The sequence below is a fragment of the Lolium perenne genome, chromosome 6 (genome assembly GCF_019359855.2).
Source record: "Lolium perenne isolate Kyuss_39 chromosome 6, Kyuss_2.0, whole genome shotgun sequence".
Lineage (NCBI taxonomy): Eukaryota > Viridiplantae > Streptophyta > Magnoliopsida > Poales > Poaceae > Lolium > Lolium perenne.
Window position 1 is genome coordinate 257,621,258 of NC_067249.2, and position 70,451 is coordinate 257,691,708.

General features: G+C 46.7%; 5 protein-coding genes across 5 annotated transcripts; 3 read left to right on the forward strand and 2 right to left on the reverse strand.

The window, feature by feature from the left end:
• Positions 1 to 2,183: 2,183 nt before the first annotated feature.
• On the reverse strand, positions 2,184 to 3,766 carry LOC127305302 (AT-hook motif nuclear-localized protein 20). Its single transcript, XM_051335709.2, has 2 exons — positions 3,611 to 3,766; positions 2,184 to 3,363 (listed from the first exon to the last, which is right to left on the reverse strand). The coding sequence occupies exon 2, from the start codon at positions 3,346 to 3,348 to the stop codon at positions 2,479 to 2,481; it is 870 nt and encodes a 289-aa protein (XP_051191669.1). The 5' UTR covers positions 3,349 to 3,363; positions 3,611 to 3,766; the 3' UTR covers positions 2,184 to 2,478.
• A 2,979-nt stretch (positions 3,767 to 6,745) lies between these two features.
• Positions 6,746 to 10,924, reverse strand: LOC127305304 (bet1-like SNARE 1-1). Its single transcript, XM_051335711.2, has 6 exons — positions 10,791 to 10,924; positions 10,628 to 10,685; positions 8,373 to 8,517; positions 7,346 to 7,402; positions 7,205 to 7,264; positions 6,746 to 7,125 (listed from the first exon to the last, which is right to left on the reverse strand). Exons 2-6 carry the CDS (start codon positions 10,639 to 10,641, stop codon positions 7,036 to 7,038), a joined length of 366 nt encoding a protein of 121 aa, XP_051191671.1. The 5' UTR covers positions 10,642 to 10,685; positions 10,791 to 10,924; the 3' UTR covers positions 6,746 to 7,035.
• A 154-nt stretch (positions 10,925 to 11,078) lies between these two features.
• LOC127305303 (deoxyhypusine hydroxylase-B) lies at positions 11,079 to 14,806 on the forward strand. The gene is made up of 7 exons (XM_051335710.2): positions 11,079 to 11,335; positions 13,005 to 13,138; positions 13,225 to 13,451; positions 13,538 to 13,676; positions 13,947 to 14,073; positions 14,167 to 14,285; positions 14,379 to 14,806. Exons 1-7 carry the CDS (start codon positions 11,164 to 11,166, stop codon positions 14,418 to 14,420), a joined length of 960 nt encoding a protein of 319 aa, XP_051191670.1. The 5' UTR covers positions 11,079 to 11,163; the 3' UTR covers positions 14,421 to 14,806.
• A 7,069-nt stretch (positions 14,807 to 21,875) lies between these two features.
• LOC127305305 (uncharacterized) lies at positions 21,876 to 25,573 on the forward strand. Its single transcript, XM_051335712.1, has 5 exons — positions 21,876 to 22,125; positions 23,844 to 24,127; positions 24,246 to 24,335; positions 24,533 to 24,939; positions 25,024 to 25,573. The coding sequence occupies exons 1-5, from the start codon at positions 21,894 to 21,896 to the stop codon at positions 25,286 to 25,288; spliced, it is 1,278 nt and encodes a 425-aa protein (XP_051191672.1). The 5' UTR covers positions 21,876 to 21,893; the 3' UTR covers positions 25,289 to 25,573.
• Positions 25,574 to 26,799: 1,226 nt separating this feature from the next.
• On the forward strand, positions 26,800 to 27,871 carry LOC127309165 (LOB domain-containing protein 16). The gene is made up of 2 exons (XM_051340125.2): positions 26,800 to 27,218; positions 27,309 to 27,871. The coding sequence occupies exons 1-2, from the start codon at positions 26,892 to 26,894 to the stop codon at positions 27,609 to 27,611; spliced, it is 630 nt and encodes a 209-aa protein (XP_051196085.1). The 5' UTR covers positions 26,800 to 26,891; the 3' UTR covers positions 27,612 to 27,871.
• Positions 27,872 to 70,451: the final 42,580 nt, after the last annotated feature.

Sequence of the window (70,451 nt, forward strand, 5' to 3'; positions counted from 1 at the left end):
TAAGAGTTGCATCCGTTAAAAAGGATTTTTGGACCAAGGCGCCACCATCTTTTAATGCACGATCGATCATTATCAATTTTATCGGAGATGGTAACTTTTGAATTTTTTCATAGGCAACTACGAACAATACGCCTTTCACCGATTAGATGATTAATTTCAAACAACTAAGATAAAAAATAATAGACTAATGTAACATCTCTGAAGATGATTAATTTCAAACAACTAAGAATTTAACTATCAATTATATTAATGGTTTTGCTATTTGTAATGCAACTTAGAAATACATATTTGCAAGTCCATGCTAAAAACCATACGATATGCTCACTAAGACTCGTGTAAGTACAAAGGTAGTATTTGAGAAATAACTACCTCTTGGTGGATTGGGAAATAGTTACTCCTTTATATTTCTGGCTTAACACTATCTTTTGTGAGCACAATATGTTTATATTGCCAATATTGGTGTCCACTTAAGTGTTGACATATTAGCTAAATTAGTTTGATTGAGCATAAAACATAAATGCATGATTACACATGCATGTTGCATTACAAAAAAATGTTATTTAACCATCTGAATGCCAAAAGATTATGTGTTAGTCTGTAGCAGCAAGTGTTAAAAATAATGCTTAGTAAAATAGATACTCCATCCTATCCATAATAAGTGTCAAAATTTTATTTCGAATTTAGATTGGAGGAAGTACATACCATTATCTTTTGGAGAAAAAAATAACTTTAAAATACATGTTTTTTTTGAACATTTCAAATATATGTGTTAATATATCTTTTTATATTAACAAATGACAAATTAGTATCTCTACAAAAAAAACTCAGGATCCAATGTAACCCATCTACTCAATGGCATTGCCTTGAAGATCAGATTCTAAGCAAAAATGCCATCATTTTTAGGAGTCCTGACCATTAAGTTGGACTTTCTTCTTCACTAACTAATAGTTTTAACTAGTACAGCTAGTGAGATGTATTGTTTTGTTTACATTAGTAATGATTACATCCCCAACAAATGAAATCCCTATGTTTTTGCTCTATTGTCGAATGATAGTTGAACCCCTCCTAGATATGAACATATAGGTAAAAATATGAATACATATTACACATATTCGTAGTAACATACATACATGATGAAAAATTATCCATTGTTACTTCCAATTTCAGTTGTTCTCATGGTGTATTTGATCCACACATGCATCAACTATGCCAAAGTGAACATTAATCCCCTTCCAATAAACATTGTAACGTATGTGGGTACATATACTAGCTTCCAATTATTCGATCCTTAGTAGTGCGAAATCCCAAAAGATATCATATATATTGGCATTGAGTATATATTTGGTTTGAAAAGAAGGTCCAAGGTGTTGACTATGCATCATGGAAAAGTTTAACTTGGTAGCTAGACTTTGAACTGATGAACATCAATTTATAGAATAATACAAAATAATGAAAAAGATATCTACAAACAAATACCATGTTAAATTCGCCCCAGCAACTGAAAATGGAAGGAGCTGGATTGTACATACTAATAAGGTTCGATATCGAAGTCGCTGGAGTTACACTACGTGCATGTAGACTACTAGAGGAGAAACAAAACCATCTAGTGTCCAGCTAGAATATCGTGGAACGATCTGCGCATGCATATTGCATGCAAGTTGGTAACCACTGTTCAAAATTAATTAATGGTTAATGATATAATCACATGGCACTAGAACAAGATAGCTAGAGTGCATAGTTCGGTTAACTGAAACCTCTCCGGGCTCTCCCAACTTAAATTCAATGATCTAAAACATTGTGTAGATGGATAGTCCTAAATTCACCACTTGATCTGAGATTCCTAAACAAAGTTCAAGTTCAGAAACGTTGGGGGACCAAACAGTGTCAGATATGGGACCAACTGAAACCATGCTCTACTTTTGACTATTCAAGCTAGGATCGGGAAATGATCATGAAACTTAAATAAATATATGGATTTGTTTTGTTAATTATCATCATGAATGTATGAACATGAGTTTCTTTGGAGTAATATGATCACGTACAGCTACACAAGTTATAGAAAAAAAAATTCAAAGAAGGGAACGAGGCCGGGAAGAGAGAACCACACAATTAAGTTTGCACCGTACATGGTAGGGAAAATTTGATCATCCAGCTAGAAACCAAATAACATGAAGCATATGATCGATCAAGAAGCAAACATTGTTGCATGAATTGATCCGAGCTAGCTAGCAATATGGTCCATGTCTAGCTCAATTAATTAAGTACATAATAGACACACCGAAATTATTTCACCTTAACAATGTAGTAGTAGGAGTACGCAGAAACCTAATTAATCACCATTTGATCATCATATGTACCACAATACTAACCTAGCTAATGGCGCCAATCCATGCATGGATCCATCTCGACCTCCAATGGAACAGTAACCATGCACGCATATGCCGCCATTGCCACTTCAGTAACCGGTCGCCATTGCCATCAGTAGGGAGCGCGAGAGTGCGGCGCCCACGGGAACCCGTCGCCGCCGCCGCCGAGGTGCCCGTTGTTCGGCGGCAAGTTGAACATCGACGGGTCGTGCATCCCGTGCCCGCCGCCGCTGGCCATGAGAGACGGCGGCGGCTCGACCCCGCCGTGCATCGGCGCGCCCGAGCCCTCCTCCTCCTCCTCGAGCGGCAGGCGCTCGTAGGTGGCGTTGGCGAACGTGGACGCGATCACCATGACCGGGCCCGCGGCGACCAGCGGGCCCACGACGCTGCCGCCGACCACCTGTCCCTGCCCGCCAGCCAGGTACACGGTGAGCCCTGTGGATCCCGGCGGCGCGGGCCCCGGGAGGAAGGTGCCCGTGAGCGAGAGGATCTCGAAGCGGCCGTGGAGGGCCACGACGGCGCCACCGGGTGCCGACGGCTGGCGGAGGGCCACGTTGGCGACGGTCCCGGCGCCGCTGAGCACACAGACGCCGCGCTGGCGGCGGCGCGAGAACTGGGCGATGGAGTCGCAAACGTCGGCGCCGCCGGCCACCTCCATCACGTGGCTGCGCAGCGCGTTTGGGCTATCCCGCGTCACGAAGATGGGTGGCTTCGGCTTGTTCTTGGACCCCGGCGGGCGGCCCCGTGGCCGCCTGTTGGGGGCCGCCACCACCGTGCCCGGATCGCGCGGCTCGCCCCCACCAGACTCGTTGGTCTCGTCCCCGTGCTCCACCGCCACACCGCCACCAGACGTCGGGCTGGGCTCAGGGTCCTTGACGACGGCGAGGGCGAGCGCATCGGACTTGGGGCCCGACGAGCCAGATGGTTGCTCCGGCGCCACGCCCGGCAGTCCCAAATGGCCGTCCCACCACCGGTTCGCCATGCAGCTGCTTGTCGGCTGTTTGGTTACCATATGCAAGCACAAACGCAGAGATCATCTAAGCTGCTTCCATAGTTCTATGGATATAGTGCAACAAATTAATACCACTGAAAGATAAGAAAAAGATCTCTAGGGAAAACAAAGAAGATTTCATCTATGTTTCTCAATAAGAAAAGGGCAAAGGGAGAAGAAGAGAATTTTGTATGTGCAGAAAATTTGGAGGAGATCTAATGCACAAACATGAGCACATATTCCATTTGCATACCTTGAGATGAATCTGGGAGAGTTAAACGTCTAGCTAGTTTAGCTAGAGAAGCATTGGGGAGCTGGAGGAGGAGGTGTGGCTTTCTCTCTGAAGTGTGTAGAAGAGAAGAGGCATGCAAGTGGGTATAAGAAAGGAGGAGGAGAAAGAGGGTTGATAGAGGCTGGGGAGAGACTTTGGGTGCCACCATAAACTAACCAATCTAATTAGGAGAGCCTTTAATCCTACGTGCACTCTTCTATCTTACCCGGGAAACCTCCCTTCATGCTCCTCCCATGGGTTATTTGGATTTTGCTTTGATTTGGAAGGCTATTGGTCCCCTATTGCCATGTGAATTCAAATTGCGAGGTACCTATTTAATTGTCTGGTACATGTTAACATTTTACTTTGGAATAGTTTTTTTAATCATACTCTTGAAATGGTCCCCGTACATTTTTACCTCACATAGGCTTATTTTTTTATTGTACACTTGGAGTTGGACTGGTCCCCTATTGAGCTGGCATCTGGTGGGCGTAAAAAATAATCGGTAAAGTTTCGCTCTCTCTAGTCATGACTGGGAATTGGGTACTCGCGAATTGTTAATATCTAGATGTGACGAGTAAGAATCTAACAGGTCGATATGTTAGCTAGCAGTCTCTCTCAAAATGACCGTTTTACCCATAGTCTGTCGTACCTATTTTTAAAAAAAATTGGGAGCGGCAGTTTCAGGTCCTACTATTACCCCACTTGTAGGTGTGAAATCGTTGGTCCTGAAATAATATGGTGCATGATGAGGCTGGGTGGCCATAGTATTTTTCCTAGTGTTGTGGGTGATAATTAGAATTGAGTTGGATGGAAATGTGTATTAGTGGAAGCTTAGGGTTTCTGTGCGTGGGAAGAAGGCTGGTGGGGTACGGTGCATGTCCTTTTCTGAAAACTCCCGACATCCCAACTAAACTAAACCAGCCTTAGCTTTCATTCCTTCTTTGCTCTCTTTCTCACCACTTGCAGCCAAGAAAAATAATACTTCTTGGACCATATTTTACGTTGTTTTTTACATGAATAAATTAAAATTTCCATTGCCTTTTGTAGTGTTAATTTCTTAAGATAAACTAAATCAGTGATAAGTTGGGTTGAATATACTTATGAACCTATGCCAACTACGAATATTATTTTGTACTGTTTTAGTTTGGAGTTGATTGCCTTATATTTGTATCCAGTTTCCAATTGTACAAATGTATATACAACCAATATGTCAATTATTGAATGGGATGGTTAGTAGTAACATTTGTTTGCATTTTAATGGAACCAGGCACTGCGGCGCCTCTATTTTTAAAAAGTATGCTTCAGAGTGACTAATAGTGTGATATTAATTTAGTTTCTTGCTCTATATAAAAATATTGACAAAGATATCATTATGTCACTATGCATGAACCATCAAAAGAAATAATTCTACCACATATGAACAAGTTCCTAGTCTGTTGGATGTTTCCAGGCCGTAGACGAAGTAATCAATCAGCTGACATGTTCATAGAAAACATTTTTTTACTAGCGCTTGAAAACCTTAAACATTGTCCATATAAATGATTAGTCAACTCCTTGAACTGCAAGTCATTTCTTCCCAGATTGTTGTTCATAGCCTCAAATAGAAAAAAAAAAAGTCTGGTAGTTAGTTTTATACATGTTTAGGGTTGGAGCTAATTGAATTTTCAGTCATTTTAATAATCAGTTCGAAATACTAGTTTACTTCAAAGTTCAGGTAGAGATGTTGTTTAATATAAAAAAAAATATGTCATTTCGAAGCTACAAGTAGGCAAGCTTTAACTATTGAAGGTTCTCGTATAAAAAAAACATGTATGCTTTTTTATGCTAGATCTCTGTGTACATCACAACAAACTGATGAGCATGATGCTGATGATGTCTTGAGACTTTCCTCACAGATAATTCTCGTTAGTAGCATCTCCCACCAGACTTATTAATCCTTACAGAGTACTGACCCACTAAACCCTATATTTGGTAACCTTAACTAGATGACTAGATGAGCATGTACTAACATCCATTTCCATAGCTAATTCTCAATGTAAACATGTCATTCTGGCTATATATAATTCCACAATAAACAAATCTCTATAATCTCTTTTATTACATGATTGCTTCAAAAATCACCTATAAAATTTCAGCTGGGCCAATCCCTCTTAATTAATTACATCTTGTGTGCAAGAATCTACAGGACCATGTCCAAGCAACCCTGCTATTAACCATACATATGCCCAACTCTTGTGGTCCATGGCATGCATCACAATTCACACTACACATTCATAGAGATTTGCAAACTACTACTAGATCAAATCATCAAAGGCACCCAAGTAAAGATGCTGCCATGCATGCTCATGGATCCACTCCAGTCTGAAAAAGAAAAGCACAAAGGAAAAGCTAACTGCAACCAATTTGATTAATGAATGAACCCCTAAGCTTTTTATAAAAAAAAAAACAGGTCACTAATTAAACTGATGGGCACATCTCCCAGAGATGGATAACCTAAGCTTTGTCAAACACTGATGGGGTGGTGTGCATGACATATCTAACACAGCCCAAACAAAACAATTAGGCACTAATTAGCTACAGAAGGGGAGTGCAGTAGAGTAGATCAAGGGTTGTTCACAAGATCAGAGCCATTTGTCGTTTTAGGGATATCTCAAGGTGAGACTTCACAACGAGAGATGGTTGCATGTATTTTTTTTAATATATTTGAAATTAGGGATATAACAAGGTGCATGTATCTGGTACAGGTTTACAATTGTTTAGAGCTGCTACAAGTGATTAGGATTGGCTGGTGCAATTATCTATGCTAATGGCAGGTGTCCGGTGCTTGTCCCGACACGATTAGGGCATCTTCCACCTCAATAATTGCACTAGCTGTTAATCGTGTGACTAAACCAGTCGCTGACCCGTAAGTCTTGGCTTAAAAATACTATTACTCCCTGAAGAGCTTGCGCTACTCTTTCAGTTTTGGATTTGTCCCCGAAGCCGCACAACACGTGTCGACCTCACAACTACCAAAACAAGCTTTAACTGAACTCCACTCCATAAGCAACCAAAACCCTGAAAAACACTAAACTGGAGATCCCAAAAAGATGAACTGGAGACACCTTATAGTAGTAAGCATTCCAAGTACTAGTAGTTATCATACATATAGCATGACAGTTGAAATAGACACCAGAGTTGAATCCATATTCTGTAATTGCACAGAAAGACCAAAAAATAAAGAAAGGGTTGCAATTCGTACACGGTGCAGAATTAGCGAACACTCAAGATCAACATACTTTGCTTTACGACGACTGGGAGAACTAAGTATGTACGACACTGTAGATAGACTGGCGCAACCATTTTCAGCATGTTCTTGAGCACCTCCAGTCCAAGCATAGCTAGGATCCAACCCAAGGATCCGTCTACCTGGTCAGGTAGTATACAAGCATAAAAAGCGCGACGAATGATGCTATGAGGGTTCCCATTCTTCTGCTTGATTTGGTCTCGAAAACCTATGTTCATGAAGAGATGAATTGTGTCAGGAGACTACAAGGAGAAGATACGTGGTAGGCTAATGATCTGGCCACTCACCGTCTTGAATTTGTCCACTGTTCCAGAGAGAAAACCCCTTGAAGCATCCATGTCATTTCCCTGGATGAAGCACGATGGTAAGACAGGAGAATGGTAGATTTAGATCTTTGAAGGAACAAAGAGTAAACAATGTAAATATACCATTCTGTCCAGCATACGGTTGTGAGTCTCGACCTCTTCATTGATATCACCCGACAACTACAAGCCAGAAAATGGCTTCAGTAATGTGATATATCATTGATAAAAGGGGGGAAATATTTCACAGCTAAAACAGCAAGAACATGGAGAGCAAAATAGCTTTAGTCTAGAGGGGCTGCCAGCAACCAGCAGGTAAGTTTTTTGAACAAGACAACCTGAACTACGGAAGAGAGTGCTACGGTAAGTTTTTTGAACAAGACAACCTGAACTACGGAAGAGAGTGCTACTCATCTAATTATTCATTTGAGGATCAAACCTCAAGCAACTCCAGTTTAAAAGTTGTACATGCCTGATTGCCTACAGCGAATCTCACTAGCAGAATTCAGATTAAGAAGCCTAGAATTTGGACACAAATCGTCCCATGTTGTGGGTCCAAACGTATGTCTTTTATTCTACAGGAATCTCCTAGTGGCTTTCAAGCTCATCGAACTACAAAAGGGGCCTTCAACAGCTCACTTATTCACTAATTTGTACTAAATAATTTTTAGCCAAATGTATCCCCACACTCAAAAGGTGTTGATCCAGACATATCAAAGGAGAAGGTCGGTCAAAGGGGGCACCAGTTGAACCAAATACTATACCAAATTTCACAAGGCCCATTACATTAGTCAGATTCCTTCTCATCTAGATAATTAAAGCGGAAAACTCATGCAAAAAATCTACTCTTAAATCATCGCTGGCTTTTCAAGTTAGATGGTCCAAGAGAGCACATGGTTAACATATATTGCATGCCTAGATTTTACCAATAAAGTTGCAGTCCCTAAAGTTGTTCTCCTCGTTTCGCGAGGGAAAGGTGTTCACAAAAACATGCAACTACAAACACCTACTTATGGTCTATCTATGTGATGCAGCTTATAGAAAAACAAGCACATACAATATTTGAAACAATAGTGAGATAGCAATCCATCAATGCCATCGAACAGGGCAGTTCAGGGAACATTCAGGTATTCAATCATTATGTGACACTTACCCGCTTCAGAATGCTAACTCGATCTTGCAATCCATCAATAGCTCGCTCATTCTCATGCTCATCTATCTCATGTGAAGAGTAAGCTGATGCGCGGACTCCGCCTTCTTCAATGCCATCGAACAGGGCAGTTCTGGTGTTTCGGTAGCTGCTTGAAGTTCAGAATACAGTTACATAAAAGTCCATAGAGTTTGAGAAGTGCATAGAGAAACATAATATGCTAAAGAAACAAACAAACAAAATTATTTTGCATACGAGAAGAACTAATGTTTATATATTCCAGGTCAATAACCACGACTACGTCATCACCTAAACACATGTATTGGCGACACCTGGGGTGGAGAGGGGAAGAGCGCATTATACATCAGATAAAGAAACTAACATTTTGTTACTATGTGTGTTTAATCGAGACACTGTCCTAGTAGTAGGGACAGACCACCCATTAGACAGTTATGCAAAACTTTGATAACAGTCAGGTCTACAAATATATGCATCACAATGCACTACTCAATATCTACTCTGAAGCTGGCGCAAGATAGAGATATTGCAGTACAAATACAACTACTAAAAGCAGTGATGAAATCATGGAATGCAAGACATGAGATGCCATCAGAGAAAAAGTTCTATAAACATTTGGCATTGACATAAGTTGTTAGTGTAAGCAGAGTTCTTGCTTGAATCTGCAATATATACCGCCACTTCATGCAGGGTGCTGAGTTTACTTCGCCCACAATATTGGACACCTAGTTAACTCTTCACAGCTAAATAAAATGTCGGCCCACCCTACATTCTATGTTCATTCAGTATTCAATCTTTTGTGTCATTCAAGATGTAGGCCTCCTTGGTACCCACATTCGACCAACATTGGGATGTCCCCTTAACCCATGTAAAAATATGCAACAATTTTTGGCCAGAGATCATTCCCAGAAGTCACCGGACAACTTTGACCAAGTAAATGAATCTCTTCACAATAGGAACATAAGAATCTTGCTGGCTGTTGTACATTAAATATACATAACCTAATGTCAATAGTAAATGGAAGTGACCCTTTACATTCAGTAGGTCTTTTTTGCTCCTTTCTGTTTGACACAACTAAGATGGGAGTACTTGAGAGAGGTGAGCACAAAACATTCTTGTGACTGCGATCGTGTCATCAGACAGAGATTCTACCATGCTTTTTGCTCTCCTTATTATCATTTCTACAAGGAGATATCATTTGATTTTCCTTCTTTTTTTAAAAAAGAAGACTAAGTGGCTAACAGCATGTTATTTCCACAAACTATCATAACAGTTTGAAATAAGTATGCAATGCAAGAATGTACACAATACATCAATTCCACCACTTCAGGCCATACATTTCATTTTGCTATAGTCTACAAGTATCATTTACTCCATAGGCATAACGGATAAATGCAGTATTGTTAGAATAGTGGCTAGTAGCTACCAAGCGTACAGGTTCTTAGATCATTGATGTGAAGGGAGGGTAAGACCAATGCCATGTCAGTATGCCACCATGCATGCTAATTCAAGATGCATCTTTCCTCAACTAGAGTAGACACAAAAAAAAACAGTGAGATGATGGCAATGGAAGCTGTGGGTATTACAGCAAATTTGGTGGAGTTGACAAATCGGAACACTCCTCTGTGCAAGATTCAATAACCCACTCATAACAACGGTTTCAAATCTTTAACAGAGACCTGGGCTGCAAAGCTACTCTCAGCATATTCATCTCCAAAATCAAACAGATATATGATGACAAGAACCTAAGCTGGCCAGCAAGAACACGTTGATCTCGTTCCAATTATTCAACATAAGTTGTTAGCTGTGGGCACCTTTTAGAGTGAAGTAAATTCAGACATGACTAGAACACTGAGCTGCCAGGTGGTAAACTAGACAGCAAGTTGGCAAGAGTATCACCAGGACCCCCATCAGGTTCACTACAGCCCAAAAATCTACCAACATCCAAACCCTCAAACATAACACAGGACTGCAGTAAACGAATTGCGTTAATCCCAAGTTCCCAACCAGAAGTATGCAGCCACTGCATCGATTTCGTCAACTGCGCGCGAGTTCCACATCGCAGCACCGCATCACAACGATGCTACACTGAACAGAAGCGATCGCCCGTGCTAGTCAGTCGGAAACGGCCCCCCAATTACAAGCCTCGCCCCGCCCCCGTGAACCCTAACCCCCTCCCCCTAATCAGCGCAGCAAAATTCGAAAACCTCGATACACGGGAGCAATCAGGCAGTGCTTACCCCCTCGCGTTCATGGCGCCCGCCGTCGCGTCTCGGTTCCAAGGCCGGCCGCCCTCCCCTGCACGAACCCAGCGCCACCCCGATCAGAGCCAATCGACGAAAACGGAACCGAGAGAGAGGCATATCGATTCGCAGATCCGAGACAGGTTCCGGCAGACCCTACCTCTCGGTCTCGCGCCGGATCCGAGCGTGGTTTCGTCGCCGGCGCCGGTGGTGGTGGGATTCGCTCGCCGCGAGGAAGGAGGAGGAGAATGGTGGGGAGTACCGGAGTAGCTTCGCCGACGGGAGATTTAGCCTGTAACTGCCACGTGGGGCCCAGCTGAAGTCGGGCCCACTGACAGCGAGAGTCGCTCGCTTTCCGCTGGTCCGTGCGGCTGGCAGCTTCTGGAGGGGGCGGGTGACGTGTCCCGCCTCGATCGGACGGCTGGGATCGCTCGGATGTGGCGTCGAGCTCACGCGCAGTTTTGTTTTCTGGTTTTCTCCTTCTCTTTCCGCCGCCGCCGCCGGGAAGCTAGCTAGCGAAGCTGAGCGCCAGCATGAGCGATTGCGCGGAGTCGCCGGCGACGGGGTTCGAGTCGTCCCCGGAGATGGAGCGGTTCCTGTGCGGGCGGCTGCTGGACGCGGCGCAGCCCATCGCGGAGCGGTTCCGCGCGCTCTTCTCGCTCCGCAACCTCCGCGGCGACGGCCCGCGCCGAGCCCTCCTCCAAGGTCTCCTTCTCCCATCGGTTCTATGCTAGTCTCGTAATACTAGGATTGGTGGCTGCACCGCGTTCAGCCGCAGCAAACTACTGGAAGAAGTGTGGTTGGTAGCTTCGGTGCTTGGTTTCAGCACCCAATGCGAGAATTCTGGTGTGTTTAAGTGTTTCCCGGGACTAATTGAGTATTTCCTGGTACTAGTGTTGATACTACTCAGTACTCAGCATAGTTTTTTGCTCATCTGAATTACCATCACCTGTTGGTGAACTTCAGTCTGTTTGTATCTTAGCGATGAACTCCAATTTGTTACTACTTCGCCCTGGCTCAATATCGATGTCATGAGCCTATTTTAGTGTATTTATGTGCTAATATAGGTTGCCTTGTGTTATCTATTCTCCAGGGATTCTGGTAGCACTTAATTTGGTTAGTTGCGTAGCTTTGGCAGCTTTCACCTGTCCATTTAGTTTATGATGCCATTCTTCTGACAGTGTTGAATGGTGCTATTTCTGTGTGGCCCTAATTAATAGGTTCCTACTTGGGAGTAGGGAGTTTCCGTGTGTTAGTTTTCTGCTGGTATCAGTGATTCTAAGAATGCTTGAATCAGTTTGCCCCTGCTTTATCTGATGTTGCTATGCTAGTCTCCTCCTGCTGCGGTTGGCGACTGCCTTGTGTGGGTATAACTGCACTAAACAACAAGTGTTTGGTAGCCTCCGGTGCCTGGTTTCAGCAACCAATACGAGAAATTTGGTGTGATGAAGTAATGCCCCGGGAATAATCGAGTACAGATAGCTTCTATAGGTCAGTGATTTAGTGACTTTGTGCTAGCAGTACTGACACTTACTCAGCTGATTGACCCTCAGCTGTTTGTTAATTTGTTGTGGTGAACTTCAGTCTGTTAGTAGCTTAGTGATGAACTCAAATCTGTTAGGAGACTATTCACAGCTTCTTCTCCCTGGCTGAATATAGATGTCATGAGCCCACATTAGTTGATGTATGTGCTAATGTAGTTGCTTCTGGGTACTCCATTTGACTAGTGAAGTAGTTTTGGCAGCTTTCACAACCCAAGGCAGTCGCTAACCGCAAGGAGGAAACTAGCATAGCATCATCAGAGACAGAGGGGGTGAATCGACGTGAGGCCGTAATCAGGGGCGGACCTATGTTGAAGCAAAACCGGGCCATGGCCCGCCCTTCCCAGCCCAAAACAATGAAGAATGAGTGCTAAAATAGGCCGTTAAAAAATAAATATGTAGGATTTTCTTTGGGCTGGCCCGCCCAACATTTTCTGGCAAGATCCGCTAGTGGCCGTAATCAGTAGGTTTGGACTTTATGAGTCCCAGTAACACCTCGTATGAATTAGTGATCCTAAGACCATTATCTATCCCAAGTTGTGTATGGTTTTCCATCTCTAGGTACTGATTTATGATGATTTGCTCAAAGTTCTAGTGTCTTACCACCTTTTTTTTTTCTTGGCTTCTCCCTAGATGACATTCCAATTGGATTTGCTTGTTCATTTTGCTTGATTCTGAAATTATGTGTTCTTTTAATTGGTCTGCTGTTAATAGTAGCTCCTACTGATAAATCTCCTATCTCTGAAGTGCTACCGATATTTTGTTAATCTATTATGAAAATGTACTACAAATAAATGGTTAAGAAAATCTGATTTATTTTCTTCAATACACAGCTGCAAGGGATTCTTCTAACTTGCTTGCCCATGAGGCTGCATTTGCACTTGGACAAATGCAGGATGCTGAGGCTATCCCTGCATTAGAGGCAGTTCTCAAAGACCTTTCATTGCATCCAATTGTCCGTCATGAGGTAGTTACTAGCGTTGAAATAAATCTTATTTGCTCTTTCTAGTGCTTTGCTATCCATTTGAGAAGTTCTCTATGTTTATCGATCAGGCTGCTGAAGCCCTTGGAGCTATTGGCCTAGAAAAGAGTATTTCCCTGTTGAAGGAGAGTTTAACAGCTGATCCTGCCATTGAAGTGCAAGAAACATGTGAGTTGGCTCTTAGACGCATAGAAGAGCACAAGAATGCTAGCGGCGTTGAGAGCACAACGATTTCACCCTATCTATCAGTTGACCCAGCAATGCCTGCCAAGCAAGGACTTACGGTAGTACAACTTAGGTATGTCTGTGAAGGCGGTTCTATATGTGTTCACTCTCTTTAATATGCATCGTCTTGACATCACTGGCATGGTCAATATTTTTCAGGGAGCTTCTCCTCAGCGAGAAAGAAAAAATGTATGAACGTTATGCAGCTCTTTTTGCGCTTAGGAATGATGGTGGAGATTATGCTGTTTCTGCTATCGTTGAAGCTCTAGGTGTCAAAAGTGCTCTTCTACGCCATGAGGTTTGCTAGAACGTGAATCAATTTATGTTTGCTCTTTTGCCACAAGCATAAATTATGGGAGCTGAAATTTTCTTATAAATTAATAAAGTTGTCTGTCTTGCTAAAGAAGATGAATAAAGCAAAACTTTTCGTCTACATCTTCTCAAATTTCTAGTAAAACTAGGATCACCAAGAAATTATTTTTTTGTAGCATAACTATTTTATATTGTTCTTTCTGTTTTAGTGCCTATTCTTCTCCAATATAATAGCTGTTCTTCTACTGTTCTGCAGGTCGCTTATGTATTAGGTCAGCTGCAAAACAAAGCTGCTTCAGATGCACTTTCTGGTGTTCTGAAGAATGTCGATGAGCACCCAATGGTCAGGCATGAAGCCGCCGAAGCCCTTGGTTCAATTGCAGGTACACATGATTTGCCAGAATGCTGTTTACTTCTCCGGTCAATGCACATATGTTTCAGAGTTCCCTAATATCATGGTCATGTTGTTGCTGTAGATCAAGAAAGCATTGCACTTCTTGAGGAATTTGCCAAGGACCCTGAGCCCATCGTCTCGCAGAGCTGTGAAGTAGCTCTCAGCATGCTCGAGTATGAGAGATCAGGGAAGGCATTCGAGGTAACACAACACCTGACCTGGGTCAACTAAGATAACTGTCATGAACACTGTTCCCTTTCACGCAAATTTTAACCTCTGTACTTTTCGATGCAGTTCCTCTTCCTACAGACTCCTCAGGTGCAGCAGGAATCCTGAGCATAGTTAACCATTGGCGACATCGACCGCCAAACTGACCTATTTCGCCATCCATTTTGTTAGAGCATTTTTCTGTACGACGATGGCAATATTTCTTCCATTTTACTTAGACATCTCAGAGCAGCATGAAGAACATGGTGATGAGCTGTCCAGTTCCATTTGCAATGGAATCAAAGTGTATGAGTTGCTGAAATCTGAAATGAGCGATAGTACCGGCTGAACCTTAATATGTGTGATGGTGATGTCTGTTTCAGTTGTACTAAACATGCTCTGTCCTATCCACTATTCTTATTATCGTGGCAATCTATTTTGGACCAAATCTTGTAAACTGCAAACATTCAGGTTTAATTTGACTGGCCAGATTTAAAGATAGCGGTTACATATTATTTCGCTTCTCAATTTTCTTATGCAACTACATAAATCCATACTGGAGCATACAAGATAGTGTTTTTGCTTTTGAGAAGGAGCATACAACCCTGTGGGAGGTGGCCTAACACGCAATTATTAAGATCGTTCTTTTTCCGCGGGTTAGGCCAGCTGCAAATGCATATCTACTTCAGACTTCCGATGCACCAACGGTTAGTTTGCTATTTACCTTAGGAATAGAAATATTCAGTGTATCTTCATCGCTAAGGCTACTGCTAATCACAACTGCATAAAGTCATCAATCCATGTCGAGTAGACAGACATTGATGATAGCCAAGAAAACAAAAGCAAAAAAAAAAAAAAAAAAAACAGCAAGCACGATATAAGCCATTTGCGAACCTTGATGATATGAAACCAGCATGTAGACAAAAAAAGAAGTCATCAATACATGTCGAGTAGACAACATCTGTGTTACATCTCCATTTGTTTCCCTTAAGCAAAGCGTATGTGTTCCTTTCCTTACTGCCATATCAAAGACCACGCACAGATTTCAGTCCAAATTGGTCATAAAAACATCATAATCATATATGCATTTCTGGGATTGGTATCTCTCAGAGGTTGCAGTCCAAGGTGCATTCAAACACGTGAAAGATCGTCTTTTATTGTTTAGCCTGTGAATGAACAATGGCACTAACAAAGCAACAAACCAGCTTCTGGCATTACACATGCAAAACTACTCAAACTGAACATAGCATTCAGAGAGTTATAGGTGAAGTGCATAGAATCTTCTCTTTCTTAATAGATGACCCCATTTTGCTGGTCTCACAGCGAGCCACGTCATCGTCTTTGTTTTGCCCACGCTCTGCACCCGGTCGCATGGGTTGCTCGCTCCCTGTTCCTGCAGTTTTCTCCACTTCCCCACGTAGCTCTACCGTTCCTCTTCCAAAAATAATCGCAGCAACAGGATTTTTCTCTAACTCCCCAATTACTGCTCCCTCATTGATTCCTCACTACTAACTTGCATAAGAAACCGTGGAACTGCAGGTGTAATGGAGTGTTGTCAAGCACCGCCTCTTCCTCTGCCCACAATCTCCTTTTTTTCCATCGTCACCCTACTGCTTCTTCACAATATATATAATCACCTCCTCTGCAGCAGCATCCCGTTCAACATCTTCCCCTAGCCCCTTCCTTCAAGCCACTCCCTAGACTTGCATCGCCATCGGTGGTCACGGGGAAGACGCCATGTCCCTGACCGAATCTTCCTGTTGCCTTGCCTCGCAGCCATGGCTCCGCTGGTCGCCTTGCCACATCCGTCTCCATCCTCAGGTGTCCTTGATTTAGTGTCTATTTCCTAATCGTTTATGAGGATTGAGGATTTCAGAGGTCGACTATAGGAAGTATGATTCCTCCTTATTTACTCTTCTATTTTTCAATGTGAAAATCAAGAGTTGCAGAGATGGATCCAACACTGCAGGTGCAGGGAATCGCAGATGTATATGGAGTATATCATTGCAGGTCCTCTTGAATTTATCCAACTGTTTCCACATATTTTACTTACTGTATCAAATTTAGTCCTAATTCAGTAATGAGGTGCAAAACCTAGGCACATATCAAAAGATCTTTGTTCAAAAGTTTCATGGACCTTTTCTTGATAAGTTACACAACCTACTAATGACATGACTGACCTCGACTATGAAAGCATGCCTCATGTCCACCTGTTGCAGAGATCCACCTGGGCGGTGAACCTGTCCTCCTTGGGTCAGTATATGCCAGCCGCATGTTGTTGGTTTCAGTTAAGTCAGTGGCTTCATGGAGAACCATCAGATTGGAGGTATATTTCAGAAATCAGGTGTTTATTGTGTGTTTGATAAAATGTCGAAAAGAGCTCGCATGATTTTAGGTAGTTTTTCATATATATACTTTGTGTTTATTTGATTTTTTAACTGTTTTCTAATGGGTAAGTTTGATTGTTAAGTGCCTACATAATTTCACGTTTTCTGTTGGGGAAAGCTAAAGTGAGAAATCAATGGCATCTGCCATCTTTCAAACTTTCTATGTTACTGAACTTTTATTAAGTATTTCCCCAATCCACTCCTCGCTCATCCTATCACCAATCTGATCTTTTGTTCTTTGATTTTCTTATTGTAAGTGACTACCTGCAAACTCCTTAGTCAGTCCCGCGTAATTATTCAGTATTTGCTTCCATAGGGTGCATAGGTGGTACGTGAAGTAGACAAACATACTAAATTGTTTGCTCCATACCTTCACTACTATTTTAAGCAATCAAAGTTGTTGACCGCATGAAGGTATCACTTCAGCAATCAAAATACCTTTCGTGCTCTATTAAGAAAACAGTCCCACCACTATTTCTACGTCTGCAGTCGGGAGAAATCCAGATAACTCTTTATGTGTTGCTTTGGATCATGCTTTTACAAATTTTATTATCCACGCCTATTGTTCAGCGTTTTCACAAAGTGGTCATTCAGAAACCAGAGAAACATTTGGTTAAATTGGCTACTTCTCTATCTCACATTTATTCAGCCGATTGAGTATCCTCCATGTGATCATCATATTTATCTGATTAACAGTTTTTGAATCTATAATAGGTTAAGGAGATGTAACGGACTGCCCCACATACATTCCAAGTCTATATGTTGAATTAACTTAGTTATTGCTGAGAGTTCTCTTTTAAAGGTATGGCATTCGAAATCCTTTTCAGATTTTACATTAACTATGCTCTTATTAGTACCCATTCTTTAAATAATTCTGATTGCTTGACAACTCTTTATCCATCCAGCTAATACTTTCATTTTTTTTGTTCACAGAAAGCTTTGGAAAGATTGTGGTGTAGTGAAATTTTCTGATTGGAGACCTTCAAAATTTCTGTGTACCTGAAGTCTGTCAATGTGCAATCCTTGCAATACTTCCAAGTTCGGACGCTACTTAGTTAACTTGAAATATAAAATTTGTAGCTTATGTTATTTTCTTATAAGAGTATCACTCATGAGTTAACTATTCCCTATTGTTGCTCCATGCAGAAAATGCATGTCATATATAATTTTCTATTCAGCCTATTCTAAGATAAATTCTCACAAGGTTCAACGTTAAACTTGAAATTTTAATGAAAAACAAGCTACAAGTCTCCGCAGCAACGCGCGGGGTATCATCTAGTATTGATAAAGATTCTGCTCCTAATTATAGCATGTGTGTTGATACGCATGTGAACAAATTTTGTTGTAATATCAAATACAGTGGTAGAGTACAAAAACATTTGTGAGAATGAATATCATTTTTCACTAAGGAAGAAGGAAATCCAAAAGAGATAGCTGATAAGATTCTTCAGCTATTCTAATATTATTGGAGGCAAAAATAGTGAATTATCATTCTTGAGTTTCGAAGACATACTCGTCACAATTGTTAATTTCTTGGTCTCCATCGTGCTTGGAAATGTGAAAAGTATGCCCATAAGTAAAGTTGTGCAATCTTACTCATTGATATGGTCGCTTCCCACTTTCAAAATGACATACAGACATGCAGGGGATACATGACGATGAAGTTACCATCAAATTGGTTTAGTATTGATACGTGACAAGGCTTTAAGGAGCTTATAAATGAAGTATTCTCTAATGTCGAAACTACCACATGGAAACCTAGTTGGACTTCTTTGTTAGTGCATTCTTCTAAATGACTCCCAAGATCTTGGACGTCATTCTTTTTTTCTTTTTAGTATGTTTTGTTTTTATGTTCACTTAACACTTTAAGTTCTTAGATTGAAAAATAAGATACTCCCTCCCTTCCACAATATAAACCTTTTTAGCGAGATAATGTTGCTTCCTAAAAAGGATTAAATTATTGAACATAGTGATATTAGTTACAACCAACATTACACTACATTTCATAATGATATTTGAAGAAGCCAGAAAAAGAACATATATGTTTGATTGGCCAACAAGATTCAAAGTAATTAACGGGATCACGAGAAATCATTTATTTTCAGCATGATTGAAAAATAACGATATGTCACATAGATGACACAAATTGGAAAACAAAGTAATGAGGAAGATTGAAGTAGAAGACGTGTTCAACTGCCCTCAAGTATGTTGTTGTGGGCGGGGGAGGCCATTGAACTGCCCTCGAGTGTGATGTCGTGGGGAGGGGGCACTGGCCCTCCCCCATCCCATGATCGTGTCATTGTTACTAAAACAAAACACCCCTCTATACATTGTGAAGGACACCAAGCTTACCTCGACAAACAACGTTTTTGAATCCAACTCTAAATAATACGTTGGAATAAAAGACCTAGTAGTCAGCGAGAATCAGTTTAGTATGTCATCCAGTAGCTTGGCTCCTCTTGTAGACGTTGCTTCCTCGATGCAGAAGCTATAGAGCATCTACTTTGGCAAGTACAACTCATCGGTAACATACTAGAGTTCCTAGGCGCAGTGAAAAGCCTACATGTGCTCATGTTCTAAAAAAACTATCTCTTCGTCTTGATCCTAGACACGTTCGTTGGTTCCAATATATCAACAACAACAAGATAGTAGGCACAATAGATGTGATCAACACAATGCATGCCTGCCCCTCGAATATGCCTCACCTTTTGGCAACTAGTTCTTAGGCCCGGTCCTAGATGGCATTGGTGTACATAAGAACTTGCATCGTCTCTTTCAGTGATAACATGCTCATCGGAATGGTGTCGCTGAGCCTCATGGCCCTAGACCAGCTAGATGATTTCAGGCTCAATGGAAACATTTGTGTGAGTCCATTTCTAGAAATATAGGGTCGTAAGAATATATATGTATGAGTTCTTCTAAACAAGGCTCGGGTTCACGTGCTCCTCGAAAGTAATGCCATTGATCCGCATCCTCTGTGATGTTCATTATCCGTCGAGGCTAGTCAGCTCCTTGGACCAGTCAAGATTTTGTGTATTTATGCTGATACATCTAAAATGTATCTACTTTTTCAAGCACTTTTCTCAATGAATTACTCCAGAATCTCACCATACTTGGATAAAAACTGTTGAATTTGATGATGTTTTTAGCAAAGTCTCTTTTTTGTCAAGTTTTCATAGGAAATTAAATCGGGAAAAATACCACGAAAGTTTTTCACCAAAAGAAGGGTCCTGGAGCTTTGGATCACTAGAGGGGAGCCACGAGGCCCGAACGAGGTCAGGTGGCGCGCCCTACATCTTTGGGCGCGCCACCTAGGCTCGTTCGGCTCTCGGTCGTCGTCTCGCCTCCCTCCTTCGCGGGGTGCCTTATATACCCTAAAAACTGACGCTCCTGGGAGGAGACGACGTTTCGTGAAACAGAGCGCCGCCACGACCACGATCTTCGTTTCGAGGGTCCGATTGATCCTGCTCTCCACACCGGAGAGAGGGATTTCGAGGGTTTCTTCATCATCACCGCCACCGACATCATCACCAACCATCATGGACTCACTCTCTATCACCATGAGAGGGAGTAGTTCTCTGTAGACTTAAGAGGTGGATGGGTTTTGGATGAGATTGATCATGTAATCCTCCATATGTATCAAAATTTTAGGTGTTCATCTTGAAGATATTTTGTTGTATGAGTATTGGTACACTTTTGCTATGTTTAATTCTTGATACTAGGGCTCGAGTGACATGATTTTAGTACTGGACCTATATTGCTTTATCATATATATGAGGTTGGTATGTATCTGCAAAGTCTATTACTTGTTATTATATTGATCCTGCGAATCCCTAAGGTGATAGGTGGGGAAAACAAGGGTGAGATGTAATAATTTCGAGGGTTATATGTGTTCATGAATCTTAATGCTTTGTTTCGGTCTATTTGGAAGGGTAGACCTTAATTGCTTGTAGTTCCAACTTGGCCCCGGTGAAATGGGCAAGCACGACAAAAGATGTTATGCAAATTCTCTTAGTTAGTACACATAACTATATTTTGATCATGCACCTACACACAACTGAATTAGAGATGAGTGCCATGTTACTTGGATTATATTACATGATGAATATCATCCATATATCTCCCCATTGTTGTCTCATGCCTACGTTTTTATCCACTGCAAGTTTTACATTACTTCTTCTGGTGAAAGCTGAAAATCTGCTGCTTTTATTTATTATTTGCTTTTACTGCTTTGAATCAATTGCTATAAATGACCACTTGCTTTGTGAGTTTATTGATATAAGGTGCGGTTGAGAGTGACGTCTCAATTGCTAAAATCTTATTGGTATTATTGTGTTCCCCTTGAGTCGAACTATAAATATAGGTAATATTTTCCATTGAAGATTTCAGCGATCTCCTACACTTGTGGGTATCATATGCTTAACATATACAACTTTCCACATGATGTTGTAAGGGTACATATTTCCCCTACGTGTTTTTTTTGGGTAATTAGCGATAAATCCTATGGACTAATGTTTTCATTTAGCTTATATGAAGGAATATTTTATAGGTATTTCTTGCAGTCCATGTGTTAAATTCAAGTGTGGATGCCGTGAAGATAAAGATATAGTTTGGATCTTTGCATCATGATCATTGATTTCAATATAATAATAATATTATATGATCAAGATCTTGAGAGTTTGAGAATTCAAGATATGGCTCTAAGTCGATGCCATGACAGTATCATGAGTTAAGCTATGGTTGATCAAGGTTTAGAGAAATGCAATCAAGATATTATGATAGATTATGTGGAGATACAAGGTTGACCAAGACTAAGAGTGAAGATTTAGTTCAAGTTGGTCAACACATCAAGCATAAAGTATGTACCACTTTTAATCATGTGATCTTCTGGTAGGGTAATCTTTGTAAATTATGCTTTGTGAACTAGCCCAAATTATATGTTTGTTTGTGTAGTATATGTGGGTTAGGTATGTTGTCATGGGCATGCGTCAAAGTAAGATCTCATATAGCTCATAAGAGGATGACACCAAGTGGTGATCACCATCAAGGCTAGTTCAAGATGAGCATCTTAAGATCAAAGCCTCGCGGGCCCACATCCGACCCAAATGTTGTTCTATGCTGGGCCCAAACGCTGCAATTTTTTTTTTTTTACTTTGACAGCCCGAACAAAGCAGAAGAATTAGCCGATCAGCACGAGAGAGAGAAAAAAAAACCCATGGCGTCTGACGACCTCTTCGAAGGCTTGCCACCGCCAGCCACCGCCGCCGGCGAAGATCGTGCGGCCTCCCCCACGCCGCCGCCTCCGCCTCCTCCAGCGCCCCCGGCCCCGAGGCGGTCCGCGCTGAAGAGCTCCCTCAAGCGCAGCAAACCCTCCTCGGATGCTGCCTCCTCGTCCCAACCGGCCGCCCCCGCCCCCGCCACCGCCGATGTTGCAGCCGAAGGACGCGGTAAGCTCTCTACTCTGCCGATTCATCTCCTTTCCAATGGCTTGCTTGCTTGCTCGCTGCTGCTTCGGCTTCGAAGCCTGAGCCCATGCCCATGCTCGTGTAGTCGGCCTTTAGATGAAGTCTGCTGGTGTTGCTGTAGATTCTAGCGCCGATTTGTTTCTTGTTCGGTACTAGAGCTGGATGCTGTCTCCATTCGAACGGTGCGCGGACAGAGTATCGTGGCGTTGTCGCTTAATTTTGTGTTGAGATCGAGATGCGAGTTTTGGTAATAGGAGGGGATTTCTAGGTGGGGGTTAGGGTTTCCCTTTTTCCCATGTCACTGAATGAGTTCAGTCAGAGCAAAGCAATTGCAAATTCCACATTCATACTAGCGACTGCAGAACCTAGAAGGCTAGAACAGCTTAGCTGAGTAAATTTCTTCAACCTGTTGCCATGTCACGGAACAAGACCAAAAACAGTTGTAACTCTTAACCATATGTGATACTATGTATTATGGGAAACTCAGGTGACTATAGCTTCTTTTTCCAAGACGTATGTCATAGGTAATAACAGAGCATAAGCAAACCTGGAATGCACCACAAGCCTTCATATAAAAGATGCTTGGTTAGTTCAGTTGCTACATAGATATGCATCTCTGAACCTGGTTTAGAAGGGTTGCCATGGTCCCAATCTGAATGTCTTTTAAAGCTTGAGTCAACATGTTCCTAGCTTGCTTCCAAGATTTGCTACTCTCTTGAAGTAAATCAATGAAGACTAGTGCGTCCTGGTAAAGTTTGTGCTATGTACCAAGTAAGAACCTTGTTCACTGGATTTTTCTGCGTATTGTTTGCTAGACCTATCTACTCACTCATCCATAAAAGGATGTATCAAACTTGTCTAAATTTGTACTCCGTATGTATCTAGGCACTATGGATGTCTTAGATTTTTCTAAATTCGGATGTATCTAGCGGAAATGCAATTTTGATCTCAGGTGCACATGCTCCTGCTACAGAGAAAAACATTTTAAAATATCACAAAAAATACGAACACAAATTTCACGCGTATATGTCAACAATCCATATGTGTATGCCAAGTTTCGCGTGAAACCGGTAGGTTTGGTGTCCTGTGTAAAAATGACAAGCAAAACGTCTTGCGAAGAGCTTATATTTAGCACCAAATTTTAAATTTTTTACACATGACACAAAAAGTATCGATTTTTCGTGAAACGACTTTGCAAACACATAGAACATCAACATGTATCCGTAACATTTTTTATCGGATTTTTTTGACATTATATAATATGTTGAAATTTAATTTTAAAAACCAGGTGCATGTGCTCCCGGGAGCAGAAACAGCATGTCTAGACACTAAATAGTGCCTAGATACATAGAAATTTAGAAAAAAATGAGAGTAGTAAAGGTCACTCAGTAGGTTATGTAGTGATGGGTGCATTCGTGGAATATGATCTCATTTCTGACCATTAACCCCTATGGATGGCACTGATGTATTGGGCTACTATTACTCTTAACCCTCAATAAGTGAAACCTTGAGCGTCTCGGTTATTTTCTTATCTCCATTTTTCTAAAGATTCTGGTTCATCCAGCTGTTCTCCACATGTTTTCCTTAATTTTTGCAAATAAACTTTCTCTTAGGTTCTGTAGTCTATAAATTCTGCTAGCAATAACAGTGGTCTTTTACTTGCCACATCGTCCTGTTCTAACATCCATATTTTCTTGCAGTTCCCGAGAAGCGCCTTCGTTTCAGAACTCATGTCGATGCATCAGAAATGCAAATCATTGAAGCTATGCAGAAGATAACTTCACACATAGGGAATCCTTCGAAATTCAGCAAGGCGTCGAAGCTAGCTCTACAGCTCATTGAGGCTGGAAGTGTCAAGCCAGCGACAGTTGGGTACTTCTTTGCTGTATTGGAGGCTGCAATGTCTTCACTGGGAGCTTGTAATGAACCTGCTGTACGTGCAGATTACCAGGTGCTGTTTAATGCTGCCCAGGGTGTAACAGAGGTGAAGTTTCTACTATTATTTGAACAACAATAGTTGGCAGAGTCATAGCTTTCTTCCTTTTTGTGCAGCTCGGTGAAACAATTGTAGCATGTATTTACAACTTTTCGTTGATCTGCAGTGTTTCAACCAACAGCAGAAAAATCAGTTTGATGTATGGATGCTTCATGCGGTGGTGGCTAATGACCTCAGTACCGATGACAGTTTTGTGGTAAGTGTGCTGTGGTGAAATGCAGATGTTTGCTTATATTCTCAACTAAAGTATCAAAGTTGTATTATACAATACCTTTATCCTATGGATGCTATAGCTGTCCACCTCCATGTCCCTTAAGAAATGTCATTACCATAATGCGTTATGTTGTACGGGCCTTTGTGCTTTGACTAATGTGCTGGTGTTTTACTCTGTAGTTCTCAAAAGCTGTAGGGAAGATCAAAGATGCCATCTCAGCCCTGCCAGTAGCAACAGCGGACGATGACAATGATGAAGCAAGAGCACTTGCGGTAGCTGAAAGCCAATCTGGCACCACCGAGAATAAAGCAGATGATACAGTGCCAACTGCTGTTATCAGCTCTCTGCCAGATGATAACAACACAGATGCTGGAGCATCCAACTCAGGAGAAGAATTATCTGATCCATTTGGTCTAGATGATCTCCTTGAGCACAAGTCGAAGAAATCCGAGAGGGCTCGAGAGAAGGCGGTCGACGAACTGAACAGAAAAGCGGCCGAGGAGGAGTCCAAGAGATATCTGAGGTCACGGCGGGAGGCCCTCCTTAAATGTCTAGATATTGCCGCTCGGCGGTACAGGACACCGTGGTGAGTACCCTGGCATGTGCACCACGTCCATGTACTACGGTTTGCTTGCTTGTTTGTGGCTGTAAATTATCTTTGACTTGTCAGGACGCAGACCACCGTCGACATCCTGGGCAAGCATGCCTACGACAACGTGGGCCGGTTCACGGGTCGACAGCGGGAGGCGGTGGAGAAGCTGTGGAACTCGATCAAGGAGCAGCAGATCCGGCGCAAGCATGGCAAGTCGGCGAGCGGGAAGCTGGACGTGAACGCCTTCGAGCGCCTCCAGGAGAAGTACTCCCACGAGAAGATCAGCATCCGGCGTGCCGTTGGCGGTGCGGGAGACCGCCGCGCCACGCAGTGGCTCGGCTAAAGAATTCCACGTGCCGCCGCCACCAAGTGCACCGAGTCAGTGCCGTCTGATGATCGCGGCGTTGCGCCGACCGAAAGAAGAACAACGATTCCGCTGCTCCCCTGGTGTAGCCATCTGAAGGCGGTGCAGTGTAAACCAGTGGGATCTGATTTTCCGCGACGATGGGTGTTCACCTGAACTGTTGCGCACGGGTGGACTTGTGTGACTGATGAAGAAGATGCAACGCCGAGCGTGCGGTTTATACTTTGATATTCGTTTTCATTGATATGAGGTGTGTGATCCCCATTCCTGTGATCTCATTGCCACAGATTTCATGGGCGGAACGTTTGTGCGTTCAAGCTTGTGAATTCATGATGTGATCTGCGTGATCTCATTGCCACAGATTTCCTGGGCGCTCGTACGTGCGTGCAACCTTGGTGCGAACGTGTGAATGCGCTTTGGGTTTGTTTGTCAGTTGCTGGCGAGATAATGAATGTATTCTGAGTCGTCGAGCGTCTCGGTCTCAGGGAAGATGACCAGGGGAAGGAAGAGAGCAGAAAACGAGACGGCCGGTCGACCTGAGAGTCTGAAACCCAGTGCAAAAGCCAAAACGAGCATGCGTGCGAGAGGAAATAGAGGCATAGAGCACGACTGGAAGCAAAATGCTGCCGAAAACGATAAGACTTCGTATGTTATGCTCTTTTCCATCCCTTGTCCAGTTGTCCTCGCAATTCCACTGCCTTTCTTTAACATGACCATTTGTTTGCAGTAGTTTTAGTAATAATTTTTCAAGGACATATGTAGTTTTGAAAGGGTATAAGATTCTATCTACTCCTACATTGGTAAAGAAAAACTCCTATACTAGTACATAGCTACTCAGAAAAAAGCTCATACCTATACATGGTCACTTCTCATTCTGGGAACTTTCTTAATCGATCTATGTACCGGTGAATGTTCTGGAGAGATGCTAAGCACCAACGCCGCATAAATCCATGGGGATATATATGTGCAAGTGGCGGTCGTCGACCATCTGTAAGCTAAAGTGCGGCCGTTCGGCGCTAAATGCTTTGTTTATCCATGTGACCCGGCCAATGGTACGTTCGTGCGCACTGCACACACTCACCTGAATTTTTCAGATGCAAGTTTGACTAGTGACTGATTGATGCATCTCCTAATTTGCAACCAATACCGGAATGTGTGTGACAAACAAACAAAAGGCCATGAAACATTTTACAGAAAAACCACATGGTGGCCATCCTCAGTTCCTCATGGAGCAGTGCCATGCACATTTATTTTTATATTTTATTTCTTAAGCTAAGGTAATCTGATTAATTTACTAAGATAAGATAAGAAGACGGCCGGGTCCTTCTATTCAACACAGCATTTACACGTTTGCTCCCTTTCAGCCGACATAGTGCCCTACATGTCGATCATTTCGTTTGCACCATCCTTCTTCACCGAGCAAGCCACCCCGGCCGGCTCTATAAATATCCAACCGTCAACCTCAGTTCGCACCGCCTGGTAACAGTCGCTCAGCCAGTAGCTTCAGTTGAGCAGCACGCATCTTCCCTTCTTCTTCTTCGACCATCCTTGTTTGGTCTTCTAGCTCGCTAGGACGCTAGCCATGGCCGCGTGTGGTGGTGGTGGTACTAATGCCGGCGCGGTTGCTGGAGCGGCGGGCGCGGGGTCGCCGTGCGGGGCTTGCAAGTTCCTCCGGCGGCGATGCGTGCAGGAGTGTGTCTTTGCGCCATACTTCAGCACCGACCAGGGCGCGGCGCGGTTCGCCGCCATCCACAAGGTCTTCGGCGCCAGCAACGCTGCCAAGCTGCTCGCCCACCTTCCCGCCGCCGACCGCTGTGAGGCCGTCGTCACCATCACCTATGAGGCCCAGTCACGGCTCCGCGACCCTGTCTACGGCTGCGTCGCACAGATCTTCGCGCTCCAGCAGCAGGTTGGCCGGTCACTTCTTCATCTCCGATCAGTCAGCTAGTCACTTCCGACAGCCATGGACGAATGCTTATGATTTTCTTGTGCATTGCAGGTGGCGATCCTGCAGGCGCAGCTGATGCAGGCCAAGGCGCAGCTGGCGTGCGGCGTCCAGAGCACCACCTCGCCAATGAGCCACCACCAGCAGTGGCCGGACAGCAGCAGCATCGCCGCCATGCTCCGGCAGCAGGACGCTAACAGCGTCGGCTTCGGCGGCGGTGCCGCGCTTCTGCCGGAGCTCATGGGCGGAGACGTCTCCATGTCGATGATGCAGCAACATTGCGGCGTCAAGACGGATGCCGGGGAGCTCCAGTACCTAGCCCAGGCCATGATGCAAAGCTCCAACTACTCCCAGTAGAAGAAGGATCAAATCCATTTCGCGCCCACGGGTCTCGTCAGAATGCTGATGGACGGAATCGTGCGGCGCCAGGTCGAGATAGAACGGAATGGATGAGGGCAATTGATTAACCTGTACTGAACTTTTTATCAGTGTTAATTCTGATCCTACATGTTACGTATAATTATATATTAGTGAGGAAGTCTGGGTTGATGATCAGTTGATTAGAGCTTATGTGTAAGCAGTTTATTGCAAGTCTTGATAATGATATCGCTGGCCAAGATATATGCTGTGGAAGTATGAGCTGCACTATAAGTCTATAACGCTTCTGAACTTTGCTCAGATGTACCCATGCATGCACTTGCAGGCTAGCAGGATGATGAACACAACTCTACTGTCTAAACCTTTCATTTTTCTATGAATGTTGTTACATTTAGTATAAAAAAAATCAAAATAACTTTGACTTATTTGTTGTTGGAAACTTGCAAGGTTGACAATGCACCACAAAAGTACAAGGAAGAGTTATTACTAGTTCACAACTTTGAGTTTCCACCAAGTTTCCCTATCTAGAGACCCCAAAATCACTTGTATACATTCATAGCTAGGCTTGTATAAACTCATAGGCTGCTGCTGATAATCCTAGTTTTTCATGCCATGCACAAAGACTGCCCCCCTGATAACAGACATGTATGAACTGCACAGCCGCTCAGTAGCACGTTTGCTTTTTTTTTTTCCTTTCGCTGAAGTATGTGATGTTCTGCATACATGTTGACCTTAGTCACTCATGCTAATGCAGGGATGCACACAAACAGATACACGGTGAAAGGTCACTGATCCCAATGGTTGATTAATTTCATTGTACAGTTGACTGCAGTTAGATGACTGACCACGTTAGTAGTTGCAGTAGTTAGTTTACTCCTACTGCTACTAGCAGTACTACAATCTACAATGCTACCACATTGATAATTAAGAACTCTAGTCACTCCAGATTCCAAATAGAACAATGCTACCACATTGAGCTAGCACGCTGATAAAATATGAGTATAGTACAAATCCATTGGAATGGTTAGACATTCTACTGACAATAATTGAGATGGGTAGATATGCCAAATACTACTGCTGACACTGTGATCCTCTAGTTTAATCAGTCATCAGATAAGAACAGTGCTACTGCTGCAAGTTTTGGAGGACTAGCATCTTGGGACTCTGCAAATTATTTCATCTTCCACATGTTCACTGAATCCATTACAATAGGCTAATTAACTAGTACAAGTTCAGGTCAGAAGCTAAATGCTAATCAAGGGCCAAATTTCGTAGCCAACCAGCAGCTAGCTACTACTGTTCAGGTCGCCAAAAGCTGCTGTATGCAATCAAGCAAGCAAGAACCTGCACATGAGCTCATTGTTTAGTTGATTCAGGGCCTGAGGTTTGCTACAAAATCTGGAGTCTCTCTCTTCATGAACACCTACAGTTCAAGCAAGGTGATGCACAGCTGATTTAAACAATGTGCATAGGGCAGTGACTTTTGTGGTTCGTCCTCTTATCGATCGGCGCAAAGCCGTAGATTTGACGCGTGATTAATGTGGGTTAGTGTAAGATGATCTTCACATGCACATGGTTAGGTGTAGCCTAGGATGCTTAGCCATCTGCGATTAGGTGGCCGCCAAAGTTTTGTTCTTGTCAGTGTCTTGAAGGTAAACAAGAGAAGTTAGATCACAGAAAGATGTGTTTTTTGCAAACCTGAAGAAGAGAAGTTACGCAAATTTTGGATGTGTTTGTCATCTTCCTGTACAAAGTTTATATTATTAGTCAATGGGCAGAGGGACCAAATTTGCAGAATACAAAGGGATTGTCTCTAAAAGCTGAAACCAATTTCATTAGTTTGTGGTTGCTTTGTCCCTTTGTGTTTTGTAAGTATTAGTATATTAGAAGAATATGTTAAGATTCAATTGGTCAAGAAGGTGGTCATTGGTCAAACAAGGGCAAGCACAAAAAGCAGGCTTATTATGGCGCTTGAGAGTAATTAGACCCACTAATCACAGACAACTTTAGCACTAATCCCAAACCATATGAAATTCGGAAGTAGTGCTTTATTCTGTGAGTGTGCAGTTGCTTTTGGTTCAGTCTTGGACCAAAAAAAGATGAGGAGGCCTTTCCAAGGTGACTTGTAATTGGAAGAGATGATAATAGAAACATCACCCGTTTGTTCCAAGCAGAAAAAGTTGGAAGAAAAGAAGACAAATGAAATGGAGTATGATGAACAGATGCCTTGGAAGTTGTGCATGTGGCGCCTCACCATCATTTCAGACTGAGAGCTTGTTTGGCCATTGCTGCTCACCAAGTTGCTTATCAAATTCTTTCTATGATACAATTTTGAGCTTTCTTTATTCTAACATTATACTTAAAGTTGTTTGTTGGTCATCGGAACTATGTAATCCCTCCGTCTCAGTTTACTAGTCTTCCCCGTATCACTAGGTCGCCAATTTGACCTATATAATTTAAATTATATAATGCAAAAATTATATCATTCGAAAATAGAACATCTAAACTTTCTAATGATATAATTTTTATAATATATAACTAATGCTAACTTGATCGAATTTGTGACCTACGGGTACGCGCACGCCTATAAACTGTAAGAGAGGGAGTACTTTTCTTATAGAAAACGTGATTTAAAAACTTCTAATTGTTTACCCAAAATAAACTTGTGCTTGTCCGCACAGGAAGGAAAAAAGGATACCCAAACAAATCAAAAAGTTGTGATGGCGCGGCTTATTAGAAAAGAGAGAGAATAGTGAAGGTATTCAACTGTTTAGGCCCAAAATCTGATAGGCCATGGGATAAATGTTAGCAAAGATATTGTTCTCAAATTTCAGACTGATCTTATGGGATATCACGAGGCTTGCCTTTGCCAAGGTCGCTAGTGTGCGTCAACCAGTCACGGAGAAGCTTCAACAAATCGAGAGAGCAGCGAAAGTACCGTGAATGGGACCTCCCGTGCACGAAACTATCACGTTTCATTGCAAATCAATCCGATCCAAATTTTGTGAAACACAATGAAACACAATCGAGGATCAGTTCATTTTGAACTGACATTTGAAGTTGATATAGACTATATGGTCAAAGTGACCGTCAGAACCCTGGCGATGCCGGCAATGGGAGGAAAGCAGCATCCAAGGTCTTCCATTGCACAAAATCGTGGTGTCCAAGGAAAAATCGACGAGGCCATCAGGAACAGCTTGCTTGGCTGGTAAACATGGGAAGGGACACAGTAAATACCCTCAGCTACGTCTTGTCGGCAAGAAAGGATGGTGTCCTCAAGGCTGAATTGGAAGAAGCCACCGAAGACTCATCAATATGGTTATTATTCTGATTACTCAGATTACGAAGAGGAATACAAGAGGGGAAATGTGTAGTAGCGCAGGTGCGCAAAGCGCACCTTTACCTTTTTTGATTTTTTTTTTTTATATTTCATAAATTATAATATATTTCGATTTGATTTTTCTGCAAGTCACTCAAACGGAACAAACAGAATAACGGGAAAATAGTTTGGAATTTTTTTTGAAAATTAAAATTTCAAATTATTTTAAAATTCAAAATAAATTCTTGAAATATATATTTACGTAATGACATAAAAAATCCAAAATATTTTTCCCAAATTCTAGTTTTTATGTTTAAGTGATCTGCAAAATTCCAAGTTCAAAGATTGTTTGGTGTGAGAGATACAAAAATGAGAAGTTGTTTGAGAGGGAGAAAAAAAAGCTAGCACGAATCTTGATGCAAAATAGTCGGTACGGATACGGGTGCGTGCTGAGCACCTGCTCTAAAAGTCCACTCTCATACAAGAGTGCATAAACCTACTTCAAAAAAAATTAGGGTGATGAAATCCTGTCAGTTAAGGAGCTACATACTTTTGTACTGTATTGTTTTTGAGACAATGTGCAGGAAAAAAAAGGGAAGGTTTCTGCTTCAGTGGTCCGCCCCCTACAAACTCACCAGGGATTAAAACACAAAGACGGTTGAGATTTGCCGATACCTCTTCGTTGTGAAGGGCATGATGGCTGAGATTTACCGATACCCCTCTATGTCAATCGTATGTAACGGAGGCAGCTTATGTCATTTCGAGTCATTATCAAGTGTCACATTCCACATCACCGTGAGAATCTATCTACAAATCTATACAAACGACAGATTCGACAAGAGATGATATGATAGATGAAACAACATACCACAGAATCAATGTGCTTTAATCTATGCATTCATCATGTGTGATTGATATTCGCCAGCAACACAACTTTTACTTGTGACAACTTTCTACTCTGATGCTATACAAAACAATGTTGTGACATCTGATCCTTTTTATATTTCAGTTTTCAGTCAAATCACAACATTCTTCAATCCAGAGGCCCCACAGATTTTTTTGAGAAAACGCAAAGGGCCTTTGTATTTATTTTCATTGAACAGATAGAGTTTAAGCTTTGGAGAAACTGCCTCCCAGTTCATTCAAGTTTAAGCTTTGGCAAATTCTGGATCTTTAAGGTCGCAAAGATTTTAAATAGCATCATATTAAGGAGATATGCAGAATGCTTCTACTAAAGTATCTCAGCCTATGAAGGACAGAGATTCTGAACCTCACAGAAAGAATTAGAGATCTCCGGTGTTTGGAAAATCTTGACATAAGGGAAACAAATACTATGGAGCTTCCCAAAGCCATCTGCAAACTTATTTTTTTGAAAAGGATTATGTATTTATCAAGATGAAAAGCATTCTTACATTCGCGCATAGCCAGTTCCAACATGCAGGAAGGAACTTGACCCTGCAACATCCCATTACACTTCCTCGCAAAATTTGCGATCTCATGAGCTAAGTTATTAGCGTTTCTACTCTTTTAAGCTAGAATGACATTTTTTCCTTCTGGTATCAGACGGTTAAAATCATCTGCGACGAATCTGGTATCTAACCTATCCTCGCTGTCAGGCTTGAAGATAGACAACAGGGATTGACAGTCTGTTTCAATAATTATCCGGTTACTGGTGTCGTTGATAGCAAGCTTCAGGCCTTTGTAACAGGATAGTGCCTCACACACCTGGGCACCTCTGCAGTATTCTATTCTACCCCAAGCAGATGCTATGCCTATGCCAGCATGGTCTCTTGCTACAGCACCCCATGAGCTAGACGATTTTTCTGTCGAGAAACTATCATCGACATTGACTTTTGTCCAGCCATCATCTAGTTTCTCCCAACTCACCAATTGATCTTCTTTAACTGTCTTTTTCTGTACTGTGCAGCAGTGTACATCACAGGTATTTTACCTTTTCTATCCACTTCAGCTCCTCCATTCTTTATCAACTGCATCGAGTCATGGTAGTTCTTCACAAAAACTGCAGAGTGCGATATGCTTGCATCTCCTTTACCAAAGATGCAGTCATTTTGGTGATGCCAGGCACGCCACCATAAGAACATAACTTTCGCTTTCATATCTTCATTTAGGCTGTCCAGAAGGACAAGTACCCAGTCTTTGCATGTATATCTCATAGCATAATCAGAAGGTAGAGACCAGAGTTTGTCGGAGGGCTCTCGCAGTCGTACACTTCATGACTGCATGATGACCAGTTTCAACATCCATAACACAGATATGGCATGTTGGGATTAAATTAGGAATACGTCGATTGCGGTTTTCCTGCACAGCAAGGGAGTGAGTCGCTAGTTTCCAGGAAAACACCTTTACCTTCGGTGGTACATTCGCCTGCCAAATGTTTTACCACAAGTTTCGATCACCACTTGTACTGGAGTTGTTGCTCGCCTTTATACCCATTTTCTCGTTGAGAGCTAGCTTGTATGCACTTCGAACAGAGAACTGTCCTGATTTCTCAAACTGCCATCTGCAAGCTTGAACAAGTGTTTAACATATTTGGTGTTAACAAAAGACCGAACAAGGCATTGAAGCTTCCTGCGGGGATGGGGAAAAACATGGACGCTCTTCCTGAACTCTGAGGTATTGAGATTGGGGAAGATACAAATTTATATGACCTCCGTGGATGGAAAGGTTCACAAAAACTCACCATTTACAAGATTATCATCGAGCAGGATCGTAATTTCGTGGAATTAAAATACTCCATCTAGTACTTACATGGGCACATGGCCTCTCCCTCGGTGCCTTGGTAATTCATGATGAGTCATCTATGGTTGAGCTCCCAAAATGGTTTGCAAAAATGGATTCCCTTACAAAGCTAAACCTCTCGGTGAGACGGTGACAGCGGGCTGACAATCTGGAGGTCCTTAATTAGCAAGATATGTAATCTGTTTTCTCCCCGTAGTTTTAAATAGCGGGCTATAGGATATAGCCGCGACCTCCGAAAAAGGCTATAGCCACCTTTTAGCACGCGAATGCCTTTAGCCGCACCTTGCTCGAAAGGCTATAGCGGGGCTATAGCCGGCTATTTAAAACTATGAATTCTCCCACATTCTCACTACATGCAGCAAAGCAGGATCAATAAACAGATGCCATATTAAAGATAACAAGGCATGTTCCGATGGGGTGATATTCTTTTCTGTTGGCGGATTTGAGAATCTCAAGATTTGCTGAAACTGAAGTATGTGAAAGTCCACCATCTCTCCGTCAGGAACTTGGGATATATGATCTAAAACCAGCTGACAGGACAGAAAATACCCAGTCGTCCTTGACTGTTACGCGAGACACACCACAAAGTAGGCATAAATAACAAGTATTTATTCAGAATGTAACACACCATACTAAACGATTGGTCATAAAACGAAACGTAATGTATTGAGCTCCTGAAATGTACACTTTGATGTACTGGACAGTAGGGTGAGGATTTGTGAGCAAGCAATAAGTAGCGAAGCTGAACATGTTTCAGAGCAAGTGAGGATATCTGTGCAGTGCAGTTAACTGACGCAATACTAGTGCAGTTGACAGAACATAGCATCTCCAGCAGAGCACAGTAGCAACCGGCCACACTATCCTCATAATAACAGGTACCGTGGGTGCGTCTCCAGAGAGGCAAGGAGGCCATTAGGGTTCCCGGGCCGCCTCTCGTCGGCACCGCCGACCTTCCTCAGTTTTGTGGCCTTCGGGCCATGGAGGCAGGGTGGATCTCAGTCCCCGTCGACGGGAGGGCTTCTTTATTTCGGTTTTAGGGTTGAGATTTGGCGTGGTGATGCTTAGGTGGTGGCGGTGGTGGTGGCGGTCTCTAATAAAGTCTGGCTGGTTTTCAGCCCCATCTCAACAGGACGACAGCGACATCGAGAAGCTTATAGGAGTATTGTTGTTTTTGAAGACTTCTTATGGGATCTCCGGATCTCCATGAAGCTTCATCGGTGGTTATTCCTTCTTCTTCGTCTTCGGAGTGGATCTGTTCTTCTTGACCTATTCAGTGACTTCTACTACGAAACCAACAACGTCAAGCCAACTCAGGGAGGAGCGGCGCCAACGACACACCATCGACACGGTCTGAAGACGAAGGACATCTCAAGATTTTCTTTGGTATTTTTTCTTTTTGTTAGGGTGCTCTGTACTCTTCATGTTTCTCCTAATGCTAGAGTTCATTTGCCAAAAAAAAATAGATAAATAATGGGTACCGTGAAGAAAATCCCCTCTAATGTTTCTCCTAACGCGAGCACGAAAGGCCCCAGCGTGGTGGTGCCGCGAGCGCCTTGGAGAGAGACATCCCGACGTGCCCCGCGACCCGCGTCGTCCCTGCAGGTCCTCTTCCTGCCTAGACCGCGGCCAAGGGGCAAGGGCGTCGGGCCGGGCAGGGGCAGGCGCGTTGCAGTCGGAGAGACGGAGGAACCAAATCAGAAACTGCAGCCCAATCTTACAGCCCAGCTATGCGGCGACAACCACCCAACATCGGAAAAGCCCACCGACGGCATTTTGATCGCGTGGCTCTCCGTTGAACACTTGCTTCAGCCGCAGTGGTTTGGCTTCTTATTTACCTCGGTTTGTATTGTGCCGACTTTTGTTATATTTTTCTTAAGCAGCTGCTTGAAGTTCTATCGGATTATATTATCGGCGTGATGCAAACTATTAAATTTAACAAAGTGTCTTTTATTGAAAAAAAAAAAGTTGATGCAGGATGACACTTACTTTGAGGTGATCGGCGTAGCATTATCTGCTGTAACCTTGATGTCCAACTATATTTCTGTTGAGCAATTATTGACTAACACCTTCAATCCACTCAATTACAGTACCAGTTTGGCATATAAAGTAAACAACCGATCCAGGCTTAGAAATTCTACATCCCCTCAGATCTGCTACTGGTTGGTACTGGTTCATCTCTTCCATTCAAAGCAACATCTGTTGCTCTAGTCTGCTGACACTACCAAGTACCAACTAAATTTGGTGCGTCTGTTTCCTTAACCAACGAGAACTATTGACGGTTTGTGGCTTCTCCCACATGATGTAATTATCTAGATTATGCAGCAGTGATGAAGTAGAGGATGAAACTTAGAGACCTGAACCAAAGACATCTTCCACGGTGCTTGCCTCGCGAAAACCTGGCCTGGAATAGTTTGCTCCTTCACTAGCTATAGGGCCTTACCTCTTCTGTGACTTGTCCTGAGATGAGTCATGATACTTGAAGGGTACGATAGAGGCCAAGTTGGCAGCCAGGACAGGCGCCCACAATGCATAATTGCATATTGCAACCATGTTTTAAAATACTAAATATATCTCTTCTCAGTTTTTTTTCAGACCCAGGGACTGAACTGATTGGAGCAATGATCTTCAGTGCTCAACACTATTAGTCTTGCCCTGAAAAGACATGCAACTCCTTCTCAGAGTTGCTTCAGTTGCGGTGGTAGTCCTCGATCGCTCAATGTTTTCGGCAGCTGATGATGATGTGATTGGCGAAATCATGCAATCAGGACAGACATTTCTTTGCGTGGAGATGAATAACCGGATGAGAGAATCAAACTAAGGGAGCTGGAGGGCATAAATGGGCTTCGAATCAATCATTGTATTTGTAGCTAGAACATACACCAAAGCGCATTGCAAACGTGTTTCCTTAATGCAAGTACTTCTTAACATTATTAAGTTCTGCCTTGAAATAGCTTGCAGGCTTACAAGTGTGCTGCCAGTTCATTCATGCGCTGCGCTATCACAGTCTCAGTCACAAGCAAAACTTCTAGAGGATATTTTGGAAGAATATTCATGTGACGAGCTTCTAGACGCTGCAGTCTGTCTACTGGTGTGCTGCCTGCGCGAAAGAGTTCATTTACTGCTCCTGCAACAGTCGCTGAACAATCGTCTTCTCCGCTCCACCAAATCCGCGTCGGAGCCCCAGCACATTAACAAGCCGGTGAAGACTATGACATCACAATCTTGACACGGTTTAGATGAGAGAACCAAACTTGACAGACTCGAGAGCCAACGACATCTTCCATGATGGTAACCAGCACATGCGCCAACACTACATACCACCAACTTCTTGTTACAAAACAGCAATCCAAATTGTCTTCCTCCTATTTTTCTAATCAGGGGCACATAACCAACTGGAGCAACTTCTCCTGTTGTAGGCTGCTGACACGCCCACTGAGTATGGTACTCTACTACTCTAGCAGCAACTCCATTTGGTGCATCTGAGAGCTATGTTTCCTTAGTCAGTCCCCTTCACAGTCGCTTTAGCCACAGTGGCATGGTCCTGAATCACTCAAAGCTTGGCTTGTGCAAGATGATTTGACTATCAGAATTATTCATCCTTGAGAGTCATATTTCCCTTATAGAAATTTTAGAAGAAGCAGAGGAGCTAGATTTTTTTTTTCCCGACAATAGACGCTTTATTACTCAAAAGCTTTAAACATTACACACCCAGCATCTGCATAACGAGGATGCACATTATTCGCAATAATCCGATAACATTAAAGTACTGACTAAACAAAAGTAAAAAAAAAATCAAATTACAAATGAAAGGATCACAACAATCTAAGATGTCACTCGAAATGAATGGCCAACCCGTATATTATGTAGCCATCCATGTTGGGGAAAAAAGTTCCCTCGCTGTATCCTCCAATAATGTAGACACCTCCATAAACAGATCGTGATGCTCCACACGTTATAGAGACAACCATGAACAGGATAACATGCATGAAAGATGATTTTTTGCATTAAAAACCTTGTCATTTCTACATAGCTATAGCGACCAAATTGATGGAATCTCTCCCACCCTAATAAGTAACTTAAACCTATGATCCACACCATTTAGCTAATTACCAAAAATATTTGCAGCGCTACGTGGTAGGTATAAGGTAGAACATATCTAGATGATTGACCATATAGACCTAGCAAACTTGCATTGGAAGAAAGAGTGTTTAATATGCACGTCCTAGTAGAAGACACATTTTTTACATACATGCCAATTCCGCTTAGCAATGTTATATTTGGTGAGTATAACACCGGGTGAAGATATAATACAAAAACCTTAGTTTTTAGCGAAATCTTCATCTTCCAAATCATTTTATTATTATCAACTGGCACATAGAATCCACCGAGAAAAGACCACTCTGGTCAAAATTACATCGGAACTCACCTTTACCCTGCGTCAATTGGACCATAGCGAGACGCTATACTAATTCATTCCAATATGCTAATCTTGGATCCACAAGATCTCGTGTGAACATCACATTTGGTGGGGAGGTTTCCGACACCTTAGCAAACATATCACTTTTGTGACGCGCAATTTAGTACTGAGCGAGATATTATTCACAGAGAGTGGTGTTATCCAACCATCTATCCTCTCTGAAACTTATCTCCGAGCCATCACGAAAAACAATGCACCATATGGGAAGAAAAAATTCTTCGTTTCAATAAGACCGTCCCAAAAATGTGAGTCACCCGGTTTCCAGAGAACCTATGACAAAGCCTGTGAGCCAATGTACTTTCTCCTTAGGAGGGTTTCGCACATTCCGTCTTCAGTAAGAAGCTTGAAAGCCATTTACCTAGAAGAGCTCTATTATTGACCTCAAGGTCCTAAACCTAAGGCCTCCTTAGTCCTTAAGAGAACCACACTCCAGCTAGCGACTCGTAATTTATTCTTCGCACTATCTCCTTGCTCAAACAATCATATACAATACCATATTAGTTAGTACTAAATTAATGAGCACCAATCTTCCACCCAATGACAATAATTTACCCTTCCATCTAGCTAACCATAGTTGTAGCCCCTCCTCAACCAATTTCCATTCAATATTTGTAAGTCTTCAGTAGTGAATCAGAATACCCAAATATCTAATCGGAGCTGGCCTTGGCTACAACCAAACATATCGGCATACAGTTGAACCTCATCTTGGGCCTCATCGAAACAAATAATTCACTCTTATGAAAATTAATTTTGAGACACGAAGCTGCTTGAAGGGCGAGAGAATTAACTTTAGGTTCGAGCCATTTCGATGTCATATTCCATGAAGAGAATTTTATCGTTAACGTACTGTAAGATAGATAACCCGCCATCAACAAGATGCGGCATCAATCCTAAATTTTTTTCCATCAGACTTTGCTCATTCAATCACGATAGCAAGCATATTCGCCACTATATTAAAAAGCATTGGCGACAAGGAATTCCCTCTCAAGCCTTTCTTTGTCTGGAAGTATTTACCAATGTCGTCACTAACATTAATGGCAACACTACCTCCTGACACAAAGCTATGAATCAAAGAACCCCACTCAGGTGAAAAGACTTCCATTCAAAGAGTCTCTGCTGAGGAAAATATCACTTTACTTTGTCATAAAATTTCTCAAAATCAATCTTTAAAATTACCCCATTCTACTTTTTCATATGTAGCTCGTGCAATGTTTTATAAAGGATAACCACTCCGTCAAGGATGTTACGACCATTCATAAAGGCAGTTTAAGAAGGACGAACCACATGTATGTACTAAACTTCTATACATTCTGAAAGAAAACATTGCATTTTGTACTATTAGCGAGTATAGTTTTCTATTTTCCTTAATTTAAAACACATAAATGTTGTTATATATTTGTTGTAATGTTCTTTCTTAAACAACTAAGATAAAACAGAGGAGATCTACGCATCTTTGTTAACTGTAATGTTTTTTTCTTATACAACTCTAGTATACATCTTTAAATAAACTTGTCTTATATATGTTAAACTTTAATTGTATTTTATAAAAAAAAATACTTCTTGGATTTTTATAATTATAAAGTGTATATGTATTTTGGTAAAGGTCGCTACTGTATTCCCTAAAAGTTTGTATTAATAGCGGTGTTGACTATATTAGGTTACCGTATATATTTCTTGAAACTTCTAGAGTATAAGATTCCACGCTTGGCATTACTCTTTATTGTATTTCTTCTGATGAAATGTGCTTAAGGTAAAATAACAAGCTCAAGACATGCCCATTCTTGCCATAGAGTTGGCAACGAACTTGAGGACGACGCCTCCATTCTGATTGTTGCGGTCACCGTTGTAGTAGTTCTATGCCCATCGGTTGTCATTTCCATGCCGCGATCATGAAAGTTTTCGCGGCCACCTCCGCGCCCTTCATACTGTCTGCCTCGATGGGCGGCGTTGATTTTTTCCGATAAAGAACGCTTTACTACTTAAAGTTAAGCAATACATCTGGCATCTGCATAGGTAAGATGCATACAACCGTCTAAAGAAGTACATTAAACAAGAAAAAAACGTTACAAGAGAACACACGTAAAAGTGAAAGGAGTTGATTAGGCCATAGGTGCCGTAATCCTACGATGGCAAGGCATGGATCATACAATATCAAGTTAGTGGACAATAACGACGATTGACTCTATTCCAAACCGAGCAGTGACTTCTCTTAGCTTGCTCATCTCTTGGGAGATTTGGAATAAGCGCAACGCTTTTTCACAACAACCATGCACCACATTTTGTTCTCCTAGATAAGATTAAGAAAGAGGTCTGCTTGTGGGTGATCACGGGTGCGAAGTGTTCGGGCGAAATGATGTCTGGAGAGTAGGATTTTGTAATAATCTAATTTACTTGCCAAAACTTTTCTTAATTAATAGATTGATGCAAAGTTTTGCCCCCATTAAAAAAACCTAGAGGCTTGCGAGTTGCCTGATACGTCTCAAACGTATCTATAATTTCTTATGTTCCATGCTTGTTTTATGACAATACTCATATTTTTTATATACACTTTACATCATTTTGATGCGTTTTCCGGTACTAACCTATTAACAAGATGCCGAAGCGCCAGTTCCTATTTTCTGCTGTTTTTGGTTTCAGAAATCCTACACAGGAAATATTCTCGGAATTGGACGAAACAAAAGTCATACTTCCTATTTTCCACGGAAGGTTCCAGAGAGCCAGAGAGGGGCCAGAGGGGAGCCAAGGGGGCCCCACCCCACATGGTGGCGCGGCCAAGGCCCCAGGCGCGCCAGCCTATGGGGACCCCACCTCGGGACTCCACCGACATCGTCCCTTCGCCTATATAATCTCTCTGTCGCGAAAACCCTAAAACAATCGACGAAACTCCAGAAAGACTCCAGGGATGCTGTCGAGGGTGCTCCTCGGCAATGCCCTCCGATAGGGGCTTAGGGTTGATGGAATCCTGCAAGCTGACACGGGACATCGGTACACAGACAAGCGGGGAGAGCGATTTACCCAGGTTCGGGGCCCTCGATGAGGTAAAACCCTTACGTCCTGCCTGTCTGTTCTTGATTATGATGAAAACAGGTTACAATGGGGTGCCGAATAGTTCGGTTGTGATCTCGTCGAGATGCTAGTTGCTAGGGTAACCTAGTTCTAAGCTTCTGTTGGCTAGTACTGCTAAGATTGATTGTGTCCCTCGATAGCCCCTCTCCTGGTCTTTATATAGGTGGCCAGGTCTCGAGAGGTCTAGTCGAGTACGAGTAGGTTTACAGTAGATCTATCTCTAATCTTTCCTTGTTTGGCTTCTTCCGTGTCTTGCACTTCAAGTAATCTTCCGCCGCACCGTCCTAGTGGCCCATCTTGCCATCGGGTACTTTCATGGGCCTCCATCTGGACCGCATAGGGTAGAGCAACACTGGTTACCCGAAGGGTAATGCCCACGTCAGTAGCCCCCGAGTGTCTAGCCGAACATAGTTCGGGTAGAGACTGAAGCATGTCTTCTTCCGAAGTTCTTCTCCTTTGATCATTCTTGCTTTCCTTCTGTCTTCTATCGGGTGCGCGTCAGCGCTCCTGATGGGAGTAGCCCCCGAGTCTAGGTACGGATGCTTGCAATCCGTGCGTAGACTCAAGTTGTACCACTCGAACATCTTCTTCTGCCGAAGTCTTTCTTGCAAGTCTTTGTAGGCCATCCGATATATTTTCTTTATGCAAGGGATAACGAATAACGTGCCCAACTTTTGTTGGTTAACTGCCGATGGCAAAACAACTTTACCCTACACAGAATCAAGTCCCCGGGCATGATCCTGGAGTGCGAAAAAAGTTCAGTCGGGTGCGCGTCCAGCGCTCCCGATGGGAGTAGCCCCCGAGTCTGGGCACGGGCGCTCACGTCCGGGTGCAGACTCGAGTCAAGTTTTTCCTTCGAGTCCTTATTCTATCGGGTGCGCGTCAGCGCTCCCGATGGGAGTAGCCCCTGAGTCTAGGTGCGGATGCTCGCAATCCGTGCGTAGACTCAAGTTGATCACCCGATACCTCTTCGTTCCTTCGAATGTCTTCAACAGTGCCCATGACGTCACTGATGACACGCCGCTACTGTGACCTGATTGACAAGACTTGACCTAACGGGCCCACCCTAGTTCTGCGCAGGCAGTTTTTAGGTTTTGACCAGTGCACGCGCAGCGACCGAGGCGTTTCCTCGATTTTTGCGCGACGTGGGAATAATGGGCCGCTGGTTCCATCCTTTTTTCAAGCGCCACGTGTATAGCTAGATTCACTCCACCTCCCACGACGCCTATGAAGTTATGGCCACGATCTCATGTTAATTCTTATGGTATAAATAGAGGGCTTCCTCATTTTTACTCTTTTACACCTCCTACTGCCCATCTTCTTCGCGCATCCTCTCCTTCTTCCTGCATCCTTCCCTCAGAAGCTTCAAACGCCATGGGTAAAAAGAAGGGTGCCAGTGCTTCGGACGCGGCCAAAGTTAGCCGCGATTGGAGTGCCTCCGCCATTTCCAACCGCGACATCAACAAGCTGCGAGCCCTTGGATTTATCTCCGCGTCTGAGGACGATATTCGTCTTCCAGGTGCGGTTTCTCGCCCAAAGCCCCCAAAGGGCTTCACCGTTATGTTCACTGCTTTTTTGTTCCGTGGCCTTTCTCTTCCGGCGCACGAGTTCCTTCGCTCTCTTCTTTTCTTCTACGGGATTCAGCTCTGGCAGCTGACCCCAAACTCCATCCTCCACCTTTCTATCTTCATCACTGTCTGCGAAGCCTTCCTCGGCATTGACCCTCACTGGGGTCTCTGGAGGAAAATCTTCTACGTGAAGCGCCATAATGACAGCAACGCCCCCCCCCCCCCCGTCGTCGGTGGCGTTGGCTTTGTTGTTAGGAAGGAGGTCGACTACTTTGATTATCCAATGAAGGAGTCCGTCCAAGGCTGGCGCAACAAGTGGTTTTACCTGCGAGACCCTTTGGTGCTTGGGCGACGCTCAAACCTTCCTCCCTTTGAAGATAGAATGATAGCTAAGCCGAAGAAATCTTGGCAAAACACCCTTTCTCCCGAAGAGAGATTGACAGCCGACAGGCTGTTCGACCAAATCGTCATCCTGAAGAACACGGGAGGCTTGACAATGTGCAGCACTGAAGTTGTCTCAGTGTTCCTGCAACGTCGAGTGCAACCGTTAATGTCTCGCCCCCACCAACTGTGGCTTTACACAGGCAAGGATGATGAGTCCAGAGTTAGCTCTGCCGATCTTTCGGCTGAAGACCTCCGAGACGAAGTCCGCTGCTTAACGTGCCTTAGTATGAGGGACAACATCGTCCTGACATCGGCTCGTTCTCCTTATGATTCTGACCATCCTCCAACCGAGGTAATCCTTTGTTTAGTTTTTGCTGTTGTTACTCTTTTTCTGTCGTATCTCACAAGTCTCTTTTTCCTCGGCAGGCGCTTGCTGCTGCCCGATGCTATCCTCCTACACCCGAAAGTGGTGTGGTACTAGAGGGTGATGATGAAGATTCCGATGGAACCGAGGATGCCCAGCACGCCCTTGAGGACAGCGATGTCCAAGGGGAAGAGGCTACTGAAGACGACGCCTTCATCAGGAGTAGGCGCCAGAAGCAGGTACACGATGAATTTATCACCACGGCTGAATCAAGTCCTAGCGGAGGAGATAATGATGCCGATGAAGCTGCCGCGCCTTCTCCCGTCAAGAAGAGTTCAACAAGCTTCTTTGCAGGCGAAGATGACCTTGACCTGTGAGTGTCTCCTTTCTTGATTTACTTTGTATCATCTTGCATGCTAACTGTGCACTGTATTTAAGTAGCTCTGACGATGATGATGATGAAGTCCCTCTTGCGAAGAGGGCCAAATTTGTCTCCGAGAGAGCTGCATCGGCTAAGGAATCTAATCCTTCTCCCGCAAAATCGACACCTCCCTCGCGAACAGTTGTAGAGAAGGTTCCTGTGTCGACAGTTATTCCTCCTGGCGACGTTCCTACTTCATCGACTGGTCGCGACCATGTAAATATTCAACCTGCTTCACTTTGCCGAGTTTCTTATCGACTGAATCCTCATAATCTTACTTTGCTGCAGCCAATTTATGCCACAGTCGATGCTGTGACGGAATTCGCCGAAGAGTTCACCCGACTAGAGGCCGAAAACTCCCAGCTTCGGAAGACTATTAGATCTTCGGCTGATCAGGTGCTTGAAGCCAACAGGCTTGCCACCGATGCCAAGAGTGAGAACGTCTTGCTGAAGGAAGAGGTGAAGAAGCTGAAGCAACAGCTGAAGGATGAACAAGATGCCAGGCGTGCGGCGGCAGCTACAGTCGACAAAAAGGAAGGCGTCCTTCGCGAATCCATCAAGGATTTACTAGGTAAAATCCATAGTTCACCGTTTTCTGTCCTGGTATTTTTATTATTGATTACTGATCTGCCTTCCTTTCAGATGCTGCCGACCTAACCGTCACTCGACGTCATCAGCTTCGGGAGGACTCCACAGCCGACACCTTGTCACTTGCTGCCGAGTCTAACGTCCAAGTCCTTGGTCTTTTGAAAAAGGCCAAAGGAGCGCTATCGAGGTTATACTCGATGATCTTCCCGAAGATGAAGCAGGACAAGACTCTCGACGAGATGGTGGCTTCTTTCCTCGTTGACCCTTCCGAGCCTGTGGAGGTATTGAAACGCCGTAGCCGTTTATTTGGGGCGGTTCTTACTTTCCAATTGCTCATGGGCCATGGGATGGGGTCAGAATTGGAGGAGTTGTCCAAGGCATTGCCTGTCGATGATGACAATCATTTAGTCGACCTCGAGCCTTACAAGCGATCGGCAGTAACTTGTGCCAATCAACTTCTGACGCTGGTAGATGGAGCACAAGCCAAGCCTACTCCCGAATCTGCCCCTGGCTCATCATCGGCGAATCCTTGAACTTTTCATTTGACTTGTTGTAAATAAGATCAGTCATAACTTTGTCGTAGTCCTCATTTATTTTGGCTCTGTTGCCAATTTGAACATGCTTTTGAATGTATCATATATGCCCAGTGCTCCCGATGGGAGTTTTTACTTTGATGCTAGTCTGAATTAAGGATTGCACTGCAGATTCCTCCGTCTCCTTCTCATGCTGAGCTTTTTCCGAACCCTTCAAGTAATGATGAGTCAAGCCTCGTTTGCCGCTTGCGTGACCAAGTGTCTAGTTTAGACAGAGATATCACTTCTCTTCGTGCGATGGCGGCCTTGGTGAAGAAAAAGGGGGAGATAGCGACTGCTATCGAACAGTATGCTCTTGATGGTCTTCACGTTGCTACCGAAAGTTTGGGCTGTAAGTATTAGCCCATCTTCTGCTTTTTGCCATAGTTTGAATTTCCCTTTAACTGATTCTTGTCCCTTTCCAGTCGCAGCTTCAGATGCAGCTGAAGAGAACAAAAGGATTCATGAAGAGGTCAAAGCGATGACTGACGTAGCGCACCCGAAGCATGATTTATGGCTGCACCGTCCAAAGGCTGTTGTCATGGCGAAGTTTAAGTATCGGGTGGAGAAGGTGCATCATTATTTTGATAAATTCCACGCTCATCTCACGATGGTTTGGAACACCTTGTTTCCTCTGGACCAGGCACCCGAAACTTTGTCTGCCTTGTTCACCCGATTCAAATCTCCCGAAAGGATTCGGCAGCTGGTGCGGAAGGAACTCCTGGCTGGTGCTGAGCTTGCTTTTGCTTCAGTATTGGCATGCCATCCATCTCTAGACTTGGGAGCCGTAGCAAACACCGAGAGGGGCTTAGGCCAATATTATGATGCTGCTAGAGGTCCCGCATACACCATTGTTTCTCGGATGGAGTCGTGCCTTGAGAAGGAGCTGAAGGCCCATTGGGACCGGGGGGCCCGATCGTGAATGTAATGGCCTTATTTCCTGCATAAGATTGTTATGTATGATTTTATTGCGCACGTTGCACGCTATGTTAATTTGATTGATATGTTATTGTCGGGGGCGGCTGAATGATCAGTCCAACCTGCTCTCCCAACGACTTCGTTGGATTATGCAATGTTATTGCGAAGCCTTTATGTAAGTTTTGTAAGGGCGAGACCCGTCGACTTAGTCGAGGGAATTAGACGCTTTGGCATCGTCACGCGGTGCACCGGTTTGAGCCTTATTTTGTGATAATGTAACCATCGACTGCAGCACTCGCGTATTTTCTCGAGGCTTGGATTGGTTGTTTTTTGTGTGTCACTAATCTTAGCTCCCGTTGAGAGTATTTAATTAATGACACTGCGTGTTTTCTGGGCCAGCGCTCCCGATGGGAGTAAGAGCCGATGGTGGAGGCCGCAGTCAACATGTTCAGGTGGTAGGGCCTAAATTGAAGAAAAAAGGTAGAAAACCTGATTAAAACTTTATTCATAACGAAAAGCAACCTTAAAGGCTATTAAATGATAAAAACGATCGCGTCCTATGTATAGAACCGTCGCAAGTGTGCAATATTCCATGGATTTCCGACATCTTTTCCCGAAGTTGGATTTTTGAGCATGTACGCTCCTCCTGGTATCACTTCAGTGACGATGTAAGGTCCTTCCCATGGAGACTCGAGTTTCGAGGGTCTTTTTTGTTTTAGCCGAAGTACCATGTCTCTGACACTAAAGCATCGGTTGCGTATTCGTCGGCTGTGATAGTTCCTCAGCGCCTGTTGGTACACTGTAGTCTTGGCTAAAGCAATGTCTCGAGCTTCGTCTAGTAGGTCTACGGCATCCTGCAGTGCGGTGTTGGAAGAGGGTTCTGTGTATGCCGTCACTCGAGGGGCTTCGAATCGAACGTCGGCTGGCAGGACTGCTTCGGCTCCATGTACCAGAAAGAACGGGGTGTACTGCGTCGACCTGTTGGGTGTGGTACGCAAACTCCAAAGTACCGATGGTAACTCTTCGACCCAAGCTCCTTCCGCGCCTGTAAGACGTTTCTTGAGACCATCCCCTATAAGTCCGTTGATCCTTTCCACCTGACCGTTGGTTTGCGGGTGATCCACTGATGCGAATTTCAGTTTTATCCCCCTGTCATCGCAAAATTCTCGGAATTCTTTGGAGTCAAAGTTAGTTCCATTATCTGTGACGATACTGTGAGGTACTCCGAATCGACATGTTATTTCCTTGAAGAATTGGACTGCTGTTTTTGCTTTCTGGTTTCGTACTGGTACTGCCTCGATCCACTTTGTGAATTTGTCGACCGCAACTAATAAGTACGTGTGTCCTCCAGGCGATGATCTCGGCAGTGGTCCAACTTGATCGAGTCCCCATTGAGCGAACGGCCATGCCAAGGGTATTGTCATCAGGTCTGTCGCAGGGGCGTGCGGTTTTGGGGAAAACCGTTGGCATGGATCGCACTTCATGAGCAGATCTCGAGCGTCCGATGCCGCCGTTGGCCAATAAAATCCTGCCCTGAAGGCTTTTGCTACGAGAGCTCTACTTCCCGCATGATGCCCAGAGGTTCCCTCGTGTATCTCACGCAACAGTGCTCTTCCGTCGTCAATGGCAATGCATCTTTGGAAGATACCGGAAATGCTGCGCTTGTAGAGTTCACCGTTTACTATGGTGAAGGCTTTCGATCGCCTGACGATTCGTTTTGCTTCTACTGGATCCGCTGGCAGTTCCTGCTTTGTTAGATACGCTAGGAACGGTTTGGTCCATAGTGGCTCAAGGAGGAGGACTTGTTCGGCAGGTGGAGTTGGAGCTTCGTCGGCAACTTGCTGTGGATTTGCCTCTGCTTCGTCAGTCGATGGTTTTAGAGGTGCCGACGTCTTCTCTTTTATTGATCGCTGAATGATCACCTCGTAAAACACTCCGTCCGGAATGGGAGAGCACATGGAGCCGATGTTTGCTAAAGTGTCGGCTTCCTCGTTGCTGGCTCTGCCGATATGTTTGAGCTCACATCCCTCGAATTTGGCTTCCATATTTTGATACAGCTGCCGATAGGCGATCATGTTGTCGCTAACCGCGTCGCATAGATTCATCGACAGTTGTACTACCAAGTTTGAGTCTCCGTAGATTTCCAGGCGAGTTGCCCCACACGCCTTTGCCATCTTCATTCCATGTAGCAGCGCTTCGTATTCTGCTTCATTGTTCGTTGGCAGAGAGAAATTCATACGTAGTATATACTTCATCTTATCTCCCTGTGGCGATATCAGCACCACTCCTGCTGCCGCGCCCGTGCTCCGTTTCGACCCGTCGAAGTACATTATCCATGATCCCGACATGTCGGGTGCTGCTGGTGTCTGGGATTGAATCCAGTCCGCCACAAAGTCTGGGAGGATTTGAGATTTTATAGCTGTCCAGTTGACGTAAGTTATGTCGTGTGGTGCTATCTCGATAGCCCATTGGGACACTCGACCTGTGGCCTCTGGATTGGTCATTATGTTTTTCAACGGTGCTTCGCTCACGACGACAATCGGATGCTCTGTGAAGTAGTGCCGTAACTTGCGGGCTGACCTCCATACTGCGTATGCCAGCTTCTGATGATGAGGGTACCTCTGTCTTGCGGGTGTGAGTACTTCACTGAGATAGTAAACGGGTCTCTGCACGCCATGCACTCTCCCTGCTTCTTCTCGTTCGACGACCAAGACGCTGTTGAAGACTTGGGCTGTCGCAGCTATGTACATGAGCAGCGTTTCCTTCTCACGGGGGGTTACAAGGACAGGAGATGTCGACAAGATTTTCTTCAGGTTGTCGAAGGATTCCTGCGCCTCCTTTGTCCACTCGAACCTTTCAGACTTTTTCATCAAATTGTAGAAAGGCAAAGCTTTTCTCCTAGCTTGGCGATGAACCTGCTGAGCGCTGCTAAACGTCCTGCCAATTGCTGCACTTGGTGCAGATTCTTTGGCGGCTCCATGTCGAGAATAGCTTTGATTTTCAAAGGGTTGGCTTCGATCCCCTGGCCGAGATGAAGTATCCTAGCACTTGCCCCCCTGGTACTCCGAAGAAGCATTTTTTGGGATTCAACTTGATCTTATACCTGTCTAGGTTGTCAAAGATCTCCCGCAGGTCATCGACGAGGGTGGCAGTGTGCTTCGTTTTCACCACGATATCGTTGATATAGACTTCGATGTTTCGCCCGATCTGCTCTCCAAGGAAAGCTTGCATGCAACGTTGGTAAGTTGCTCCCGCGTTTTTCAACCCGAAGGTCATGACGTTGTAGCAAAAAACGCCGTGTGGGGTGATGAATGCGGTTAGCTCCTGATCTTCTTTCTTCAGTTTGATCTGATTATACCCAGAGTAGGCATCGAGGAAGGAGAGGCGGTCGCATCCGGCTGTGGAATCGACTATCTGGTCAATCCTAGGCAGCGGGAAGTGGTCTTTCGGACAGTGTTTGTTGAGGCCGGTGTAATCGATGCACATACGCAGAGCGGTGGTGTCCTTTTTGGGCACCATGACAGGGTTAGCCACCCACTCTGATTCCTTGAGCTATCGAATAAATCCTGCTTTACGGAGTCGATTGATTTCCTCACCGATTGCTCTCCTTTTTGGTTCAGAAAATCGACGCATCGACTGCTGCACTGGTTTGGCTGTCGGATCAACGTTAAGGGCGTGCTCAGCGAGTTCCCTGGGGATACCTGGCATGTCAGATGGTTCCCATGCAAATATCTCCCAGCGCTCACGGAGGAACTCGATGAGCGCGCCTTCCTATGTGACCGTAAGATCAGCCGATATATTGACTGTTTTCTTCGGGTCAGTGGGATGCACCTGCAGCTTCTTGGCTTCCTTTGTAGCATCAAACTCGTCGGATCTTACGTTTCGATTGTCGGCTGGTGGCTGCGTATGGTCCACGGCAGCGTCGATCGCATTGAGTTCCTCCTTAGCGCCGAATTTCAAGGCGATCTTCTGGAACTCCCTGTCACAGGTGTCCGATCGGGCAAAACTCCCGTGAACGGTTATTGGGGTCCCGTTGTTGCCAGGCATCTTCAGTTTTAGGTACGCATAATGAGGTACGGCCATAAATTTGGCAAACGCCGGCCTGCCGAGGATGGCATGATATTGAGACTCCCAGTCGACAACTTCGAACTCGATCTTTTCTTTCCTGAAATTGGTGGGCGTACCAAAGACCACATCCAATGATGTTTTTCCAAGAGAATAAGCGGGTCGAGTCGGTATAATGCCATGGAATCCTGTGTCAGATTCTCTCAGCATATCGACTGTTAAACCCATTGCTCTCATTGTGTTGGCGAATAGTAGGTTTAAGCCGCTCCCTCCATCCATGAATACTTTGCTCATGTTGTAACCCCCGATCTGCGCCTCAAGGACTAGGGCTGCATGGCCTGGTCTAGGGACAGCTTTCGGGTGGTCTGTCCTGTCGAAGGAGATACTTTGTTCTGACCAGTCGATGAATTCGGGTGTGTCTCGACCATAGCAACTTCTGCGTACTTCACTTCTCGCGAGAATTTCTTGACCTCCCTTTTTGAGAAGCTGGTTTTATGGATCATGTTGACCTGCCCGCGCGGTTCAGGGAATACCTCGGCTGGTACATACTCGTCTTTTTCCATTGGTTCGTACGGCTCTGGCACGTACGGTTCTGACCGATAGGTGTAAGATCTTGCCCTCTTCTCCATCATGTGAACTCTTGATATAGCCTCGCTCCTGAGGTCATCACAGAACTGTCGAATCTCGAGGAAGTGTCGGCAGTTCCTCAACAGGTGACTGGATTTCTCCCGACCGTCCTTCGGGTCGATGTAGGAGTGGAGGTAGCATGGCGCATCGAGTTGCTCCATGGCTGATAAGTACGGTGAACGAGCGCGGCCATGGATCGGTTGCGTGCCCTCCTGACCCCGTTCGGACTGACGAGGGTGAGGTGCCGTACGTTCTTCTTCTCCATGATGCAAGTCCCTTCGCCTTTTCTTTCGCCCCGTTGAGAGATCGAAACTTCCTTGGCTGCCTTCATGCGCGCTTCTAGGCGGGATTTCCAAAGTTGCTGCTGGGGTGTTATCTGTCGAAACTGAGGGCCCCGAACCGGACGTATTGGTCCTTGGAAGGCGAAGGAAGCCTCCGGAGTCGATGATGAAGTGAACGCCTCCAAAGGTGGCGGTCATGTCGTCACACGATTCTACAGGAATCGAGTGCGGCGGCTTGAGGTGTGGTATGAACTCGAAGGATCCACAACGAATCGGGTCCTTCGGATCTGGGGGTGTTGGTGACTCGAGCACGAACGCTGCAGACGTGACTGGTATTGCCGATGCCCTGCCTTGTGCCGACAGGCTTCCCACAGATGGCGCCAATTGTCGAGGGTGCTCCTCGGCAATGCCCTCCGATAGGGGCTTAGGGTTGATGGAATCCTGCAAGCTGACACGGGACATCGGTACACAGACAAGCGGGGAGAGCGATTTACCCAGGTTCGGGGCCCTCGATGAGGTAAAACCCTTACGTCCTGCCTGTCTATTCTTGATTATGATTAAAACAAGTTACAATGGGGTGCCGAATAGTTCGGCTGTGATCTCGTCGAGATGCTAGTTGCTAGGGTAACCTAGTTCTAAGCTTCTGTTGGCTAGTACTGCTAAGATTGATTGTGTCCCTCGACAGCCCCTCTCCTGGTCTTTATATAGGTGGCCAGGTCTCGAGAGGTCTAGTCGAGTACGAGTAGGTTTACAGTAGATCTATCTCTAATCTTTCCTTGTTTGGCTTCTTCCGTGTCTTGCACTTCAAGTAATCTTCCGCCGCACCGTCCTAGTGCCCCATCTTGCCATCGGGTACTTTCATGGGCCTCCATCTGGACCGCATAGGGTAGAGCAACACTGGTTACCCGAAGGGTAATGCCCACGTCAGACGCCGTCGCCATCGCGAAACTCCGTTTCGGGGGATAGAAGTCTCTGTTCCGGCACGCCGCCGGGACGGGGAATTGCCCCCGGAGTCATCTCCATCGACACCACCGCCATCTTCATCACTGTTGCTGTCTCCTATGATGAGGAGGGAGTAATTCTCCCCCGAGGCTGAGGGCTCTACCGGTAGCTATGTGGTTCATCTCTCTCCCATGGTGTGATCTTTATGTGATCATGAGCTTTGTATTACTATTAATCTATGTGCTACTCTAGTGATGTTATTAAAGTAGTCTATTCCTCCTCCATGATGTAAAGTTGACAGTGTGTGCATCATGTAGTACTTGGCGTAGGTTATGATTGTAATCTCTTGTAGATTATGAAGTTAACTATTACTATGATAGTATTGATGCGATCTATTCCCCCTTTCATAGTTATTGTTGACAGTGTGTATGCTATGTTAGTACTCGGTCTAAATTGCAACGGTCTATTATGCACTCTAGAGGTTACTTTAATATGAACTCCGGATGTTGTGGAGCTTGTTTACTCCGGCTTGAGGTGTGCTTTTGTAGCCCTACACAATGAATGGTGTTTGTTATCCAACAAGAGAGTGTAGAAAGTAGCATTTATTTATCCAGTTATGTGATCAATGTTGAGAGTGTCCACTAGTGAAAGTATGATCCCTAGGCCTTGTTTCTAAGCATTGAAACACCGTTTCCAACAAGTTCTGCTACATGTTTGCTTGCTGCCATATTTATTTCAGATTGCAATTACTACTTACAATCATCCATATTACTTGTATTTCACTATCTCTTCGCCGAACTAGTGCACCTATACATCTGACAAGTGTATTAGGTGTGTTGGGAACACAAGAGACTTCTTGTATCTTAATTGCAGGGTTGCTTGAGAGGGATATCTTTGACCTCTACCTCCCTGAGTTCGATAAACCTTGGGTGATTCACTTAAGGGAAACTTGTTGATGTTCTACAAACCTCTGCTCTTGGAGGCCCAACACTGTCTACAAGAATAGAAGCGTGCGTAGACATCAAGCTATTTTCTGGCGCCGTTGCCGGCGAGGTAAGGTAAAAGGTATTCACATCCTCCGACTACTAAGCTATTTCCTAGCACTGTTGCCAGTGTGTGAGTGCTCGAAGATATTTCCTTTAGATCCTGCAATTATATCTTTTTGTTTCTTGTTTTTATTTTCACTAGTTTGGCTTAATGGAAAACAACAAAAATATTAGAGATCTTTATGAACTTTATCTTGAATAAGGACATGAGGTGTTTGAAGAGAAAATTAAAAAACCTATAAAACTTTATATGCATGCTAATGGCAATGTTATTAGTATGAATGCTTTGAACACCATTGTTGCTAATGCTATGGAAAATTCTAAGCTTGGGGAAGCTGGTTTTGAGGAGCATGATATTTTTAGTCCCCCAAGTTTTGAGGAGAAAATTTTCTTTGATGATACTTTGCCTCCCATTTATGATGATTATAATGATAGTGGTATTTTGGTGCCACCTACTATGGAGGATAAAGGTTATTATGATTATACCATGCCTGCAATTTTTGATAATTACAATGATGGTTGTGATAGTTTTACTCCCACTATTACTAATAAAATTGATTATGCTTATGTGGAGAGTAATAATTTTGTGCATGTAGCTCATGATAAGAATGCTTTATGTGATAGTTATATTGTTGAGTTTGTTCATGACGCTACTGAAAGTTATTATGAGAGAGGGAAGCATGGTTATATGCATCTTAATAATATTAAGTTTCCCCTCTTTATGTTGAGAATATTGAAGTTGCGCTTGTGTTGCCTTTCTATGCTTGTTGCATTATGCTTACATGACTTGTTTATTTACAAGATTCCTTTTCATAGGAAGTGGGTTAGGCTTAAATGTGTTTTGAAATTTGCTTCTTGATGCTCTCTTTTACTTCAACTCTTATTTCTTGCGTGAGCATCATTAAAATCATTGAGCCCATCTTAATGGCTATAAAGAAAGCACTTCTTGGGAGATAACCCATGTTTTATTTTGCTACTATTTTGTTGTGTCTTGGAAGTTGTTACTACTGTAGCAACCTCTCCTTATCTTTATTTTATTGCATTGTTGTGCCAAGTAAAGTCTCTAATAGAAAGTTGATACTAGATTTGGATTTCTGCGCAGAAACAGATTTCTACCTGTCACGAATTTGAGTAGATCTCTCTGTAGGAAACTCGTAAAATGCTGCAAATTTTCATGCGTGATCCTCAGATATGTACGCAACTTTCATTAGTTTTGAGTTTTTTCATCTGAGCCTGTTAAGTGCCTCTAAAAAAACGTCTTTACGGACTGTTCTGTTTTGACAGATTCTGCCTTTTATTTCGCATTGCCTCTTTTACTGTGTTGAGTGGATTTCTTTGTTCCATTAACTTTCAGTAACTTTGGGTAATGTCCAGAGGTGTTAAGAATGATTGTGTCCTTGCTGAACATGTGTATTTTTGATTATGCACTAACCCTCTAATGAAGTTTATGAGAAGTTTGGTGTGGAGGAAGTTTTCAAGGATCAAGAGAGGAGGATGATACAATATGATCAAGAAGAGTGAAAAGTCTAAGCTTGGGGATGCCCCCGTGGTTCATCCCTGCATATTTCAAGAAGACTCAAGCATCTAAGCTTGGGGATGCCCAAGGCATCCCCTTCTTCATCAACAACTTATCAGGTCATCTCTAGTGAAACTATATTTTTATTCCGTCACATCTTATGTACTTTACTTGGAGCGTCTGTTTGCTTTTATTTTTGTTTATGTTTGAATAAATTCGGATCCTAGCAATCCATGTGTGGGAGACGGACACGCTCCGCTTTTTCATTTGAACACTTGTGTTCTTCGTTTTACTTTTAATGTTCAATGGCGAAAGTTGATCGCTTCACTTATTGCTATTTGGTTGGAAACAGAAAATGCTTCATGTGGTAGTTGGTATGTTGTCTTGAATAATTTGATGCTTGGCAATTGTTTTGAGCTCTCAAGTAGATCATGTTTAAGCTCTTGCATCATGTAGTTTAAACCTATTAGTGGAGAACTACCGTAGAGCTTGTTGAAATTTGGTTTGCGTGATTGGTCTCTCTAAGGTCTAGATATTTTCTGGTAAAAGTGTTTGAGCAACAAGGAAGACAGTGTACAGTCTTATAATGCTTGCAATATGTTCTTATGTAAGTTTTGTTTTACCGGTTCATACTTGTGTTTGCTTCAAACAACCTTGCTAGCCAAAGCCTTGTACTGAGAGGGAATGCTTCTCGTGCATTCAAAACCTTGAGCCAAAACCTATGCCATTTGTGTCCACCATATCTACCTACTATGTGGTATTTCCTGCCATTCCAAGTAAATACTTCATGTGCTACCTTTAAACAATTCAAAAGCTATTATCTCTTATTTGTGTCAATGTTTTATAGCTCATGAGGAAGTATGTGGTGTTTATCTTTCAACCTTGTCATTTACTTTTGACAGACTTTAACCAATGGACTAGTGGCATATACATCCGCTTATCCAATAATTTTGCAAAATGAGCTGGCAATGGGGTGCCCAGCCCCAATTAATTAACTTGCATTAATAATTCTCTTCACATGTTTTGCCCTGATCCTATCAGTAAGCAACTTAATTTTGCAAATAGACACTCCTCCATGGTATGTGAATGTTGGAAGGCACCCGAGGATTCGGTTAGCCATGGCTTGTGTAAGCAAAAGGTTGGGAGGAGTGTCATCAATAATGAAACTAAAATACATGTGTAAACAAAAGAGAAGAGGGATGATCTACCTTGCTGGTAGAAATAGCGTCCTTCATGGGAGCCGCTCTTGAAAGTCTGGTTGATAAGGTAGTTAGAGTACCCGCTACCATTCGTTGACAACAACAAACACCTCTCAAAACTTTACTTTTATGCTCTCTATATGATTTCAAAACTTGAAAAGCTCTAGCACATGATTTAATCCCTGCTTCCCTCCGCGAAGGGCCTTTCTTTTACTTTATGTTGAGTCAGTTTACCTACTTCCTTCTATCTAAGAAGCAAACACTTGTGTCAACTGTGTGCATTGATTCTTACATACTTGCTTATTTGCACTCATCATATTACTTTGTGTTGACAATTATCCATGAGATATACATGTTGAAGTTGAAAGCAACTGCTGAAACTTATATCTTCCTTTGTGTTGCTTCAAAACTTTCTACTAAGAATTTATTGCTTTATGAGTTAACTCCTATGCAAGTCTTATTGATGCTTGTCTTGAAAGTACTATTCATGAAAAGTCTTTGCTATATGATTCAGTTGTTTAGTCATTGTCTTTACCATTGCTTCAAATCACTTCATTCATCTCATATGCTTTACAATAGTATTGATCAAGATTACGATAGTAGCATGTCACTTCAGAAATTATCCTTGTTATCGTTTACCTACTTGAGGGCGAGTAGGAACTAAGCTTGGGGATGCTTGATACGTCTCAAACGTATCTCTAATTTCTTATGTTCCATGCTTGTTTTATGACAGTACTAACATTTTTTATATACACTTTACATCATTTTGATGCGTTTTCCGGTACTAACCTATTAACAAGATGCCGAAGCGCCAGTTCCTATTTTCTGCTGTTTTTGGTTTCAGAAATCCTACACAGGAAATATTCTCGGAATTGGACGAAACAAAAGCCATACTTCCTATTTTCCACGGAAGGTTCCAGAGAGCCAGAGAGGGGCCAGAGGGGAGCCAAGGGGGCCCCACCCCACATGGTGGCGCGGCCAAGGCCCCAGGTGTGCCAGCCTATGGGGACCCCACCTCGGGACTCCACCGACATCGCCCCTTCTCCTATATAATCTCTCCGTCGCGAAAACCCTAAAACAATCAACGAAACTCCAGAAAGACTCCAGGGATGCCGCCGCCATCGCGAAACTCCGTTTCGGGGGACAGAAGTCTCTGTTCCGGCACGCCGCCGGACGGGGAATTGCCCCCGGAGTCATCTCCATCGACACCACCGCCATCTTCATCACCGTTGTTGTCTCCTATGATGAGGAGGGAGTAATTCTCCCCCGAGGCTGAGGGCTCTACCGGTAGCTATGTGGTTCATCTCTCTCCCATGGTGTGATCTTTATGTGATCATGAGCTTTGTATCACTATTAATCTATGTGCTACTCTAGTGATGTTATTAAAGTAGTCTATTCCTCCTCCATGATGTAAAGTTGACAGTGTGTGCATCATGTAGTACTTGGCGTAGGTTATGATTGTAATCTCTTGTAGATTATGAAGTTAACTATTACTATGATAGTATTGATGCGATCTATTCCCCCTTTCATAGCTATTGTTGACAGTGTGTATGCTATGTTAGTACTCGGTCTAAATTGCAACGGTCTATTATGCACTCTAGAGGATACTTTAATATGAACTCTGGATGTTGTGGAGCTTGTTTACTCCGGCTTGAGGTGTGCTTTTGTAGCCCTACACAGTGAATGGTGTTTGTTATCCAACAAGAGAGTGTAGAAAGTAGCATTTATTTATTCAGTTATGTGATCAATGTTGAGAGTGTCCACTAGTGAAAGTATGATCCCTAGGCCTTGTTTCTAAGCATTGAAACACCGTTTCCAACAAATTCTGCTACTTACAATCATCCATATTACTTGTATTTCACTATCTCTTCGCCGAACTAGTGCACCTATACATCTGACAAGTGTATTAGGTGTGTTGGGGACACAAGAGACTTCTTGTATCTTAATTGCAGGGTTGCTTGAGAGGGATATCTTTGACCTCTACCTCCCTGAGTTCGATAAACCTTGGGTGATTCACTTAAAGGAAACTTGCTGCTGTTCTACAAACCTCTGCTCTTGGAGGCCCAACACTGTCTACAAGAATAGAAGCGTGCGTAGACATCATTGCCCGCTCTGTTGAAAGAACATCTCTTGTTAGTTTGTTACTTTTATGTGTTTGACGACAACACCTGTGATAATCTAATCTTGTGCTAAGTACTGTAGAAATAATCTACATATTTCTCTAAGCAACTGCCTCACCGAGTTTTGCAAGCCCCAGTAGGTGGCTGATTTTTGGGTCGTATCTGTAGGTTCCCAAATATCTAGGCCAAAATTTCCATCGAATACCCCTGAAAGGATCGTATGCCGCACCTAGAGGGGGGTGAATAGGTGCTAACCAATTTTTGGTTCTTTTTCAATTTAGGCTTGACACAACGGTAAATTCTCTAGATATGCAACTATGTGAATTTACCTATATGACAAGATCGACTACTAGGCAATATATAGCAACACAATATACAGGGAAGCTAATAAGGATAGAGGTAATCGAGAGTGGTGTCGTGGTATCGTCACGGCATATGCCATAGGGTGGCTAATCGAAGTGGTTCCTGAGGGATCTCATGGCGGTATCCGGATGCGGGTATGGGGACGAGCGACACGGCGACGTACCCAGGTTCGAGGCCCTCCGATGGAGGTAAAACCTCTACTCCTGCTAGAGTGTATATGATGATCACACAATACAATGGTGCTCCTAGAGCTGTGTCCGGCTGCCCCTGGGAGGCTAAGGGAGACAATGGTCTCTCTCACAGGGCAGCGCTAGGGGTGGAATGAAGTGAGAATGATCGGTCCCCCGCACGAGAGGGGGTAGTGCGGCTTATATAGGCACCGGCACTTTACATATAAGACCCTATAGTCTACTGGCCGGCTTGGCCGGCTTCGGCTTCCGCTCCTTCCCGAGGCAGTGACATCAGGAGCCGTTGAGGCCTCATGGCCTGTCCCATCCGGCTGCCACGGTCAGCGGTATGGAGAGGAGGTGTCCCTGTCGCCGTCAGCCACTGTAGCCAGTACGGCTCGTCGTAGACCATGATGGCCTGTCCGGCGCGTGGCACTATTGCTCTACAGTGCCCCGCGCTTTACGGAAGATGAAGTCATCGTGGACTTTGGGAACCCGGATCACCAACCCGGTTCCTTCTAGTGCAAGACTCGCCAGCCTCGAGTCGGTCTGAGGTAAAACCCCCAGTCGGATATGGCTTGTAGAAGCCGGCCCAGCTACAGCATTGGCGGCCGTAGCCAGGCCGACTAGGACCTAGAGCCAGCCGGCTTCCGGACCAGCCGGCCACGGCGCCAGCCGGCTGCACCTCAGCCGGCCTTTGCCGCGAGCCGGCCAGTGGCCAGCCGGCTGCTCCGCGTCCATTGCCCTACCCGGGGTCTTCCCCCCGACATTAGCCCCCGAAGCTGGCAAGGTCCTGCGTTTAGAAGGACCTAGGCAGGTTTTCCTGGCTTCTCGGATATATTTGACGGCACTTGGAGGGGCCGACTGAGAATTTTCATTTAGCCGGCTACGCCCTCACCCGGCTCGTTCTTGCCGACTGCTTCTAGCCGGCCACTTTTTACACTTATGCAGCTTTTGCTTTCTCGCAAGTTTTGGTGGCGTCTCCGCCTTGCTGATGACTTTTGGTCCGAGTTGAACTTATCGTCCGGCTCCGGCTTGCGGCGCGCCGGAGTCTCCGCCGCCTCGGGTCCTGCACCCGACTTGACCGGTCTGACGCCTGGCTCTGCGGTCGGTTCGTCTGGTCACATCAATGTTCCCTCCGGATCCGGTGCGGTCGTGGGCGACGTGGTGTGGCCGTTTTCGGTAACTGCTGTGGTCGTGGGCGGAGTTATGGCGCAGTAAATCCGGGGACGTGGCCCACTTTCGCCACTTGGAGGCCAACCGCCCGCGGCAGGAGGCTATAAATGCCGCGGGGGAGGCATCGAGGCGGCCACTTGCCCCTTTCTTCCTCCTCGCGCTCCCGCTCCGCTCCTTCTCTTCCTTCGAGCTCTTCACTGCTCCGACGCGGTTCCTCCACCGTTCTCCTGGCGAACTCCGGCGGGCAGCTGCCCCGACGTTCTTCCGCCGGGCCGCCGCCGCCACCCCACCAATCCGGTGCCACGGGGACGCGCGTTTCGACGGAGCGTCCTCAGCCGCCGTCGTCGCCGCCGCCGTCGCAAGGTTCTTCTTCGCCCTTTCGCCTCTCGTGGTCATCTTCATCTTCTGCCTCGACAATGGCCTCCCCTAGCGGATCGTGGAGGGGCTCGTACATGCGGGAAGACGACATCGAGCGGTTGGTGCGCCTCCGGCGGATCCCGCGGTCGGTGGTCACGCGGGCGCCCGGCGAGGAGATGGAGCCCACGCCGGAGCCCGGCGAGCGCGTCGTCTTCGGCGCGCATCTCGATCGCGGGCTGGGCCTGCCGGCTTCCACCTTCTTCCGGCAGTTCCTCGACAACTTCGGCCTGCAGCCGCACCACCTGCCGGCCAACGCGTGCGTCCTCCTCAGCTGCTTCGTGGCGTTCATGGAGGCCTACGCCGGCTTGTGGCCAGACATCGACTTCTGGAGCCGGCTGTTCTACTTGAAGGCGCAAACCACCGAGGGCCGCCTGCGGGCTTGCGGCGCCGCCTCGATCTACACTCGGCCCGGTACGCCTTTCCCCAAGATCCCCACCGTTGACTCGGTGAAGAACTGGCAAATGTCGTTCTTCTATGTGCGCAATGAGGGGCAGCTCGTCGACCGGATCAAACTGCCGGAGTACAATCCGGCTCCTCCAGTCGGCCGGATCAACTGGAGCTACAACGCCCGCACGGCGGACCCGGACGCTGAAGTGAATCAGCTCTGGGATTTCCTGGGGGCGGCCGTCGCCAACGGGCTGACCGCCGAGGATCTCCTCTGCACCATCGCCGAGCGCCGGGTGCTGCCGCTCCAAATACGCACCCACAAAATCGGGCACATGTCCGGCCGGTTCGACCCGAACCGGACGTCCAAGGCGCCGCTCTCCAAGGCCCAGGTGGCCAGCCGGGTGAATAACATCACCAAGGCGAACGTGGCGGACGACTGGAGCTACGGGCTGGCGCCCCACGACAGGGACCACCTACCCGAGCAGGTAAGCTTTATGTTTTTACCGGCCTCCGGCTTGCGGCTGCGAGGCCGACTTCCTTTGCTTTTGCCGACTTCCGGCTTGCTGTTTGCTTATGTTTTCTGTCTTTCTAGCTCTTTGAGCGCCAGGACGCCGAGGACGGCGACCTGGCGACGAAGAGGTGGACGCCGGATCACGTCGATCCGGCTGACCAAGCCGGCGACCAGGCTGGCGACGACGACCTGCTGCAGGCGCCTGATCTAGGCGGCCAGGGGGAGCACAATCCGCCCCCTTCACCGGAGCAGCAGGAGGACGAGGAGCCGGCGACGTCCGCCACGGGGCCAATCCCCGCCGTGCCTCTGCGCACGAGGCCGCCAAGCACCACGGCGACTTCGGCGCCCAAGGGGAAGAAGCGGGCCAGCGAGCCTCGCTCTATTGCCGCCTTGGAGGCGAAGGCGAAGAAACTCCGCCGGCTGCAGCCGAGGAGGGTTCCGGAGCAGGCCGGGTGAGTTCTCTTTTCTCTTTCTTGTTTGATTCCTTTTCTTTCCTTACTTTTTATGCTTATCTTTTCTTTGTTTGTCCGGCTAGGGCCCCCATCAAGTTTGCCCAGGGCGGCGGCTCCCGGCAGACTCCGCGCGTCGCGTCGCCGCCTCTGCGCCAAAGGAGGGAACCGACGCCACAGCCAACATCACGCGCGCCCACGCCGCCGCCGCCTGCGGGTACTCCGCCTCCCGCAGGGGCGCCTTCCTCCGTCGTGCCGCTGGCCTCAGCGCCTGATCGCGGCACGCGGGCCGAGCCGACGCGGCAGCCGACGCTGGACGATATGTTCCCGCACCGGACACGTCTTCTGGACCCAGCCGGCGGGGCCGGGCGGGGCATGCCGCCTTCAACCGGAACCGAGCCGGCAGAGCTGCGCCGCCCGCGACCCAGGCCGGAGCCGGCAGGGCTGCGCCGTCTGCGACCGGAGCCGGTACCAGGCCAAGCGTGGTGGTGCTGGATGAGAGCCCGGAGGGGGCGCCTCAGGCGCCGGAGACAGCTGCGCCGGCTGGGCCGTCTGCCGCGCCTGGAGCGTCGCCACCGCCGGAGCCGACGATAGAGGAGCCGGCCAGGCGGGAGCCGGCAAGAGATGAGCCGGCGCGCACGGAGGGCGCCGACTCGCGCGCGCTGGTGAGGACGGGAGCCCCATCGGCGCCACAGCAGAGCCTGCACGTGGCCAAGGGTGCTCTTCTCCTTCAGGTGCCGTCCGCCTCCGACTCCAGCCTTGGCTCGGCTGCCACTATGGAGCAGGCGTGGCTCCGCGCCGACTCCTACGAGGTGACCAGCCGGGAGGGGAACCTCGGCCAAGCGTCGGTGGAGATGTTCTTCTCCAGCCTGCAGGCTAACCTCAAGGCCAGGGCTGCCGAGGCCTCGGCCAACGTTGCCAAGGTGGAGGAAGCCAACAAGGTATGCTTCATCTGTTTTTGATTTGGTTATCATCCTGGTAGCCTTCCGAGGCATGGGTCGGCTGCTTGGAGCCGGCCCGGGTTTCGCCTAGCATACTGATTTTTCTTTTTTCCTTAGGCTGTGGCGGATCGGCGCACCACTCTGTACAACCGCGCCGTGACCCACTACCACAAGGCCAAGCTGGATCGGGCCGACTTGGCCCGCGAGCTGGAAACCGTCAAGGGTAAGATTTTGCTTCTTTCGACTCGATGTCCTCTTTCTTTTTAGTCTTGGTTGGCTGATGTTTCTTTCCGGCTGCATTGCAGTTGAAGCCGCCAAGGTCCCGCTGCTGGAGGCGGATCTCCGGGCTGCTCGCGCCCAGTGCGCCGAGAGCGAGGAGGCGGGCCGATCTGCCACCGCCAAGCTCAAGCTGGCTGAGCAGGAGCTGACGCGGCTGCGCCTGCTGGAGCAGAACCACCTTGCTGAGCTCAACTCCCTCAGGACGGCGGAGAAGGAGAAGGTGGAGGATCTGAGCCGGCGGCTGACGGAGGTGGAGAAGCAGCGGCTTGCGCTGCAGGAGGAGGTCACCACCAAGTCCACGGAGCTGACGGCTACCGCCAAGCGCTGGACGGACGAGATTGGCGCGCTTGATCGCGGCTTGTCGGGTGAGTGCATCTCCATGTTCCTTTCCCTTTGCCGGCTTTCGGCTGTCGGCTGCCGGCTTTTGTTGGCAGCCGGCGGCAGAAATTTTTCTTCGGAATCTCCATCTTCGGGCTGGGGGCAGTCGGTTCTTGCCGGCTGCCGCCAGGCTTTTTCTTTTATCCTTCGAAATCTCCATCTTCGGGCTGGGGGCAGTCGGTTCGTGCCGGCTGCCGCCAGTCTTACTTTAGAGCTTCGGAATCTCCATCTTCGGGCTGGGGGCAGTCGGCTCGTGCCGGCTGCCGCCAGGCTTACTTTAGGACTTCGAAAATTTGCATTTTTCAGCTTATTTCGGCTTTGATGACTTCTGACATGCTTTTTCTTGCAGCGGCCTTCCCGGAAACGCAGGACGCAGCCTTGGCGGCCGTTGGCATTGCGTGCGAGTCCAGGAGGCGGGCGACTGGCGAGGGCAGTTCGGAGTACTTCAGCATGGAGGACTACATGGCGTCCATGGCTGCCCGCGTCGAGCCCATCACCAAGCTTGGCTGGGAGCTCCGGAAGGCGGCTGAGGAGCTGGTGCCGATGCTGTGGCCTGAGGAGGCGGTGCCGCAAGATATCTCCAATCTCACCTCCCTGATGGAGCGGGCGTCGGATCGCTTCCTCGACTGGAAGGAGTCGGCCACACGCGCTGGTGCCGACATGGCTCTGTCCTTCGTCCTCTCTTGGTACAACGAGGTGGACCTGGGGCAGCTCGAGTTCCGGCGAGCCGGCGTGGAGGACAAGCTCCCAGCCGAACACAAGATCGCCCGGCTTGCCCGAGCCAGCGCCATCGCCGACTTCGTCGACAAGGGCGTCTTTGTCGCGGACCCGAACCCTCCTCTGTCCGATGAGGAATACATGGAAGATGAGGAGGCGGAAGACGTGCCCGAGGACGACCCGGCAGCCGGCTCCGCTGACGCCCCTCCGGCTTAGCTTACCTGCTTTTCAGTTGTTCTTTTGCCAAGACAGTTTATTAAATCCCCGGGATGCCGGGTGCATATGTATGGATATAACCGTCCTTTAATTATGTCACATTTTAATGTGTTTGTTAATCATTTGTGTGCCGAGTTGCTGTCTTTCGACTCGTTCGCTTTTTCCCATCTGCCCCACTCTTTGGCTGTGCTCTTGCCAGTCGTACGTCCGACTTGCGATCCGTCGCCGGATCAAGAGCGGGCCGCTGGGTGAGGCCGACAGTATTTCAGTCGAACGAGCTGAATTTGGCAATCCGGCACTTTTATGAAAAGTTGCAAGTCAACTCGCTTTTACTCTTTCCCTTAGTCGTTTTCCGCGTGCCGGCTCCCTAGGCCTTACTCCCGCCAGCCGGACAGCCGGGTTGCGGTCTGTAGCTGGATCGGAAGCCGGCTGTCGGAAACCGGATCACGTTACTGAGCCGACCGCGTGAGAGGGTTCAAGCCAATTGGCGAAACGAAGAGGAGTACGCGAAAAACTTGTCGGAAACGGCGCTCTTGGCGCGTGCTTTTTCATAGCTCACAAAAGGGATACAAGGGATACATACATTCTTGCTCTCATGTGTAAAATGGGCGGAGTAAGTTGACATTCCAGGGACGTTTAGTCTCCTCGTCAGCCTTGTCCGGCTTGTTTTTCTTAGCCTCTTGGGCATCTATGAGATAGTAGGAATCGTTGCCTACTGCCTTGCTCACGATGAAGGGACCCTCCCATGGGGATGACAGTTTATGCTGTCCGGCTGTCCGCTGGATCAGCCAGAGCACTAGGTCTCCTTCTCGGAATGCTAAGGGCTGGACCTTCCGGCTGTGATAGCGTCGGAGGCTTTGCTAGTAGATGGTAGATCTGGACGCAGCTAGCAGCCGGGCCTCTTCGACCAGGTCGACTCCATCTTCGCGAGCTTCTTTGGCTTCGGCTTCTGTGTAGAGCTTGATCCTTGGCGCGTCGTGCTCGATATCAGTTGGCAATACGGCTTCGGCCCCGTACACGAGGAAAAATGGTGTGAAGCCGACTGAGCGGTTTGTCATTGTGCGCAGACTCCATAGCACATTGGGCAGCTCTTCAACCCAGCAGCCGGCTGCTCGCTCGAGCGGCTCCACCAGCCGGGGCCGGATGCCGGCTAGGACCAAGTTGTTAGCCTTCTCCACTTGTTCGTTGGACTCTGGGTGCGCCACAGAGGCTAGGGCCATCCGGATCCCCATTTCCCCGCAATAGCGAGAGAAGATGCCTTGGGAGAAATTGCTGCCGTTGTCGGTGATAATGCTGTGAGGGTAGCCGAATCTCACAATGATTTCCTTGAGGAATGTGACGGCTGTGGAGCCGTCCAGCTTCTTGATTGGCTTGGCTTCGATCCACTTGGTGAATTTGTCAATCATCACCAAGAGGTGTGTCATGCCGCCTTGCGCTGTTCTGAACGGACCCACCATATCCAAGCCCCATACGGCAAAGGGCCATGTGATGGGGATGGTTTTCAAGGCGGAAGCCGGCTGGTGTCTCTTCTTTGCGAAGCGCTGACAGCCGTTACACTTCTTCACCAACTCTTCTGCGTCTCTGAGCGCAGTCGGCCAGTAAAAACCGTGCCGGAAAGCTTTGGCCACTATGGCTCTGGATGAGGCGTGATGTCCGCACTCTCCTTGATGGATTTCCCGTATGAGTTCAATCCCTTCAGCCGGCTCGACGCACCGCTGGAACACCCCACTTACGCTGCGTTTGTACAGCTGGTGGTTGATGATTGTATAGGCCTTGGCCCTTCTCTCAATCTGCCTGGCCTGGACTCTATCATCAGGCAACACACCGTCGGTGAGGTAGGAGAGGAATTCTTGTGCCCATGAAGGTACGCATCTTATCTCGAATACGCTGACCAACAGGGCCTCCTGCGTGGGAGCTTCCGGATTCGACTGCATGGTCGCCGGGTTCGGCTTGCTAGCCGGCGGGTTCGGCTTGCTAGCCCCCGAGTTTGGCGATGAAGCCCCCGGGTTGGACTGAGAAGTCCCCGGGTTCGGCATGGCAGCCGGCGGGTTCGGCTTGTTAGCCCCCGACTTGGGCGATAAAGCCCCCGGGTTCGGCTGAGTAGCCCCCGGGTCAGCCGGCACGAATATTGAATCCGAGTCCGGTGACGGTATGATGGACGGCTTCTTGAGAACCGCCAAGGCGATGCCCGGCGGAATGGCTTGCTGGGTCGAGCCAATCTTGGACAAGGCGTGAGCCGCCTCATTGTTTGCTCGTGGCACATGGTGGAATTCGCAGCCGTCGAAGAAGCCGGATAGCTGCTGGACATGGAAGCGGTATGAGGCCATGTTGGCGTCCTTCGCGTCCCAGTCGCCAGATGCTTGTTGTATGACCAAGTCGGAGTCGCCGAAGCAGAGTATGCGGCGCACGCCAATCTCCTTGGCCAGCTTCAGCCCATGAATGAGCGCTTCATACTCCGCCACATTGTTGGATGCGGCGAAGTGGATCTGCAGGACGTAGTCCAGCCGGTCTCCCTTGGGAGAGGTGATGACGATGCCGGCTCCCAAGCCGTTGCGCATCTTCGAGCCGTCGAAGTGCATCTTCCAGTGTGTGGAGTCTGGCACAGGCGGCAGGTATTGCATCTCAGCCCAGTCGACGAAGAAGTCCGCGAGGATCTGCGACTTGATGGCTGTGCGTGGCTCGTAGAGGATGGTGTGGGCGGCTAGCTCCAGGGCCCACTTGGCAACCCGGCCGTTGGCATCCTTGCTGCCGATGATTTCCGCCAAGGGCGCTGTGGCAACCACCTTGATGGGGTGCTCTTGGAAGTAGTGCTTGAGCTTCTTGGCCGCCATGTAGACGCCGTAGGTGACCTTCTGGTAGTGGGGGTAGTTTTGCTTCGACTGGGAGAGCACTTCGCTAAGGTAATAGACTGGCCGCTGAACCAGCTGCTCCCTGCCGGCTTCTTCGCGCTCCACCACCAGGACAACGCTAACCACTCGGTTGGTGGCTGCGATGTACAACAACATCGGCTCCATTGAAGCCGGCGTTGCAAGAATTGGCGCGGTTGAGAGTACGCGCTTCAAGTCACGGAAGGCTTCCTCCGCCTGTGGTGACCAGACGAACTTGTCCGCCTTCTTCATCAATTGATACAGGGGCAGTGCCTTCTCCCCCAGCCGGCTGACGAAGCGGCTCAAGGAAGCCAGGCAGCCAGCGAACTTCTGGACGTCCTTGAGGCACTGCGGCAGTTCCATCTTCTCCAGGGCACTGATCTTTTCCGGGTTGGCTTCGATTCCTCGCTGAGAGACGAGGTAGCCGAGGAGCTGGCCAGACGACACGCCGAATGTGCACTTGGCCGGGTTGAGCTTCATCCGAAATCTTCTCAGATTGGTGAAGGTTTCTCTCAGGTCATCAAGGAGGGTAGTCGTCTCCTTGGTCTTTACAACGACATCATCCACATATGCGTGAACGTTTCTGCCGATTTGATCCTGCAAGCATTTTTGCATGCACCTTTGGTAGGTGGCGCCTGCATTTTTCAAGCCGAACGGCATAGTCGTGTAGCGTAGCCCCGTACGGGGTAATGAACGAAGTCTTTATTTGATCATCCGGATTCAAAGGAATCTGGTGGTAGCCTGAATAGGCATCTAGAAAAGACAACAGTTCACAGCCGGCAGTCGAGTCTATGACTTGATCTATGCGCGGCAGGGGGAAGGGATCCTTCGGGCACGCCTTGTTCAGGCTGGTGTAGTCGATACACATGCGCCAGGAGCCGTTCTTCTTCAAGACCAGGACCGGGTTCGCCAACCAGTCCGGGTGCAGCACTTCCATGATGAAGCCGGCAGCTAGGAGCCGGGCGATTTCTTCACCGATGGCCTTCCTTCGTTCTTCGGCGAAGCGCCTGAGAGGCTGCCTCACCGGCTTGGCTTCAGGCCGGACGTGGAGGTGATGCTCAGCCAACTCCCTCGGCACACCCGGTATGTCTTTTGGAGTCCATGCGAAGATGTCCCGATTCTCACGGAGGAAGCTGGTGAGCTCGCTTTCCTATTTCCTGCTCAAGCCGGCACCGATGGTGACGTACTTGTCCGGCTGCGCCGGGTCCAGCAGGATCTTCTTGGTGTTGTCGGCCGGCTGGAAGTGAGTCGTCCCAGCCGGGTTGCCTGCAGCCGGCATGTCTGTCTGCGCGGCCTTGGCGAGGGCGACGGCGTCGTGGATGAGCTGCTTCTCGGTGGCGATGACCAGCGTCTGGGCCATCTTGGAGCTCTGCGTGGCGCAGTCCATGGAGCGGCGATAATCGCCGGCTATGGTGATGACCCCCTTGGGGCCAGGCAGCTTCATCTTCAGGTACCCATAGTGGGGCACCACCATGAACTTGGTCAGGGCCGGCCTGCCCAGGAGCGCGTGGTAGGGACTCACGAGGTCCACCACCTCGAACTCGATCTGCTCGGTGCGGAAGTGATCCGGCTTCCCGAACATCACCTCCAGCGTGATCCGGCCAATCGGCTGGCAGCAGTTGCCCGGCACGATGCCATGGAAGACGGTGGGGGTGGGACGCAGCTCGGCTTCTTGGATGCCTATCTTGCGGGCGGTGTCGCGGTAGAGGATGTTGATGCTGCTGCCGCCGTCGATGAGGACGCGCGAGAAGCGCACGCTGCGCCGGGTTGTGCCGATGGTGGGGTCGAGGACCATGGCGTAGCTGCCCGGCTTCGGCAGGACAGCCGGTGTGTCGCGGCGATCAAAAGTGATGGCCTGCTCTGACCAGTTTAGGTACTGGGGGACCGGCGGTATGACCGCGTTGACCTCGAGGGAACGGCTCTGCTGGCTCGTCTTGTCCTCGGGCTCGGAGGTGAAGATGATGTAGGCAGCATCTTCGGCCAAATATCGGTCGCCATGGTGCACTTGGTTAGCCTCGTGGTGCTCGAGGTTGGCGTTCTCTGCGCCGGCTGCGCCACCCGGCCCGCCGGCTGGAGGCGGCGGGGGTGGAGGCGGGAGAGGTTCACCGCTTGTCAGCCGCTTCATGAAGTGGCAGTCGCGGGTGGTGTGGTTGGAGGGGTTCTTGCCGCTGTGGTACTTGCACGGCGAATCGAGCATTTGCTCGAAGGTATACTTCGGCTTCCACTGCCGGTCTTGCTTCTGGCGGCGGCTGCCGCCTGCCGCGTTGTCTGACACGGCGGCTACGTGGGCGGAGCCGTACCGGCGGTCCGGCTGGTCGCTGTGACGCTTGCCGCGGTAGTTGTCCCGCCGGCTGCCATGAGAGGCGCCGTCTGCCGGCTTGTGCTCAGCCGGCTTGTTGTTGTCCCTTCTTGCTGGGGCCGGTGAAATATCAGCCGGCACCTTGCCGGCTTCCTCAGCCAGCGCGTACTTATCCGCGATGGCCATCAAGGCGGCCATCGACTTGGGGTCACTGCGGCGCAGCTTGTGCCACAGCATGGTGTTGGGCCGGCAGCCTCCCATGAAGAAGCTGATGGCTTGGATCTCGTGCACACCCTCGCAGGAGTTGCGCATCTCGCACCAGCGCGTCAGGTATGCGCGGTCCGTCTCGTCCGGGCCCTGCTTGCACATCTCAAGTTGTTGAGGGCGACCCGGCCGGCGATAGGTGCCGGTGAAGTTGCTGACGAAGGCCTCTTCGAAATCCAGCCAGCCGTTGATGCTGCCGGCTGGCAGGTTGTTGAGCCAGGTGCGGGCGGAGCCGACCAGCATCAGGGGGGAGTAGCGTACAGCCCAACGCTTGTTGCCTCGAGAGATGCCGACTGCGGTGGAGTAGTCCTGCAGCCAGTCCTCCGGCTTGGCGGTGCCGTCGTACTTGGGCGTGTCGCGGGGGAGCTGGAAGCCGTCGAGCACGGGCTCGTTGGCGATGCGGGGCCCGAAGCACTTGGGGCAAGCTGGCGCCTCCTCTTCCGCGATGCGGGATTCGACCAGCCGATCGAGGCGATCTCTGGCGTCGACGGGCTCGATGCGCGGGCCCAGCCGGGAGCGTGCCGGCTGGCGAGCGCCGCTTGCTTCCGGAGCCGGTCGGTGCTGGCGGCGGGGCTCGGAGTCTTGCTCCTGGTTCCGGCTTGGAGGGGGCCGGCTGCGGCTACTGCCGCTAGGCTGGTGGCTCGGCCGGCTCGAGCTTGCATGTGTGGCCCGGGAGTCACGGTGCCGGCTTGGTGCTGGGGAGGCGGACTCGGCCGTGTCCCTGGCGCCTTCCCTGTCGTTGCCTGCAGCACCACGAGCGTGGGAAGCTCTGGGGGCATTGACATACCTGGGGTCGGCCGCCTGCTTGGTGGCTGCGTTGAGCAGCTCAGTCACCCGCTTGGTCTGGCGGCGTAACTCTTTGCCTTGAAGGCGGCTCAGCTCTTCTGCGGCGGCCTGTGCCGCGCGCATGTTCTTGTCGGGGGTGTTGTAGACGGGTTGTTCCGCGGACGGAGTCGGCGAGGGAGCGCCGTCGCGGGCGATCTCGGCGCCAAGGTCGTGGCCCCTACGGCGGATCTGGCCGGCTCGGCTAGGCTCGTCGCCGCCTGGAGTGAGGCCGTGGGCGCGGTTGTACTCGCGCTGGGTGATTTCCATCTGGCGCTTAGCAGCAGTAAGTTCTTCGGTTTGCTTGAGGAGGAGCTGGCGGTGCGCCTCCAA

Bases quoted from the DNA above. Each gene is read 5' to 3' on its own strand.
- LOC127305303 (XM_051335710.2), top strand. From the start codon at position 11,164: ATGAGCGATTGCGCGGAGTCGCCGGCGACGGGGTTCGAGTCGTCCCCG. The intron at 13,452-13,537 runs GTATGTCTGTGA...AATATTTTTCAG, and splicing joins CTTACGGTAGTACAACTTAG to GGAGCTTCTCCTCAGCGAGA. The intron at 14,286-14,378 runs GTAACACAACAC...TTTTCGATGCAG, and splicing joins GATCAGGGAAGGCATTCGAG to TTCCTCTTCCTACAGACTCC.
- LOC127305304 (XM_051335711.2), bottom strand. The intron at 7,265-7,345 runs GTATATTTACAT...TGCTTCATCCAG, and splicing joins ACCGTATGCTGGACAGAATG to GGAAATGACATGGATGCTTC. The intron at 7,126-7,204 runs GTGAGTGGCCAG...TCATGAACATAG, and splicing joins CAGTGGACAAATTCAAGACG to GTTTTCGAGACCAAATCAAG.
- LOC127309165 (XM_051340125.2), top strand. From the start codon at position 26,892: ATGGCCGCGTGTGGTGGTGGTGGTACTAATGCCGGCGCGGTTGCTGGA. The intron at 27,219-27,308 runs GTTGGCCGGTCA...TGTGCATTGCAG, and splicing joins TCTTCGCGCTCCAGCAGCAG to GTGGCGATCCTGCAGGCGCA.
- LOC127305302 (XM_051335709.2), bottom strand. From the start codon at position 3,348: ATGGCGAACCGGTGGTGGGACGGCCATTTGGGACTGCCGGGCGTGGCG.
- LOC127305305 (XM_051335712.1), top strand. From the start codon at position 21,894: ATGGCGTCTGACGACCTCTTCGAAGGCTTGCCACCGCCAGCCACCGCC. The intron at 24,128-24,245 runs GTGAAGTTTCTA...GTTGATCTGCAG, and splicing joins CTGCCCAGGGTGTAACAGAG to TGTTTCAACCAACAGCAGAA. The intron at 24,336-24,532 runs GTAAGTGTGCTG...TTTACTCTGTAG, and splicing joins GTACCGATGACAGTTTTGTG to TTCTCAAAAGCTGTAGGGAA.